This window comes from Ranitomeya imitator, chromosome 2 (genome assembly GCF_032444005.1).
Source record: "Ranitomeya imitator isolate aRanImi1 chromosome 2, aRanImi1.pri, whole genome shotgun sequence".
Classification (NCBI taxonomy): domain Eukaryota; kingdom Metazoa; phylum Chordata; class Amphibia; order Anura; family Dendrobatidae; genus Ranitomeya; species Ranitomeya imitator.
The window spans coordinates 498,588,628-498,660,716 of NC_091283.1; the positions used below are offsets into that span (position 1 = coordinate 498,588,628).

A 72,089-nucleotide genomic window follows, 5' to 3' on the forward strand; every position below is an offset into this window, starting at 1 on the left:
AAATGCTCCATGCCCGTGGCCTGGTCCCACTACGGAAGGCGTTGGAGTTTGTGGGTCCCCAGGGGAGGGGGCGCTGCGACCGGGCCTATCAGCAAGTCTTCCGCTGGCAGGGTAGGGTCGGCGGACTCACCGGTCAGCACGGCTTCCTCCACTGCAGCCGACTCCAAGGGTGGTACAGGATCCGGGATCGGGAGTTCCTCCGCTGGTGCCTCCTGACACGAGGCCTCGGTCTCAAGCTTCCACCGGAGCAGCTGCTCTGCCAGGTCCTCCATCTCACCCTGCAGGAGTCCGGTCCCGGATGTAAGGCTCTGGCTGTTGTACTCGTCCGGGTAGCTGGGGGAGCCCTCTGCTTCAACCCCGCTGTCTGGATCTGAGCGGCCGGCCATGGCGTCCTCCACATGGGTCGCCTCCGGGTCTCTTTCCCGCTCTCTTCTTCGTGGGCGGTTCCGTTTCTTGTTCCTCCGCCCCCATTGAGGATCAGGAGGCGGATCTCAGCTGCTGACGGACACGTCCTCAAGGTACAGAAATATTTAGACTGGGCGGCCATTATCTTTCGCGCTCTCCAGCTTACTCACGCCCACTTCCACGCCCTTCTTCTTCTCTTGCGCTCCTCGTGGCGCAGCAATGGCGGCAGTTTTGGTGGGAATCTTGAGGCAGATAGCAATATACAGTCTTTGCAATAAATCACAGTCCAAACACGTTTCAATCACAGTTCCAAGGCACACATGACCTGTCTCTCAGGCTTAAATACGATCCTGTTCATGACGCCAAGTTGGATCGCCCCCAGACACTGGGCCACACGTTTCAGTACCGGGCCTCTCTGGTTCGGTTCTGAGGCTGTCATGGTGGCTAGACCCGGTCCCGCGACCCTGCTAAGGGGCGTCCAAAAAAGGTGATATAGTCAGTCAGGGGTTCGTGACGCCACCTGTGGTGTTCAGTCAGGGTGACCGACGCTGCTGTGGGGTCCGCTGGGGTGATGGAATCGCAGCTGGATGGTATACCTTCCCACAGGTGAAGTATGTCCCCAGGGCTTTCCAGTAAGGTAGATGGTGATGGTGTGAGGTGCAGGCAATAACGAGGACACAAGGTTGCAGTCTCTTTACCTCTTTACTGAAGACTTCAGGATCCTCAATCCAGAGCACGTTTAACAGGGCTATCAGAGACAGGCTGGCTTGATGGGCACTTCCAGAGTTTCCCTCACAGATGGAAATCGTTGCCCACCACTAGCGCCTGTGTGTTGTAGTCCTACCCTGCTGAGCATTCGGAATAGTCCTCACAACTGCTATTCTCGTTCGTTCGTTCTCTACAGCTCTCTCTCTCTCTTTAGTTCCAGATGTTGCTAGTTTCTCGTCCCCCAGTATGTTTTGGCTAGGACGCACCCGTATGACGGGAAGGCTTGGAGGTCTTCCGGGACCCTAGAGACGCCCCTCTCCCAATGTTGCCCCCTATGTCTTCTTAGGAAATTTAAGGTAGACAGCCAACCTATAATTAACTGTCCTGCGGAGTTTGAAGTAAGGCCTGAAGTCAGTTACTCCCGCGGCGTTCCGGCCACCGGCTACGCGCCTCAGTAGGATGTTGCCTCAGTCTCACGGCACGACTCCTACTGGTACTCCTTTTTGCTAGATCTCGTTTACACTGTTCCACAATATCCTTCCTTTCTTGTCTCTTTCTTAGGATACCGCCGCAAGGAGGTGCAGGCGCGGTTCTGTAACGTTCTGTTCTGTTCGCTAGGTACCTGCCAGGTTCCCACGCCTGACAGGGACCCCCCTGTGTCTTCTCCCTGCAACACAACCTGCCACGGGATGTTGCCTGAATCCAACCCAGTCAGTTTCTGACTAACTTTCTATCCAACCCCTTTTTTTTACCAGTGTGAGGAGGGGCCCAATAAATGAAGCCTTTTGCTCCCCCTAGTGGCTGGAGTGTGAAGTGTAATGTGTGCTGGTGATACCTGGTCAGGAGAATTCCTTCAGTGCCATCAGACGTACCATCACTGCCCTTAGTGGCAGAGTGTCATACTGCAACGACCAGATCTCTGGGGCGCTGCAGACAGTGCTTCACCTTTCTCCAGTATCAGTTCAGAGACTTTTCATGCAATGCACTAAATAAGCTCTATGGTGAGTCCCTGAATAAATAATTGCCTCTCACTGTGCTCCCTGGACAAAAATATTACCCCACACTGTTCTTTTTATGCTACATAGCCTCCACCCTTTTTTTCTCCTATAAAATGTTCCCACAACACTATCCTCCAATATATACTATGATGACCACAGTGTCCAAGTATGTGAACAACAGATGCCACATTCTCCACTCTTATAAGTTATACCCACCCACCACCTACCGCCTTTATGAACTATAACTTCCTCACTGTTCACCTCAAACTCTATATTGAGCCTCCTCTTGACACTGATAGGCTACCGCTCTCCATATTGACCCATCTCTATACACCGACACTCTTATAATGCTTATCCTCCATACAGAGCCCACTGATAATGCCCCCATACCGCTCCATCTCCATACAGAACTACACTAACTCCTCCATCTCTATATAGAGACCCCCCTGTACTGCCCTATAGAAAGCCGCAGTTCATAATCATCCCTATGGAGCCCGACCATACTGCCCCATCTCCTTACGGAGCACCCTCACACTGCCCCATCTTCATACAGAGCCCACCATACTGCCAAATGGCTATACAGAGACCTCTATAATGCATCATTTCCGTAGAGAGCTCTCCATACTGACTCATCTCCATATGGAGCCCAGAGTTCAGCCTCAGCTACTGTATATGTGGAACCCCCCATGCTGTTCCATCTCTATACGGAGCCCCCCATACTGCCCCATCTCCACACAGAGCCCCATCCATACTGCCTCATATCCATATGGAGCCCCCATACTGCCCCATCTCCAAAAAAGAACCCCCACACTGCCCCATCGCCAAACAGAGCCCCTATACTATTCCCTTTCGAAATAGAGCTTTCCCACACTGCCCCATCAGCATACAGAGCCACAATAACGCTCCATCTTCATTCAGAGCCCACAATACTGCCCCTTCTTCATACTTTTTATTTCTATACTGCCCCATCTCAAAACAGAGCACCCCCTATACTGCTTCCCTTTTCTATTCTGAGACCCCCTAAACTGCCTCATTTCCAAACAAAACTCCCAATATGGCCCCATCGCCAAACAAAGCGCCCCCTATACTTCATTCTGAGCCCCTGTGTACTGCCCATCTACAGTATAGAGCCCCTCTATAATACTCCAGAGACCCCCCACCATATGCTGGCCCATCTCTATACTAAAAACCTCCGTCTGTATATATAAGCCCCGCTTTTTCTCTGCGAGTGCTTAACGTCTCCAAGATGCCACTCCCACGTGCTCCCGTCCTCTTTGGCTCTCTGGAGTGACGTCTGCAGGGTAATGAGATTACCTGATTGAGCTGCAAGCATCAGGCCGCTAAGTAAACCCCAGAAGTCCTGGCACTCTCGTCTGCATTTGTATTCACGTGTGAATACAAATACATGCCAAGAGCTTCTGACCTAGCCTCTCTGCCCCCTTGTCTGCAAAGACACCAATCTGGAGGAGAAGAGGGAAGTTTGAAGAATTTTTTAACACTTTTGGCAAGCCAGTGCTGCCCCTCGCAACTTTCTGCCCTAGGCACTAGACCTACATTGCCTAGTGGAAAATACGACCCTGCATAGTCCCACAATTTGGCTTCACTGGTAATCCCATAGTATGACTTTGTGTCCGAACTAGTGATGAGCAAATGTGCACAGATAACATCTTATCAGAGCATGCTTGGGTGTTATCCGTGCATGTGGCAGTGCTCGCATATTATGACAAAACCTGAAAAAATACTAGTGTCCTCGCTGGTATAAATATGCAGGAAAGCAGGAAAAACAGAAAGCTGCAGGTGAACTGAGCTCGGCTCCGTTGCGGTGGAGATCGAGGTGTGCATGTATAGAGCCAGGGGAGCTCCAGCCAGTAGCGTCCCTGTTTACTCGGCATAAAGAAAAATGGCCGCCGATGCTGGGAAAGAGCATGTGACGTCACACAGGTACGGAGTGTCTGAGTGTCCAAAAAGCAAACCGACGCGTTTCGGAAGGAAAGGGAACCGTGTATTTCCTGAAGCGCGTCAGTTTGCTTTTGGGCCACTCAGACACTCCGTACATTCTCAGCTCGTAAATTATGTTCGAGTCCCCACGGCTGCATGATTTATGGCTGTTAGACAGCCTGACCACATGTTGGGATTTCCTAACAGGCAATCTCCTTATGTGTTGTATCTGTCTAACAGCCGCAAATCATGCAGCCACGGGGACTAGAACATAATATACGAGCACTCCCAGATGCACAGATAAAACCCGACCACGGTCGGATAAGACAATATCCGAGCACGTTCGCTCATCATTTGTCAGAATTAAACAGCTACAACACTGATGTCACATGGACAGCACTGCAATCATTCAGTGAGCTCAGCGGCTCTGACTCAGTTTATGGCACAAGCTGCTCAGACCCGCTGAGCTCATTGATTGGCTGCAGTGCTGTCCATGTGACATCAGCCCTGCAGACAATGACAGACCCCAGAAGCAACTGCAAACTGTAGCAGGGGGACAGGTTTCTGAAACTGGAAAACCCTTTTAAAACAGATCAGTTAACAAATTGCACTACAAAAGCTGCATACAGTTGTGCTCAAAAGTTTACATACCCCGGCAGAATTTTTGCTTTCTTGGCCTTTTTTCAGAGAATATGAATGATAACACCAAAACTTTTTCGCCATTCATGGTTAGTGGTTGAGTGAAGCCATTTATTGTCAAACCACTGTGTTTTCTCTTTTTAAATCATAAAAACAACCCAAAACATCCAAATGACCCTGATCAATAGTTTACGTACGCCATTTTTTAATACCGTGTATATCCTCCTCTAACATCAATGACAGCTTGAAGTCTTTTGTGGTAGTTGTGGATGAGGTTCTTTATTTTCTCAGATGGTAAAGCTGCCCACTTTTCTTGGCAAAAAGCCTACAGTTACTGTAAATTCCTGGGCTGTCTAGGATGAACTGCGTGCTTGACATCTCCCAAGAGTGGCTCAATGATATTGTGGTCAGGAGACTGAGATGGCCACTCCAGAACCTTCACTTTGTTCTGCTGTAGCCAATTACAGGTCAACTTGGATCGTTGTCATGTTGCAACATCCAAGTACATCCCATGCGCAGCTTCCGGGCTGATAATTGCAAATTTTCCTCCAGTATTTGCTGATAAAGTGCTGCATTCATCTTTCCTTCAACTTTGACCAAGATTCCTGTGCCTTTGTAGCTCACACATCCCCAAAACATCAGCTATCCACCTCCGTGCTTTACAGTAGGAATGATGTTCCTTTCATCATAGGCTTTGTTGACCTTTCTCCAAATGTAACACTTATGGTTGTGGCGGGCCAAAAAGTTCAATTTTGGTCTCATCACGCCAAATTACCTTGTTCCAGAAGTTTTGAGGCTTGTCTCTTAGCTGTTTTGCGTATTGTAGGTGAGATAATTTGTGACATTTGTGCACTAATGGCTTTCTTCTGGCGACTCGACCATGCAGCCCATTTTTCTTCAAGTGCCTCTTTATTGTGCATCTTGAAACAGCCACACTGCTAGTTTTCAGAGAGTCCAGTATTTCAGCTGATGTTATTTGTGGGTTTTTCTTTGCATCCCGAACAATTTTCCAGGCAGTTGTGAACAAAAGTTTTGCTGGTCTACCTGACCGTGGTTTTGATTTTACAGAGCCCCTGATTTTCCATTTGTTAATTACAGTTTGAACGGTACTGACTGGCCTTATCAATTCCTTGGATATCTTTTTGTATCTCTTTCGTGCTTTAACAGTTCAATTACCTTTTCCCGTAGATCCGTTGACAACTCTTTTGCTTTCCCTATGTCTCACAATCCAGAAGCTATAAAGGCACAGATGATTGGCCTCGGGGAGACCAAAACATCCAACACCGCGGAGACACCATCACGTGTTTCTCAACGCAGTGATTCCAGAACACTGCCCCCATCCCTTATGGGAAATATGCAGATGCAAGTAAAGAAGCTGCGGAGACACCATCACGTGTTTCTCGACGCAAGCAGTGAATAGCCAGGCCTTTCCCCGGGAAGGAACAACCACGGGAAGGGCAGCATCCTATGAAGGAAAGCCACCTATGCCAAGCATGGTATCCATCCACAGACAGCTGTTTCGGGGTTTTTGCCCCTCATCAGTGTGGAGTAGGAATCTGGCTATTAGGAGCAGTGCCTAGTAAAAAGGCTATAAAGGCACAGATGATTGGCCTCGGGGAGACCAAAACATCCAACACCGCGGAGACACCATCACGTGTTTCTCAACGCAGTGATTCCAGAACACTGCCCCCATCCCTTATGGGAAATATGCAGATGCAAGTAAAGAAGCTGCGGAGACACCATCACGTGTTTCTCGACGCAAGCAGTGAATAGCCAGGCCTTTCCCCGAGAAGGAACAACCACGGGAAGGGCAGCATCCTATGAAGGAAAGCCACCTATGCCAAGCATGGTATCCATCCACAGACAGCTGTTTCGGGGTTTTTGCCCCTCATCAGTGTGGAGTAGGAATCTGGCTATTAGGAGCAGTGCCTAGTAAAAAGGCTATAAAGGCACAGATGATTGGCCTCGGGGAGACCAAAACATCCAACACCGCGGAGACACCATCACGTGTTTCTCAACGCAGTGATTCCAGAACACTGCCCCCATCCCTTATGGGAAATATGCAGATGCAAGTAAAGAAGCTGCGGAGACACCATCACGTGTTTCTCGACGCAAGCAGTGAATAGCCAGGCCTTTCCCCGGGAAGGAACAACCACGGGAAGGGCAGCATCCTATGAAGGAAAGCCACCTATGCCAAGCATGGTATCCATCCACAGACAGCTGTTTCGGGGTTTTTGCCCCTCATCAGTGTGGAGTAGGAATCTGGCTATTAGGAGCAGTGCCTAGTAAAAAGGCTATAAAGGCACAGATGATTGGCCTCGGGGAGACCAAAACATCCAACACCGCGGAGACACCATCACGTGTTTCTCAACGCAGTGATTCCAGAACACTGCCCCCATCCCTTATGGGAAATATGCAGATGCAAGTAAAGAAGCTGCGGAGACACCATCACGTGTTTCTCGACGCAAGCAGTGAATAGCCAGGCCTTTCCCCGGGAAGGAACAACCACGGGAAGGGCAGCATCCTATGAAGGAAAGCCACCTATGCCAAGCATGGTATCCATCCACAGACAGCTGTTTCGGGGTTTTTGCCCCTCATCAGTGTGGAGTAGGAATCTGGCTATTAGGAGCAGTGCCTAGATGTTTTGGTCTCCCCGAGGCCAATCATCTGTGCCTTTATAGCCTTTTTACTAGGCACTGCTCCTAATAGCCAGATTCCTACTCCACACTGATGAGGGGCAAAAACCCCGAAACAGCTGTCTGTGGATGGATACCATGCTTGGCATAGGTGGCTTTCCTTCATAGGATGCTGCCCTTCCCATGGTTGTTCCTTCCCGGGGAAAGGCCTGGCTATTCACTGCTTGCGTCGAGAAACATGTGATGGTGTCTCCGCAGCTTCTTTACATGCATCTGCATATTTCCCATAAGGGATGGGGGCAGTGTTCTGGAATCACTGCGTTGAGAAACACATGATGGTGTCTCCACGGTGTTGGATGTTTTGGTCTCCCCGAGGCCAATCATCTGTGCCTTTATAGCCTTTTTACTAGGCACTGCTCCTAATAGCCAGATTCCTACTCCACACTGATGAGGGGCAAAAACCCGGAAACAGCTGTCTGTGGATGGATACCATGCTTGGCATAGGTGGCTTTCCTTCATAGGATGCTGCCCTTCCCGTGGTTGTTCCTTCCCGGGGAAAGGCCTGGCTATTCACTGCTTGCGTCGAGAAACACGTGATGGTGTCTCCGCAGCTTCTTTACTTGCATCTGCATATTTCCCATAAGGGATGGGGGCAGTGTTCTGGAATCACTGCGTTGAGAAACACGTGATGGTGTCTCCGCGGTGTTGGATGTTTTGGTCTCCCCGAGGCCAATCATCTGTGCCTTTATAGCCTTTTTACTAGGCACTGCTCCTAATAGCCAGATTCCTACTCCACACTGATGAGGGGCAAAAACCCCGAAACAGCTGTCTGTGGATGGATACCATGCTTGGCATAGGTGGCTTTCCTTCATAGGATGCTGCCCTTCCCGTGGTTGTTCCTTCCCGGGGAAAGGCCTGGCTATTCACTGCTTGCGTCGAGAAACACGTGATGGTGTCTCCGCAGCTTCTTTACTTGCATCTGCATATTTCCCATAAGGGATGGGGGCAGTGTTCTGGAATCACTGCGTTGAGAAACACGTGATGGTGTCTCCGCGGTGTTGGATGTTTTGGTCTCCCCGAGGCCAATCATCTGTGCCTTTATAGCCTTTTTACTAGGCACTGCTCCTAATAGCCAGATTCCTACTCCACACTGATGAGGGGCAAAAACCCCGAAACAGCTGTCTGTGGATGGATACCATGCTTGGCATAGGTGGCTTTCCTTCATAGGATGCTGCCCTTCCCGTGGTTGTTCCTTCCCGGGGAAAGGCCTGGCTATTCACTGCTTGCGTCGAGAAACACGTGATGGTGTCTCCGCAGCTTCTTTACTTGCATCTGCATATTTCCCATAAGGGATGGGGGCAGTGTTCTGGAATCACTGCGTTGAGAAACACGTGATGGTGTCTCCGCGGTGTTGGATGTTTTGGTCTCCCCGAGGCCAATCATCTGTGCCTTTATAGCCTTTTTACTAGGCACTGCTCCTAATAGCCAGATTCCTACTCCACACTGATGAGGGGCAAAAACCCCGAAACAGCTGTCTGTGGATGGATACTATGCTTGGCATAGGTGGCTTTCCTTCATAGGATGCTGCCCTTCCCGTGGTTGTTCCTTCCCGGGGAAAGGCCTGGCTATTCACTGCTTGCGTCGAGAAACACGTGATGGTGTCTCCGCAGCTTCTTTACTTGCATCACAATCCAGAAGCGTCAGTGGCTGGATGAAAGATACAAGGGTCTGTCTGGATCCCAGAAACTCCAGCTTTTATGCACACACACTGATTACAAGCAAACAGGTCACAGATGAGGATGTTACCTTTAGTAGCCATTCAAACCCATTTGTGTCAACTTCTGTGCATGTTATCAGGACAAAATCACCAGGGTATGTAAACTTTTAATCAGGGTCATTTGGATGTTTTGGGTTGTCATTATGATTTAAAAAGCGAAAACACAGCAGTTTGACAATAAATTGCTTCATTTAACCACTAACCATGAGTGGAGAAAAAGTTTTGGTGTTATCATTCATATTCTCAAAAAAAAAAAGAGCCCAGAAACCAAAAATTCTCCTGGGGTAAGTAAACTTTTGAGCACAACTGTACATTATTGCATACATCTCTTAGGCCTGATGAGGCTGGTCAGAATAACTGTATAATCCTTTTTGAAAGCTTTCCTGCCTGATATAAGTATTTTATTAATCCAGCTCCATCCGAACTCATCCAATGTGTATCCTAATGTCAGGATTATAAAACAAATCTTATATGGATTTTCAAAGTAAGTGCACCATACCCATGAGGACTAAGAATTCTATTTAACAATATATGCAGTTTGTACTCTTTAACAGTTATTGGTAAAGATCTTTTTTGTGCAGAGCATCATACAAAAAACTGTTGTGTCCACACTTTAAATGATGGACATATAGTGGTACCAGATTCATCATGATCTTCTGTAGGCCATGACACCAGTGTGAACAGAGCTGTGGAATTTTCCAGGAATAAGAGAGACTTTCTAGATCATACACACCACCACCCACTGCAGAGTATAAAAGTTTGTGGCATAAGAACGTCTGGTTGAAAAATGGACATAAAGAAGGAATTTATTCCAACCTCTGTTTATTTATTAATTTTTTTTGCCTTTCCCACATTACATACACGTCTCATCAGAAATCATCAGGACAGTATATCAATACTTAAATAATAATATATCTCCTCCTATAGTGGTGTTCACAACACTGTGGGCTTAAGATCCTAGGACCTGATCTTCTGCACTTCTGCGCCCAAAGTCCATCCAGCCAGCGTAGTCCCGGTCATGCATGGAGTGGAGGTGGCCTTCAGCAATAGACATTTCTAGGGAGTAAAGTCAATAGGGTTAGGACCCGAATCAAAGCCGGAGCCATGGATTTTGCAGTGGCTCTTGCAGGTTTTACATGTAAAATTAATGTTTCACCTATATAACAACATTTCCAAAACACGCATCACAACCACACATGTTTTTTTGATGAGTATTAAAATTAGTAAATCCTCCTAATCATACAGTTATAGGCTTCTGGAGCCTAAGTACACTTGCCCACTAACTATGCACCCTCATACTTGTCAACTTGGGAGAGCCTTTTAAAAATCAACTTTGAAAAAAATCTAAAATTTACAGCTGTGTTCCTTATCTGTGTATGCAGTCAAAGACAAAGTGCGACAGTGACTAGCTGAAACTGTTATGCTGCTCCACCTGACACTAGCTTTCCTACTGTCACATGCATGCTACTAGGCCTCCTTGCAGTAATATCAGGTGAGTCCCGGATGTGTAAATCCGGGTCACTTGACACATCTGTTCCCTAGAGATTCTGGTCTTGAGTCATTAAAGGGAATCTGTCACTTGCTTTCTGCCACCCCATCTGTAGTGTGAACATAAAAATTGATAGTTTGAGTCCATATTGAAATATACAAAATGCATTCAAACCATGACAGAGCAGCATTGCTGGTCATACATTTACAGACAGACAATGTTCAAAGTCACATAAACTTGAGAACTGTTTACTCCCATTGTCTAAAGATTTTTACCTCACAAATAGTCCTATGTTTGTTGTTTGTTATTGTAAAACATGGAGGTTTATTTAAAGGGAACCTGTCACCCCCAAAATGGAAGTTGAGCTAAGCCCACCGGCATCAGGGGCTTATCTACAGCATTCTGGAATGCTGTAGATAAGCCCCCGATGTATCCTGAAAGATGAGAAAAAGAGGTTATATTATACTCACCCAGGGGCGGTCCTGTCCGATTGGTGTCGCGGTCCGGCACCTCCCATCTTCATAGGATGACGTCCTCTTCTTGTCTTCATGCTGTGGCTCTGGCGCAGGCATACTTTGTCTGTCCTGGTGAGGGCAGAGCAAAGTACTGCAGTGCGCAGGCGCTGGGCCTCTCTGACCTTTCCGGCACCTGCGCACTGCAGTACTTTGCTCTGCCCTTAACAGGGCAGACAAAGTATGCCTGCGCCAGAGCTGTGGCATAAAGACAAGAAGAGGACGTGATCGTAAGAAGATGGGAGGCCCAGAACCGGACCGCGATGCCCACCGCAGCGGGACCGCCCCTGGGTGAGTATAATCTAATCTCTTTTTCTCATCTTTCAGGTTACATTGGGGGCTTATCTACAGAATTGCAGAATGCTATAGATAAGCACCTGAGGCCGGTGGGCTTAGCTCAACTTCCATTTTGGGGGTGACAGGTTCCCTTTAACCTCTGTCTGCTGTGGACTTATGTTATCCTTGGGAGCTTATGAATAGTATGGGTTTATTGCCCCATTGTCTGATGTTTTGTGTATCTCTGATTCATCTTATCCCAAAAAACTGGCCACTGGAAGGCAAGGCTGAACCAGACTTACTCATAGGGCAAATCACTATATAAGGCCAGAGAAACAGGACTAAGATAAAAGTAGAAAGTTGTGTACCTATACTTATACGTGTACAGAGTTGTGCTACCTGCATAAGTGTTCTCTGTCTTGGTGCTTGCTTCTCTGATATTCCAGACTATTGATGTTTAAAAAGCTCCTTGGTGATGATGTGAGTGTATGTAGCTAATCTTTATATGTACTTAACTTTTGTATGTTAAAATATACAAAAGAATACACAATAACACTATTCTTTTAATTTTGTACTTTCAAATAAAATTATATTATATCGCAAGTAGTAGCCTTCTCTTATGCCGTATCCGAACCTTAGGCTGGAGTCACACTAGCCGTATAAAAAATTGGTCCGATTCTCACTGCCGAGAGTCGGATGAGTGTAATGCCAAGTGTCATGCGAGTATCATGCAAGTACAAACCGATTTTTCACACCTAGTATTCCATTTACATCCAAATGCAGTGCAATTGCTATATATATAATAGATAGCTAGATACATAGAATAAAAGCTGGCAATTCATCTGCCGTGTACAGTAAAATCACGGAGTGACAGGTTAGAATAGATATATAGATGTCAGTGACATATAGCTATATATATAAAACAGTATATATAAAACAGTAAATGTGTATATATATATATATATATATATATATATACAGTATATTACATAGGTAGTACTGTAAAATCACAGCATGAGCCGACAGGATAGAATAGACAGATTACATACAGTATATACACATAGAATAGATAGTTATACAGATGTCAGAGACATATGCAATTAGAACAGTGTGTGCAGCTTCCTGTACATGTATTAAAGTAATAAAATACTATTTCTCAGAAATATTGGTGTGGGCTCCAGCAATAATTTTCTTAACCAGCAGAGGAAAGGCTGACTGCTGGGGGCCGATGTTTATAGCCTAGGAAGGGGGTAATACCCATGGAGCTTCCCAAGCTATTAATATCAGCTCACAGCTGTATACTTAGCCTTTACTGGCTATTAAAATGGGGGACCTCCCAAAAAATGACGTTGGGTCACCCTATAATAACCAGCAAAGGCTATGCAGACAGCTGCAGGCTGATATTAATAGCCTAGGAAGGGGCCATGGATACTGGCCCCCTCCCCATCAGGCTAAAAACATTAGCTCTTTGATGTCTCAGGAAAAGCGCATCTCTAAGATGTGCCAATTCTGGTACTTAACCTCTTACCACTTGCCTGTAGCGGTGGCAAGAGGGGTGATAGTTGAGTGGGGTTGATGTCACCTTTGTATTATCAGGTGACATCAAGCCCCGAGGTTAGTAATGGAGAGGCATCAATAAGACACCCCCATTACTAACCCCATAGTCATATCGTATAAAAAGACACACCAAGAAAAAAGTCCTTTAATTGAAAGAATGACACAGACTCCTTTAATAAATCTTAATTAAACCATATTAACAACCTCACCCATTCCACCAACGACATTGTCTTGTGCAAAAGAGTTGAAAAAAACAAACAACAATATTCCTCACCTTTCCGCAGAGAAGTTGATGAGCGAGTATACTCGTTACTCGGGTTTTCCCAAGCACGCTCAGGTGGTTTGCGAGTATTTATGACTGCTCGGAGATTTAGTTTTCCTTGCCGCAGCTGGATGATTTACGGCTGCTAACCAGCCTGAGTACATGTGGGGGTTGCCTGGTTGCTAGGGAATCCCCACATGTAAGCAAGCTGTCTAGTAGCCGCAAATCATCCAGCTGCGGCAAGGAAAACTAAATCTCTGAGCAGCCATAAATACTCGGAGACCACCTGACCGTGCTCTGGAAAACTCGACCAATGAGTATACTCGCTCATCACTAATGATAATCCAATTGTCCCATGATGGGTCTAGCTCTTCTACATCTAGATGGCAGGGTGTATGGTTCCATGATGCGACCATACAACCCATCATCCAGCAGAGACACTGAGCAGTGTTTGCTCTGTGTCTCCCTGTGAACACCTATTCACTGTCTGACAGCACAGCGAGCGTGAGAAAGTTCTCCTGCTCCAGGTGCCATCAGACATCAGTGTCTCTGCTGGATGACAGGCTGTATGGTCACATCATGTCATTTAGATGTAGCAGAACTAAACCCGTCGTGGGACAAATGGATTATCATCTTCTCTGCGGAAAGGTGAGCATGTTGCAATTTTACATGCACGTTGAATATGCCTGAGAAAAAAACGCTAATGTGAGCTGCACCATAGATTGACACTGGGCCGAGTGCTATGCAATGTTTCTCGCAAAGCACTCGGCTATATTCTAGGGTAGACTCTGATGTCAGTGATGTGGGCTTACTGGGCTCTTTGTTACAGTTTTGATAAACCTCTTTATAACCTCTCCCACAGCACTGATTGGCAGCTTTCTATGTACACTGTGCATAGGCAAAAAGCTGCCGATCAGTGGTGGAGGCGAGGTTATAAAGAGCTCATGAATATGAAAGCAGATATGGCAGCAGGGTTACTGGTCCTCTATTAATAATCTCCTGTTGATGAAACAGTGATTTTACAAAAGGATGGGGGAAATTATATCAGGAAGGGGCTTTGGATAGGGGACATTATACAAGGAAGGGGCTAAGGATGGAGAACATTATACCAGGAAAGGGTCCCTGATGGGGGACATTATCCCAGAACGCTACAAGGAACCATACATCTGATCAACATGCAAGTGGAGGTCCAGATCCAAATTTTGCTAAGTATCTGATATCATCTGCTACCAACCCCCAAATTCATTATAACACCCTGTCACCCCTTAATTCATTATGACACTATCAAGGACTTCTAATGAGTGGGGGGACACAATACAGGGACGAAGGCTATGTGTACACGATGAGAATTTGCAAAGTCTGATGTGTTGGTAGGAAGAACGAGAGTTTTTGCTGTGTTTTTTACATGCATGTAAAGAGACTGATTAGTTTATATTTTTTGGGTGGCGGAAATCATAGTTGATGTGTGGCACAATGCTGGCTTATTAATTTATATTTTGTATGGTGCATGGCTAATAGTATATTAATACTGGGGTATATATTTATATTCGGTGTAGAGTGTGGGAGAGTTTATATTCAAGAGACAAAAGTAGATATACAATTTATTTGCACTTATTGTTCAGGGCTGCGGTGATCAGTATGACGAGACGAGTAAAGACCTGCCTACAAAATGTCAACTTGAAGATCTGACAAGATGAAGAATAAACAACAGAAATGGATCTAATCAGATGAGACATCAGCAGTAAATTACTGGATGTAAGTATTTGTGTACTATCTATGTTCATAATAGAACATATATCTATGTTCTGTGACTTAATACTGCTCTAAAACAACCTCATTTAGGCTGCATTCTCACATTTATTTGATATGTCTGTGTGCTGACAGTTTTTTTTAACGGATGGCATATGGACCTAAAGCAGGGGTGGGGAACCCTAGGCCCCAGGGCCATTTACGGCCCTCAATGACCTTTTATCAGGCCCCCGAGCAGATTCTCAGGGATCACATTCTTGGCCAGGGAGGTGTATTTAGATTACAACCAGCTCATTAATTTCTTCTTGCTCTGTTAGCACACGCATGCAATGTTCACTACTGAACACTGAAGGGCATGCAATGGAAGATTACGTCCTGACACCAGTGCCAGAGTCAGGATGGGCGGAGCTTGTATGGCCCCCGAAGGATGGTATAAATATCCAAATGGCCCTTGGCAGTAAAAGGATTCTGTCACAGAGTTACCGCGACAGAGCAGTGTCAGAAGTCCACGGCGTCTGATGGCTTCTGCTTCATCGCTGAGAAGAAGCACTTCTCCTGTGTATTGAAGGTGCTTTGTTTTCTTTCAGCAGGACAGGGGTTAATAGGCCATGTGCAAATTCCTCCTTTCAGCTGTGCTTGGTTAGCCACTCATCTCCCCTATAAAAGCTAGGCCTTCTGGTCAGATCTTTGTCTGAGATAGCACTTGCTTGAGAGACCTGGTGTAGTGAGGAGCTGGAGTTTGGAGAGCTGGAGGAATTTATTGTGCGACAGTTGTATGGTTTGTTCGCTTGGAAAATTCCTCATCCTTGCCTGCTTTATTTAGGCTGCATTCTCACATTTATTTGATATGTCTGTGTGCTGACAGTTTTTTTTAACGGATGGCATATGGACCTAAAGCAGGGGTGGGGAACCTCAGGCCCCAGGGCCATTTACGGCCCTTGATGACCTTTTATCAGGCCCCCGAGCAGATTCTCAGGGATCACATTCTTGGCCAGGGAGGTGTATTTAGATTACAACCAGCTCATTAATTTCTTCTTGCTCTGTTAGCACACGCATGCAATGTTCACTACTGAACACTGAAGGGCATGCAATGGAAGATTACGTCCTGACACCAGTGCCAGAGTCAGGATGGGCGGAGCTTGTATGGCCCCCGAAGGATGGTATAAATATCCAAATGGCCCTTGGCAGTAAAAGGATTCTGTCACAGAGTTACCGCGACAGAGCAGTGTCAGAAGTCCACGGCGTCTGATGGCTTCTGCTTCATCGCTGAGAAGAAGCACTTCTCCTGTGTATTGAAGGTGCTTTGTTTTCTTTCAGCAGGACAGGGGTTAATAGGCCATGTGCAAATTCCTCCTTTCAGCTGTGCTTGGTTAGCCACTCATCTCCCCTATAAAAGCTAGGCCTTCTGGTCAGATCTTTGTCTGAGATAGCACTTGCTTGAGAGACCTGGAGTAGTGAGGAGCTGGTGTTTGGAGAGCAGGAGGAATTTATTGTGCGACAGTTGTATGGTTTGTTCGCTTGGAAAATTCCTCATCCTTACCTGCTTTATTTACCCTCCCCGTCCTTCACACCCTGGTGGATACCTCTGTTATTTGTGAGAGCATATTTTGTGTGAGTGGAGTTTTCTTTTTACCCCTGTCTTTGTTCCCCTGTTAGTCGGGTTGGTGTACTGTTGTACACAGTAGCGCCTCTCTTCCCCGGGTGGGGGAGGGGGACAGACGCAGGGCGGCAGTCAGGAGACAGGGCGAGGGCGGATGCCCCGGCATCCTCGCCATCTGAGGTATCCCGGGGAACAGGGCGAGTTAGGGCGCCCCCTAGAGCTAGGGCCAGGAAAGGTGCCCCTGGTCCCAGTTTACCCGCCAGTCCAATCGTGACAGATTCCCCAGCCCTGACCTAGAGTTTCATATATCCATTTACATATCTGTGAACATCAAGGATATGACAATGAGATCTGTGAGACTCAGAACATATCCATATCTGATCTGATTTTGAGAATCAGAATAGGACACACTCAGTGGGTCTGTGTGCTGTCCAAGGCAGCACACCGACACTGTACAGTGTGAGGTAGTGAGGGGCTACTATATGAGGGACAGTATGTGTCCACCAGGATGCGCATAGAGGTATACTGGTAATCGACAACTCACCCTGGGTCTGGATGAGAAATGCCAAGGAGAGGAATGTTCGAGTCACAGCATAATTTTAACTTCTCGGTGGAACATCGAGCAGGGAAGGTGCAAGGAAATGCAGATGCCATGTCACGGGCACCCTGTATGGTGACAGGTATTCAACCCCTCAAGTTTGAAAAGAGGTGGGGTGTGTGTGGCAGAGAGGGGAATTATATATGAGGGTCGTTATGTGTCCCCCAGGATGCGCACTGGAGAGGGCTGTAATTCTTTAACTACATAAATAGTAAGAAACTAAAAAATGATAGTGTTAGCCCCCTTAAAAATAGTCTGGGTGAAATGGTGGATGAGGATGAGGAAAAAGCCAATATGCTAAATGACTTTTTTTCATCAGTATTTACACAAGAAAATCCCATGGCAGACAAAATGACTAGTGATAAAAATTCCCAATTAAATGTCACCTGCTTAACCCGGCAGGAAGTGCGGCGGCGTCTAAAAATCACTAAAATTGGCAAATCTCCGGGCCTGGATGGGATACACCCTCGAGTACTGCAGGAATTAAGTACAGTCATCGATAGACCATTATTTTTAATCTTTAAAGACTCCATAATAACAGGGTCTGTGCCGCAGGACTGGCGTATAGCAAATGTGGTGCCAATATTCAAAAAGGGGACAAAAACTGAACTCGGAAATTATAGGCCAGTAAGCTTAACCTCTACTGTGGGTAAAATCCTGGAGGGCATTCTAAGGGATGCTATACTGGAGTATCTGAAGAGGAATAACCTCATTACCCAGTATCAGCACGGGTTTACTAGGGACCGTTCATGTCAGACTAATTTGATCAGTTTCTATGAAGAGGTAAGTTCCGGATTGGACCAAGGGAACCCAGTGGATGTAGTGTATATGGACTTTTCAAAAGCTTTTGATACGGTGCCACACAAAAGGTTGATACATAAAATGAGAATAATGGGGATAGGGGAAAATATGTGTAAGTGGGTTGAGAGCTGGCTCAGGGATAGGAAACAAAGGGTGGTTATTAATGGAGCATACTCGGACTGGGTAGCGGTTAGCAGTGGGGTACCACAGGGGTCAGTATTGGGCCCTCTTCTTTTTAACATATTTATTAATGACCTTGTAGGGGGCATTCAGAGTAGAATTTCAATATTTGCAGATGACACTAAACTCTGCAGGGTAATCAATACAGAGGAGGACAATTTTATATTACAGGATGATTTATGTAAACTAGAAGCTTGGGCTGATAAATGGCAAATGAGCTTTAATGGGGATAAATGTAAGGTCATGCACTTGGGTAGAAGTAATAAGATGTATAATTATGTGCTTAATTCTAAAACTCTGGGCAAAACCGTCAATGAAATAGACCTGGGTGTATGGGTGGATATCAAACTCATATTCAGTGGCCAGTGTCAGGCAGCTGCTACAAAGGCAAATAAAATAATGGGATGCATTAAAAGAGGCATAGATGCTCATGAGGAGAACAATTTTACCTCTATACAAGTCACTAGTTCGACCACACTTAGAATACTGTGCACAGTTCTGGTCTCCAGTGTAGAAGAAAGACATAGCTGAACTAGAGCGGGTGCAGAGAAGAATGACCAAGGTTATTAGAGGACTGGGGGGTCTGCAATACCAAGATAGGTTATTACACTTGGGGCTATTTAGTTTGGAAAAACGAAGACTAAGGGGTGATCTTATTTTAATGTATAAATATATGAGTGGAAAGTACAAGGACCTTTCTGATGATCTTTTTAATCATAGACCTGAAACCGGGACTAGGGGGCATCCTCTGTGTTTGGAGGAAAAAAGGTTTAAGCATAATAACAGATGTGGATTCTTTACTGTAAGAGCAGTGAGACTATGGAACTCTCTGCCGTATGATGTTGTAATGAGTGATTCATTACTTAAATTTAAGAGGGGACTGGATACCTTTCTGGAAAAGTATAATGTTACAGGTTATATACACTAGATTCCTTGATAGGGCGTTGATCCAGGGAACTAGTCTGATTGCCGTATGTGGAGTCGGGAAGGAATTTTTTTCCCCAAGGTGGAGCTCACTCTTTGCCACATGTTTTTTTTTTGCCTTCCTCTGGATCAACATGTTAGGGCATGTTAGGTTAGGCTATGGGTTGAACTAGATGGACTTATAGTCTTCCTTCAACCTTAACAACTATGTAACTATGTATGTAACTATGTAATTGCATGTGTTGCAATGCAAAGTAAGGGTATGTGCACACGTTGCGGATTTTGCTGTGGATCTGCAGCGGATTTGACGCTGCGGATTTGCAGCACTTTTCCATGCATTGTGCAGTAGCATGTTAACATATGGAAAACAAAATCCGCTGTGCACATGCTGCAGAAAATACCGCACGGAAACATTGCGGATTATTTTCTGCAGCATGTCAATTCTTTGTGCGGATTCCGCCGCGTTTTAGACCTAATCAATTATAGGATTCTGCAGGTGTGAAAACGCTGCCAAATCCGCACAAAATCCGCAGTAAAACCACGGCAAATCCGCAGGGAATCCACAGGAAATACGCAGGTCATTTTCCTAAATGGTCGGTGCAAATGACAGCCAGTCTAATAAAAGTCATCACCCGTTAGATTATACATCGAATTTTATTGAAGAAACCTCCCAATGATAACAGTATTATATCCAAAATGAATAAAAACTCAAAATGCACTGTTCCAAATTATTAGGCACAGTAGAATTTCTATACATTTGATATGTTTTAAAGAACTGAAAATGCTCATTTGTGGAATTTGCAGCATTAGAAGATCATTCACTGAACAAAAAAGCTATTTAACTCCAAAACACCCTAATAGGCCAATTTACATGTTAACATAGGACCCCTTCTTTGATATCACCTTCACAATTCTTGCATCCATTGAACTTGTGAGTTTTTTGAGAGTTTCTGCTTGTATTTCTTTGCATGAAGTCAGAATAGCCTCCCAGAGCTGCTGTTTTGATGTGAACTGCCTCCCACCCTCATAGATCTTTTGCTTGATGATACTCCAAAGGTTCTCTATAGGGTTGAGGTCAGGAGAAGATGGTGACCACACCATGAGTTTATCTCCTTTTATGCCCATAGCAGCCAATGACTCAGAGGTATTCTTTGCAGCATGAGATGGTGCATTGTCATGCATGAAGATGATTTTGCTCCTGAAGGCACGTTTCTGCTTTTTCTATCATGGAAGAAAGTTGTCAGTCAGAAACTCTATATACTTTGCAGAGGTCATTTTCACACCTTCAGGAACCTTAAAGGGCCCTACCAGCTGTTTTCCCATGCTTCCGGCCCAAAACATGATTTCTCCACCTCCTTGCTGATGTCGCAGCCTTGTTGCGACATGGTGGCCATCCACCAACCATCCACCACTCCATCCATCTGGACCATCCAGGGTTGTTCAACACTCATCAGTAAACAAGACTGTTTGAAAATTAGTCTTCATGTATGTCTGGGCCCACTGCAACCGTTTCTGCTTGTGAACACTGTTTAGGGGTGGCCGAATAGTAGGTTTATGCACCATAGCAAGCCTTTGTAGGATCCTACACCTTGAGGTTCGAGGGACTCCAGAGGCACCAGCAGCTTCAAATAACTGTTTGCTGCTTTGTAATGGTATTTTGGCAGCTGCTCTCTTAATCCAATGAATTTGTCTGGCCGAATCCGTCCTCATTATGCCTTTATCTGCATCAATTCTGTGCTCTGTTTCAGTCACAAATCTCTTCACAGTATGATGATCACTCTTAAGTTTTCGTGAAATATCTAATGTTTTCATCCCTTGACCAAGGCATTGCACTATTTGATGCTTTTCGGCAGCAGAGAGATCCTTTTTCTTTCCCATGTTACTTAAAAACTGTGGCCTGCTTAATAATGTGGAACATTATTTTTAAGTAGTTTTCCTTTAATTAGAATCACCTGGAAAAGTAATTATCACATGTGTTTAAGATTGATTTCAGTGATCCATTGAGCCCTGAGGCGCAATACCATCCATGAGTTTATTTGAAAAACAAAACAATTAAATCTTTAAGACATTTAAATCCAATTTGCATAATAATTTGGAACACGGTGTATAGGATTGGTAGTGAGATGGATCTCTCCCTCCATTCCAAAGCCCCTGACACACCCATGAGTGATACGGTGGTGCAGTCACCCACGACAACAAATTTGATACAGACTGTTATAGACGACCCGGTTGCGATCTGGAGTATAACACTTGACTTTATTTTGAAAATAAAAAAGTTTAAGTTGAACTTTCTTTGGTCACTGCCTCATTGCCGCACGGACATGAAAGTCATTGCCTTACAACAGTGATACAGGAATGTAACCTTATTATGTATAGCACAGTCCCCCAGTATCAGGGCCAGACTGGCTATCTGGCAAATGCCTGCAGCCGCATTGCCTGCTACTCTTTTAACAATATTGTTACCCTCAAGATGCCAATACCATAACAGTTGTGACGGAGCACCGCGACACAGGCTCCGTCACTTACCCTGACATGCTGTGGGCTTCCCTTCAATGTTCAGGCTGCCGGAAGCCGGCACACACAGGGGACGTCGGTGGAGTGGTGACGTCAATGAATCGTTCCACGAGCATCCACTGAGAGACCAAAATGTAGAGGAGACCGAGGAGGCTGCTAAGGATGAGGTGTTTAAATTAGTTGACTATAAAGTTTTTTTTCGGTTTTTGGTGGGCTGTGGTGGATCATCATACTATACAGGGTGATGTTTGGGGGACCATTATACGGTATAAGATGCTGCTGAGGGGACCATTTTATAATATAAGGGGTTGATGGGGGTACCATCATACTATATGGGGGCTGTTGGGTGGATCATCATACTGTGTAGGGGGCTATTGGGGTGAAGCATCATGCTGTATCTGAGGTTGTTGGGGAGGGCATCAACCCATATAAGGGTCTGTGTGTGGACCATCATACTGTATTGGGAATGTGGGAATCTTCATAGTGTGTGGGAGGCTTTGAGGGGATCATCATACTGTGTAGGGTGGCTGCGGTGTGTATTGTACTATGTGCAGGTCTATGAGGTACATTATACTATGTAGGGGGCTGTGGTGACCTTCATACTGTATGGGGTGGTTATGGGGGACATCATACTGTTTGGGGTTGTTATGGAGGATATCATACTGCATGGGGCTGTGGGGGTCATCATACTGTGCAGGGGACTTTGGTTGACATCATACTTTATACATTATGATAAATACAGTATGATAGTTCACACACAGACCCTTACATGGGTTGATGCCCTCCCCAACAACCTCAGATACAGTATGGTGCTTCACCCCAATAGCCCCCTACACAGTATGATGATTCACCAAACAGCCCCCATATAGTATGATGGTACCCCCATCAACCCCTTATATTATAAAGTGGTCCCCTCAGCAGCATCTTATACCGTATAATGCTGTGGTGCACCTCACACTGTATATTGGGGGCTTTGATGAAAACCATACTGTATGGAAGGCTAAGGAGACCATCTTGCTGTGCATGGTACTGTGGGGCTTAATACTTTGTGTAGAGTTTGTGGATCAATCATACAGTGTGGGGTCATCATACCATGTGGGGACATAATACTCTATGGGGTCATGAAAGGGGAATCATAGTGGGTGAGACAACTTAGAGGCTTTAGTAGGGGCAAAATAACTGTAAGTGTAATACATACTGTTTCTTTTTCCGTTTCATAAAATGTCTGGTTATTTGCCCTTCTGTGACTGTGACTTGATAGGACTTTTAAATTGTTACTGTTATTTCTATGTATGCCCTTACTTAGGAACATTATTACAATAAAGAGTCACTAAGGGTCATTATTATTATTATAAGAAATTACAGGGGGCGTTTGTATTATTATAAGTAGGTACAGGGTCATTATAAGGGGTCAAGGGGGAGTATTATTAAAAGAGGTACAGGAAAATTATTGTAAGTTTGTGTAGAGGTGGTAGAGTGTAAGGAGGGTCCTGGAAAATTAGTAAAGATGTCTGTATATTACATTTTACAGAGATGAAATATAGACAGAAGAAGAAGTCACGGTAGTCTGGACTGAATGCAAAGGAAAGAAGAAAATGAATGACTACAATCAGTGAGAACCTCACCGGTGAGAACCTGCTCAGTACAAACACATAGTCTGCAAAGCACTGGTATAGAGCTGATATCACCATTGTATGGTCACTGTATGGGGTAATATCAGTAATAGCGCAGTGGTTTTGATGAAAGTGGCTTGAAGCTACAGTCTCGGTGTGATTGCAGACTTCTGAATCCGCACATTGCGCGCTGCCGTCAAATGATCATTATAAATACATGAATTTATGCTTAAAGGGAACCTGTCACCCCGTTTTTTGAGATTGAGCTATAAATACTGTTAAATAGGGCCTGCGCTGTGTGTTCCTATAGTGTATGTAGTGTACCCCGATTCCCCATGTATGCTGAGAAATAACTTACCAAAGTCGCCGTTTTCGCCTGTCAATCAGGCTGGTCAGGTCGGGAGGGCGTGGTGACATCGGTGGTTCTTCCTCAGCTTTACGTTGGTGGCGTAGTGGCGTAGTGGTGAAGACACAGCGCGCGATCTGCGCTGTAATCCCTTGCATCGGTGGGGGCGGCCATCTTCCTGGGGCCGCGCGTGCGCAGATCGAGTGCTCTGCTGCACGGGGCTTCAGGAAAATGGCCGCGGGATGCCGCGCGTGCGCATTAGAGATCGCGGCGGCCATTTTCCCAAAGCCGAGTTTGCATCTCGGCTTTGGGAAAATGGCCGCCGCGATCTCTAATGCGCACGCGCGGCATCCCGCGGCCATTTTCCTGAAGCCCCGTGCAGCAGAGCACTCGATCTGCGCACGCGCGGCCCCAGGAAGATGGCCGCCCCAACCGATGCAAGGGATTACAGCGCAGATCGCGCGCTGTGTCTTCACCACTACGCCACTACGCCACCAACGTAAAGCTGAGGAAGAACCACCGATGTCACCACGCCCTCCCGACCTGACCAGCCTGATTGACAGGCGAAAACGGCGACTTTGGTAAGTTATTTCTCAGCATACATGGGGAATCGGGGTACACTACATACACTATAGGAACACACAGCGCAGGCCCTATTTAACAGTATTTATAGCTCAATCTCAAAAAACGGGGTGACAGGTTCCCTTTAAAAACTTTTCACCTAAAGGCAACATGGTTATGGCATCTTAATGTAAGGCTGGGTTCACATTGCGTTATGGCATAAAGCGGTGTAACGCAGTCCGTTAACGCTGCCATTAACCCCTATTATCGGGGGCATCGCCAACGCATGCCATAATGGGTATGCGCTAGCGATGTGCCGTCATTCTGTGACGGACCCTCGGACGCGGGCTGCAGCGTTTCCGGGTCGGTCACCACTAGCACAGACAGAGCATCTGCGCTAGCGCGATCGCATAACGCGATCTTTTTCGACACTTGCGTTAACGCAGTCCGTTTAACGCATGCGTTGAACAGACTGCACTAATACAATGTGAACCGAGCCTTACTCTCATACATCATATTATGCCCCCGAAGTCGCAGGGCGAAACGCGCTTCGGGGCCGGAGGCAGGAACTCCATAACTTTTTTAACACCGCACCTAACATAACAAGTACAGGTCCTTCTCAAAAAATTAGCATATAGTGTTAAATTTCATTATTTACCATAATGTAATGATTACAATTAAACTTTCATATATTATAGATTCATTATCCACCAACTGAAATTTGTCAGGTCTTTTATTGTTTTAATACTGATGATTTTGGCATACAACTCCTGATAACCCAAATAACCTGTCTCAATAAATTAGCATATCAAGAAAAGGTTCTCTAAACGACCTATTACCCTAATCTTCTGAATCAACTAATTAACTCTAAACACATGCAAAAGATACCTGAGGCTTTTATAAACTCCCTGCCTGGTTCATTACTCAAAACCCCCATCATGGGTAAGACTAGCGACCTGACAGATGTCAAGAAGGCCATCATTGACACCCTCAAGCAAGAGGGTAAGACCCAGAAAGAAATTTCTCAACAAATAGGCTGTTCCCAGAGTGCTGTATCAAGGCACCTCAATGGTAAGTCTGTTGGAAGGAAACAATGTGGCAGAAAACGCTGTACAACGAGAAGAGGAGACCGGACCCTGAGGAAGATTGTGGAGAAGGACCGATTCCAGACCTTGGGGAACCTGAGGATGCAGTGGACTGAGTCTGGTGTGGAAACATCCAGAGCCACCGTGCACAGGCGTGTGCAGGAAATGGGCTACAGGTGCCGCATTCCCCAGGTAAAGCCACTTTTGAACCATAAACAGCGGCAGAGGCGCCTGACCTGGGCTACAGAGAAGCAGCACTGGACTGTTGCTAAGTGGTCCCAAGTACTTTTTTCTGATGAAAGCAAATTTTGCATGTCATTCGGAAATCAAGGTGCCAGAGTCTGGAGGAAGACTGGGGAGAAGGAAATGCCAAAATGCCTGAAGTCCAGTGTCAAGTACCCACAGTCAGTGATGGTGTGGGGTGCCATGTCAGCTGCTGGTGTTGGTCCACTGTGTTTCATCAAGGGCAGGGTCAATGCAGCTAGCTATCAGGAGATTTTGGAGCACTTCATGCTTCCATCGGCTGAAATGCTTTATGGAGATGAAGATTTCATTTTTCAGCACGACCTGGCACCTGCTCACAGTGCCAAAACCACTGGTAAATGGTTTACTGACCATGGTATTACTGTGCTCAATTGGCCTGCCAACTCTCCTGACCTGAACCCCATAGAGAATCTGTGGGATATTGTGAAGAGAAAGTTGAGAGACGCAAGACCCAACACTCTGGATGAGCTTAAGGCCGCTATTGAAGCATCCTGGGCCTCCATAACATCTCAGCAGTGTCACAGGCTGATTGCCTCTATGCCACGCCGCATTGAAGCAGTCATTTCTGCCAAAGGATTCCCGACCAAGTATTGAGTGCATAACTGAACATTATTATTTGATGGTTTTTTTGTTTGTTAATAAAAAACACTTTTATTTGATTGGATGGGTGAAATATGCTAATTTATTGAGACAGGTTTTTTGGGTTATCAGGAGTTGTATGCCAAAATCATCAGTATTAAAACAATAAAAGACCTGACAAATTTCAGTTGGTGGATAATGAATCTATAATATATGAAAGTTTAATTGTAATCATTACATTATGGTAAATAATGAAATTTAACACTATATGCTAATTTTTTGAGAAGGACCTGTACATTCATTATTTATCAGCAAATCATTTTTGTATTATGCCAGAGACTTATTTTTACTGCAGATATACATAGGCATAATATGATGTATGAGAGTTACATATGTTAAGATGCCATAACCACGTTGCCTTTAGCAGAAAAGGTTTTAAGCATAAATTCATGTATCTATAATGATCATTTGTATGTATACCCTATGTTTGTTTTATAAAAGCACAAGCACTTTGTTCTTCGGAGATATATCGCCATCTTGTGGCTATTTCCAACAATAACATCTGTGGATATTGAATGATTGTTTTGTGAAGCATACTAAAAATTTGCTAATTGTATTCTCAAAGATACAGTATATTGCCATATTTTCTATCCATTTACTATAACATTTGCCTTATGTGAGCCTTCTTGCCTTTTAATTTTTTCCAGTACCTATTCTGGATTTTTTTTTTAAATAAAAAATGTTTTGTTTAACATTATATGGAAATAAACTATGTGTGTTAATTATTTATTAATTGTCACTTCTATTTTCTTACTCCGGGTGCAAATATCCGACATTCATGGTAAGTATCTGTGATCATGACCGCGTATGGCCAATAAAGGATTCTTTCCGTAAAGCATCCCCCACCCCCAACTACCTTGCCCCTCTTAACCCCTCCATCTATTACCCAGGAAAACACACCACCACGTTAATTTCTTTTTGGATAATTTGGCCACAGCGGCCATTTTATTAACAAACAAATACATAAATAACAACATGTAAACAGTAAATATATAAAACCTCGAGGGGGGGGCTCTTGGAGCTAAAAAATCTGGCTCATAATAGGCAGAGAGCCTACCCAAAATTTTTACAAAAAACACTTATTTACCCTCAGCCGTAACCACCAGCTCGAGGGCACCATGTAACCCATTTCGGGCAAACCAACCACAAAGCTCCCGAGGTAAACACCCCGTCCAGAGCCCGTACCAAAAGCCAGATCAACCCTATCAGCATCATCACCAACTCCAAGAACCCCACCCCCCGCCAACGCCACTGTGACAATAATACAGAATGCTTGCCTTCAATAAATCAACAGAAAAGAAATATAATTCAAAAGACCCCTTTTTTTTTTTTTTTTACCTTAAGAATTGACGAACTCGCCGATCTTGCCTAAAGCTACGTTGCCTCATAGAACCGCTAAAACAGGGAGGGTGGGAGGGACTCACTTCGCCCGTCTAAGGTAACTGATCTCCCCTTTTCCCGCACTTTCCCAAGCCCCCACCTCCCTTTTTGCATAAATCCCCACCCCAAATCCTACTCTTCCAATCCCCGGGCTCCTTTACTCAATAACACCTTTATTTTTTAAAAGAAAACCTACTGCACTGCTCCCATGGCAACGCAGTCATGTGGGGGCCTCCTTTTAGCTGCGCCCCATACAGCCCCCCCTCTTGACCGCGTATGGCCAATAAAGGATCCTTTCCGTAAAGCATCCCCCACCCCCAACTACCTTGCCCCTCTTAACCCCTCCATCTATTACCCAGGAAAACACACCACCACGTTAATTTCTTTTTGGATAATTTGGCCACAGCGGCCATTTTATTAACAAACAAATACATAAATAACAACATGTAAACAGTAAATATATAAAACCTCGAGGGGGGGGGCTCTTGGAGCTAAAAAATCTGGCTCATAATAGGCAGAGAGCCTACCCAAAATTTTTACAAAAAACACTTATTTACCCTCAGCCGTAACCACCAGCTCGAGGGCACCATGTAACCCATTTCGGGCAAACCAACCACAAAGCTCCCGAGGTAAACACCCCGTCCAGAGCCCGTACCAAAAGCCAGATCAACCCTATCAGCATCATCACCAACTCCAAGAACCCCACCCCCCGCCACACACGAACAGCCCTGACCACCTCAGGCTCGTGAGTGCCCCACCACCGCCAAAGCTCTTTCAACTCCTTCCTGTAGACCTAGCGCCCATAAATCCATCCCGATCTCGTTAAGATGCACTCCATCATCCCTCCAAAAATTACCGACCCCAGCCTCCAGCTCGAAATGCCTCACGGCAATACCCCCATTCCGGGACACAAAACTCGCCACCATCCTGTTCAATTTTACCCTGGCTCTGTTAATCCCTTTATGGGAACAGGCCTCCCGCCACGTCTTCCGCGGCACAATGTCTGACCACACAGTCAGCATACCGGGAAAAGATACCCACAGCCTCAACAAGTCATAACGGATATCCCGAATGAGTTCCCTCACGGGTTTTGCCCCCAAATCATTACCCCCCAAGTGAACCACTAAAATATCCGGAGGGCGATCCAGACGGGCGGCGCGGGAGAATTCCGGCAAAAAACTACGCCACGACATACCACGAGTCCCCATCCAACGGATGATCACTGCCTCTCGGCCGAAACCCAGTTGCCTACCATTCGCGCGCGCATCGGCCCGGAGGGCGCCCCAATAAACGAAAGAGTGTCCGACAATCCACGCCAAAAGAGGGGTGCGACCTGAAAAACACAACCATAATTAACAATCCGCAAAGACGTCCCTCTTCACCCCGCATTGTTGATTTAATGCCGCACATAAGACAGGTAACGATTAGAACTCCATCTGCCTATTTTCTTGATCACCTCCGGCCCAAGGCCCAAACCATCGGCCTCAGATGCGGCCCCAATCCTAAAAGAATGCGAGCCGAAATTTTCCGGGTTAACACCCAGCAAACCCAAGCCCTTCTTCAAAATGGCTACAAACTGGAAACGTGACAAGAAATCCCCCTCTTGGTGTTGCAACAGAGGGCCTGACCTGACTGATGACAAATTCCAATATGCCTCTAAGCAGCGTTGCGGACACATCCCGCTACCCGCCACCCTTCCTAGCACTACTTTCTTTCCCCTACCTAGCTGATCCGTCTTTGAACGCCTTATCCAAAAGGCAACTCCCCCTTCCCAAAAAACCACATCTTCCGCCAAAAGACCACCTGACCTGTCCTTGCTCGGGGAAACCAATTCACCCAGACGCAAAGCACCAAAAAACACTAGAGAAAAGGCCAATTGAAACAGTACCACCTCAAACTGAGATGAACAAATTACGCCCAAGGCCTCCCCTAACCGCTGCAACAACCCAAAAGAAATGGGCCTGCGCTTATCAAAAGTCGAATTACCCTTACGAAAACCTTTCAACGCCTGCCGTATAACAAAGTCCTTTGTGACGTCCCTCAATCCTTGCAACTGAAAACCAAAAGCCAAACCTGCTATAAACTTGTTTAACCTAGACACGGACCAACCCCACTCCACGACCTTACCTACCAGTGCCAATAACGCCATTGCCCTGTCGCTATCTGACTCAGCCGAGCCGCATTGAAACAACCAACTTTCCCACATGGCCCATGACGCCGCATAATCTGACCATGTCCTGTTTGACACCGAGGCTTGGATCAATCGGCCTCCCCTTCCGTAACCACCTGCCACAGATGCAAAGGACATGCTGCTCCTGCCGCCTCCGAATCTGGAGCCAAATCCCGGAATCGGTCCCACTGCAAACGAGACAAAGCATCAGCTATATTGTTCTGAACTCCTGGCACGTGCACCGCCGTAATCCATGCATTCAACTCCAAGCATCTCAGTACCAACTCCCTGACCAACCTAATTACTGGAGGGGAAGAAGAAGATAAGCTGTTAATCACGGCCACCACGCTCGAGTTATCGCAATGGAAACGTACTCGCCGATCACGAAAGCTGTCACCCCAAACAAACACTGACACCACAATCGGGAACAACTCCAACAATGCCAAATTCTTGGTGAGCCCCTTCTTTCGCCAATCCTCTGGCCACACCCCGACGCTCCATTTTCCTCCACAGTAGGCCCCATAACCAACTCCACCTGCTGCGTCTGTGTAGATCTCGCAATCAAAAGCATTCAGATCCTCCTGCTGAATAAGCGACCTGCCATTATAGCCTTCCAAAAAACGTTGCCAAACAAGAAGGTCCTCCTTATGCTCTCTACCCAAACGAATAAAATGATGAGCCGACCGAACTCCAGCCGTCGCCCTGGACAATCTGCGGCAAAATATCCTGCCCATTGGCATAATACGACAAGCAAAATTCAGGCGGCCCAGCAGCGACTGCAACTCCTTCAATGAAGTCTTCCGCAATTTTCCAATCCGACTCACCTCTCGCTTAAGCAACTCCAACTTATCATCAGGCAACCTACACTCCATTTTCTCAGAATCAATGAGAATCCCTAAGAAACTCAAGACCGTGCAGGGGCCCTCCGTTTTTCCCTGTGCCAAAGGAACACCAAACTGTCCGGCCACCCATTCCATGGTCCCAAGTAAATGACAGCACACTGCTGAATCCGGTGGACCAACAAACAAAAAATCATCCAAATAGTGAATGACAGAAGGAACGGCCGATACATCTCTCACTACTCACTCTAAAAAGGTACTGAAAGTCTCAAACAATGCACAGGAAATAGAACATCCCATAGGCAAACACCTATCCAAGTAAAAACCACCCTCCCACCAACAACCTAACAAAGGAATGCTCTGCGGGTGCACCGGCAAGAGCCTAAATGCCGACTCGATGTCCGTTTTTGCCAGCAATGCTCCAGGCCCGTACATTCGCACCCACCGAACAGCCGCATCAAACGATGTGTAAACAACGGAGCACAACTCCTCCGCAATCCCGTCATTAACCGAGGATCCTTTGGGATATGAAAGATGCTGAATTAGCCGGAACTTGTTCGGCTCCTTCTTGGGCACCACCCCAAGCGGGGAAACAATTACACCCGCCATGGGCAACGAACTAAAAGGCCCCGCCATTCTTCCCAGCTCAACCTCTTTTGCCAATTTAGCCGAAACCACCTCCGCATGCAAGCCAGCTGATCTCAAATTTTTTGTAGAAAAAGGAACAACATGCATCGGGTGAGGGATCTTAAACCCCTCAAGAAAACCGTCCCTAATAACCTCCGCCTTTTTAACATCCGGGTATCTACTTAGATAGGGGGCCATCTTTTGAACCCTCACCGGAGTCACCCCCTTGACCGCCACCCACTGATGGCTTACCACGTGATTTCTTGAAACACTTAGCGGCTCCGTGAGAGGCCCCGTTGCAATGGGAGCACACGTGTTTAAATTTACAAGTGGTGCCATACTTGCACTGGCCCTCATTAAACTGCCAGCATGTCCCAGATTTTTCGATTGAACCCTGAGACCCGTGTCCTCCACTTTGTCCTGACTGCTGACTGCTACCCCCCCTCCCCCCTGAAAGGACTGCCCATAACGCACCGGAGCCATCACCTTCAGCCACAACCCGATGTCTTTTTGGTCCCACCTTATCTCCGGCCTCACTGCTTTTCGCTGCCTGAACTGTTCATCGTATCTCAGCCAAGCCTGGCCCCCGTAGGTACGATGCGCCTCACCAATAGCATCCAAATAACAAAACAGGCCCGAGCAATTCTCGGGGAATTTCTCCCCTATAACACTCGCTAGAATGGCAAAGGCCTGCTGCCAGTTAACGAACGTCTGAGGAATAAGGCGCCAACGCCTCTTTTCTTCCTCTTCCTTTTTGCTGTCGTCTTTCTTTCCTTTATCCAAGTTAAATTTTTCTAAAGGAAGGAGAGAGAAAATCTCTACGTATTCATCTTTCCAAATCTTTTCCTTGACTTCTTTCTTCAAATGGGCCCCCAGCGGACCCTCAAAACACACATATACCTCGCCTTTTGCCCTGTCGTCTAACTTAACGGTATCACCTTTTCCCGTTTCCGTTTGTACCGACACCGACACCCCCGCCACAGAAACAGGTGTCCCGCTACCCGAGCTCGCAATCTCGTTCGAACCCCCTGCTACGCCCCCGGCAACTGACACCCAGGCACCAGCGGGCGACGATCCCACACTGTTAGCAACTGAGCTACCCCCGCCCCCATCCAATCTACGCAAAATCTGCGACATACCCGCTAGAAGTTCTCTGACCCCCGGGACCTCATTACAGCCCCCACCCCGCTCCACCACACCCGAAACACCCGGCACTGGGGAAAGACTGGACATGTACTCACGTGGCTGCGCAGGTGCTGTGTCCCCACCAGCCGTGCTTCCTGAATCCTGCTGGTCCATTTCGTCGCGATGTTCGTTCCCGGAATCATCGCTGCTGCTCATCTGCCCCAGGCCCGCGCCCCTGGCCTCCACGTCACCAGGGGGGACCGAGACTGGCGAAGGCGACCGGTCCCTCGACCTCCTGCTGGATCTGGATCTGTCCGGCTCCGTGATTCCTCTGCCTCCAGCCGCTGGACTGTCTCCTCTGGACGCCGCTCCTGCGGCCCGACCGCGACCCGCTCCTTGCCGTGATGCCGCCGCTGTCCTGCCCGATAGTCTGCTCTGCCGTCCTGTCGCAGAGCCAGGCGCACTGGGGGGATGGGATCCGGGTGCCCCCGCCGCAATTGCGCCCGCCGCGATACTCCCCGGCTCCTGCCTGGTGGATGCTGCCGCCGCCGCTGGGCTCCTTCCCCGTCCCCCTGCTCGTGTTGCCGCCACCGCGGGAGGTGCTCCCCGGCGGGTAAAAGCTGCTGCTATCGGTGCTGCGGCGCCGCCGCGCCCTCTGCTAGGCCGCACCGGAAGTGCGGCCCTGACATCCTGTGCAGCGCCGGCGTCCTGCCGCGTCTGCACCGCTCGCCCAGCACCGCGCCGCCTCACGCCGGCAGGGCCGCCAGGTGGATTCCTGCCGGGGGAGGGGGCGGGCAAGGTGGATCGGCCGCGTCCCCCAGCCCCCGCAGGGTCCCTGGAGGGGCTCCGCGGCCTGCGCCTGCCGCGCGGTGTAGTGTCGGGGGACAGCCTGTCTGGCGGCCTAGACCGCCTGGTTCTGCTGCCCCGGCTCCCGCTGTCCTGGCTCCCACTGCCTCCGAGCAGCCCTGTGAGCTGCTCCTCCAGCCATCCGGCCCTCCTGGAACTGGCCTCCCGACGAAGCTGAGCTACCAGGCTGTCCACAGAAGACATGGTGAGAGGGATGTGGCAGCAGGTCCACTCACTTCGCCCGTCTAAGGTAACTGATCTCCCCTTTTCCCGCACTTTCCCAAGCCCCCACCTCCCTTTTTGCATAAATCCCCACCCCAAATCCTACTCTTCCAATCCCCGGGCTCCTTTACTCAATAACACCTTTATTTTTTAAAAGAAAACCTACTGCACTGCTCCCATGGCAACGCAGTCATGTGGGGGCCTCCTTTTAGCTGCGCCCCATACAGCCCCCCCTCTATATATTCTACAAAGAGAAGTGCAGCTCAGTAATATTGGGCAAAACTTAACCTGTGAATTACTAATTACCTAAATGTGCCCATCACCCCCTTACTCCCCCATATACCACCAAACATACCTTGTTATTTTGTCCTACGCTCTATGTAAATGCCTTTATTCTGGTCCGATGGGCGTCATTTCTTGGCCTCTGGCTTAGATTGATTTGGATGACGCGTCCAGCCTCATCCACATAGCCGAAGGAGATCTCGCTCCTGCACATTAGCATCACCGGCTAGTGGAGGTGCACTGTTCTCTGCCCTACTGCGGGCAGAGCATCAAATATAACTGCACATGCGCCTGGGAAACTTGGCCAATTGGCGCATGCACAATCATGCAGTCGGGCAGAGCTATGTGTACCTGCACTAGCCGGTGATGCTAATGCGCAGGCACGAGATCTCTTTTGGCTATGTGGTTGACGCTGGGCACGTCATCCACATCATTCTAAGCCAGAGGACGGCTTTTGGGGGCAAAGAGGCGGCACAGACGAGAAATGATGCCCATCAAAGGCATTTACATAGAGCGCTAGAGACAATAAAAAGGTAGTGTTGGCAGCACAAATGCTCAGAAAGGTCCACATGTTAAAAAAAACTTGTGACAGGTTCCCTTTAACCCCAAGCCTGGATAACCCCTTTAACAATCAGTATGGTGGTATTATCATTACGGTATGTGCTGGTAATATTTGGTTATGATCTGGTGGTATGTATCTGTCACATAGCAATATTATTATTGCGGTATTATTATTAATCAATCTTACACAGCAGTATAATTGGTATTATTAGAAATATCGGTCTTGTAGTAAATCTTGGTTTCCTCCAGGCAGGGTAATGTTAGTAACGGGTAGCCCCATCTGAGACTCGGGGGCAGGGACAGCATGGGTCTGTGTGTCCACAAATGCCTCAGCTGAATATCAGTCCCAGTCCCAGTCCCAGTCCCTCCCTGCCCAGTATACAGTGTATGTTCTTGTTATATATAGCGCTGTCCTTTAACTACAGCTTCCTATTATATATAACATCATCTCTTATTACGTAGCATTCTCTCTAGTTATGTATGGGGCGGCCACTTTATGTATAGTGCCTTTTGCTATGTACAGCGCTGTCCAACTTAAATGGTATCATCTCTTGTTATGTACAGCACCATCCCTTACATAGTGTATTCTTGTTATTTTTGTTATTCACAGCGCCCTGCCTATTACATAGTCCTCTCTTAATAGGTATAAAAAGACTGCTGATGGGGCAGTTGGTGACCAGAAAACCAGTCCATCAGCTCCTCCATGACAGCACCCTGCCTATTACATAGTCCTCTCTTATTAGATATAAAATGTGGGGCAGCCAGTGACCAGAAGACCAGTCCATCAGCTCCTCCATCACAGCACCCTGCCTATTACATAGTCCTCTCTTATTAGGTATAAAAAGACTGCTGATGGGGCAGTTGGTGACCAGAAGACCAGTCCATCAGCTCCTCCATCACAGCACCCTGCCTATTACATAGTCCTCTCTTATTAGATATAAAATGTGGGGCAGCCAGTGACCAGAAGACCAGTCCATCAGCTCCTCCATCACAGCACCCTGCCTATTACATAGTCCTCTCTTATTAGATATAAAATGTGGGGCAGCCAGTGACCAGAAGACCAGTCCATCAGCTTCTCCATCACAGCACCCTGCCTATTACATAGTCCTCTCTTATTAGATATAAAATGTGGGGCAGCCAGTGACCAGAAGACCAGTCCATCAGCTCCTCCATCACAGCACCCTGCCTATTACATAGTCCTCTCTTGTTAGATATAAAATGACTGCTGATGGGGCAGCCAGTGACCAGAAGACCAGTCCATCAGCTCCTCCATCACAGCACCCTGGCTATTACATAGTCCTCTCTTCTTAGATATAAAATGACTGCTGATGGGGCAGCCAGTGACCAGAAGACCAGTCCATCAGCTCCTCCATCACAGCACCCTGCCTATTACATAGTCCTCTCTTGTTAGATATAAAATGACTACTAATGGGGCAGCCAGTGACCAGAAGACCAGTCCATCAGCTCCTCCATCACAGCACCCTGCCTATTACATAGTCCTCTCTTATTAGATATAAAATGTGGGGCAGCCAGTGACCAGGAGACCAGTCCATCAGCTCCTCCATCACAGCACCCTGCCTATTACATAGTCCTCTCTTATTAGGTATAAAATGACTGCTGATGGGGCAGCCAGTGACCAGAAGACCAGTCCATCAGCTCCTCCATCACAGCGCCCTGCCTATTACATAGTCCTATCTTGTTAGATATAAAATGACTACTGATGGGGCAGCCAGTGACCAGACAACCTGTTGATCAGCCGCCTCCATCACAGCGCCCTGCCTATTACATAGTCCTTTCTTATTAGATATAAAATGACTGCTGATGGGGCAGCCAGTGACCAGACAACCTGTTGAACAGCCTCCTCCATCACAGCGCCCTGCCTATTACATAGTCCTCTCTTATTAGGTATAAAATGACTGCTGATGGGGCAGCCAGTGACCAGAAGACCAGTCCATCAGCTCCTCCATCACAGCACCCTGCCTATTACATAGTCCTCTCTTATTAGGTATAAAATGACTGCTGATGGGGCAGCCAGTGACCAGAAGACCAGTCCATCAGCTCCTCCATCACAGCGCCCTGCCTATTACATAGTCCTCTCTTGTTAGATATAAAATTACTGCTGATGGGGCAGCCAGTGACCAGACAACCAGTTGAACAGCCTCCTCCATCACAGCGTCCTGCCTATTACATAGTCCTCTCTTAGGCTACGTTCACATTTGCATTGTTGGGCGCAGCGTCGTCGATGCAACCAACAACGCATATACACAACGCTGCATTTTTTGACGCATGCGTGGACATAAACTAGTAATGTTCATGAATTTTGGCGCAGGGAAAACACTAACAAGTAGCGTCGTCCGTGCCCTGTCTGGTGCGTTAAATTGACGCATGCGTCGTAAAACGCAATTCAACGCAACCGGCGCATGTCCATGCGCCCCCCCATGTTAAAGATAGGGGCGCATGACGCATTCGTCGGTATGCGTCGACGACGCTGCGTCCAACAACGCAAATGTGAACGTAGCCTTATTAGATATAAAATGACTGCTGATGGGGCAGCCAGTCACAAGAAGACCAGTCCATCAGCTCCTCCATCACAGCGCCCTGCCTATTACATAGTCCTCTCTTATTAGATATAAAATGACTGCTGATGGGGCAGCCAGTGACAAGAAGACCAGTCCATCGGCTCCTCCATCAGAAATTAAGCTTTCCCATGCGCCATCATTAGAAAGGAAGGTTTCCCATGTTTCATCAGCAGTCATTGCATTTTATGTCTAGGGAGCATTACAGTACAGTGCGTTTTCGCCAGCACAGACATCTTTTTGAAAATTGGGCAGAGCCTAGCCAGTAGGGGGCATGGTCAATGTACTGCGGCCCCTGACTAGAGCAGATTTCATGCGGTGCCGCACAGCAGCTGAAAGATGAGTCAAATTCATTAAAAGGAGCACCGCGAATATTGGGTATGGAAATGGTATTTTGTTTTTTTGTCCCGTCTGTCAATCATTTACCTGCTAAGAGCTGCGGGAGAAGTTGTGACATCATCAGCTGCTTCTGCTCATGGGACAGGGATGCAAGGAGGTCCCGTCTGCTGACGTCAGAAGGAAAGGGGATCTTCTTCTGTGAGCCATACCTTGCTGATTGCTGTTCTGCCATTGGCCTACAGAGGGCAGCCGTTGCCAGTAGGGCTAACAAGATAGTGACACAAACTCTTCTGTCCATTTCTGCAATACAAGAACATCAGATCATTATGTGGTTTCTGCTGACACCTAGTGTACATAGAAGTGTATGGATCAAGCTGAATAAATACAGTTAAAAATTAATACCTCGTTGTAAAAAAGTGTGACTCTATTTAAGTATCAGGTTTACCTGCATAACCGATTTATTCCTACTTATTCCATAGAGCTAGTGCAATTATTAGTTGAGTGGTTCTAGAATTGTTAAAGGGATTCCCAGTTTTCGATTATGCAATAAAAAGGTGGGTTGTAGATAATTTAGTGAAAAAATGTACAATTGGTGGAGAAAGGTTGAACTTCATGGACCTAGGTCTTTTTTCTAGCTATGTAATTATTGACTTTTAATGGATATAAAAGGAAGCAGACCTATAAGATACCTTCTTCTAAATACTTGGTAAGTAAGGATCCCCTCTGTTCAGAGACCCCAATAGTTAATGGACTGAGTTTTATTACCTGTTTAGAGACCCCATTCAGGTGGCTTTGACTGATGTGGAACTTGTGCTCAGGACTAACCATTAAAAGAAAATATTGCTCCAAACTGGGAAAATTCACCAGTAGGGATAAAACATTAGAAAAAGACTGCATGGCTGAAATGAAAAAATGTAGAGAAGGGTTCTTTTGTTTCACCCCTAGTGATGAGCGAATATACTCGTTACTCGAGATTTCTCGAGCACGCTCGGGGGTCCTCCGAGTATTTTTAGTGCTCGGAGATTTAGTTTTTCTTGCCGCAGCTGAATGATTTACATCTGTTAGCCAGCATAAGTACATGTGGGGGTTCCCTAGCAACCAGGCAACCCCCACATGTACTTATGCTGGCTAACAGATGTAAATCATTCAGCTGCGGCAAGAAAAACTAAATCTCCGAGCACTAAAAAAATACTCAAGAAGACCCCCCGAGCGTGATCAGGAAATCTCGAGTAATGAGTATATTCGCTCATCACTATTCAACACGCATTTCGACGCCATTCTGGCATCTTTGTCAAGTAAAAAAAAAAGCAATGGATAAAATATACTGACACATAGAGCCAACACCAAGATGGGGCTGTCTGAAGAAACATGGTGATGTTGGAAAGAACATAGAGATGGAGATATGGATGAATAAAAGTGTGTACTCGAATGAGGAAAGAAGAAATATAAAAAATGGTGTGGATGATAACAGAAATTCATCTGGGACAGAGGAAGCAAAGTGAAGGGAGAAAGCTAGCGGCGCTGACAGGAGAAGCCTCAGAATGTTCTGTAAAATCAGGGTCTATAACTAGGAAAGTATCAGACTAGGTGAATAAGGCTAGGGAGAGAAAGAAGGGGGAAGTATGTAGTAGAGGAGTAGATAAAGAGACAGGAAGGGTGAAAGTTCTAGCTGGAAAACCAAGATCTCAGCATATTGGGCATACGTGAGGGTTTTTTGACCCAATAAGCAAATTTTTGGAGAAATCATGGATAGGAGGTTCAGGGAGAAGAAACCCTGCAGCTATTTGCGATTCCTAATTGTTGGTCACTCCAGAGAACTGTCTGTATGTTCTTTATATTTTTGTATTAATAGAACCATGAACTACATCAAGGACTCATAGTAGTCATCACCGCTGTTTACCATCCTAACAACTGGTTGACTAGAAACCTTCAGGATTTATAACATTTCCTATACCTTGATCGTCTACCCTTGTCCCTTGCTGATATACTTTCTTAAAATTCTTTTGTGAAGTTTGTCTATTATAAACATTTTATGAGAATCCTCTATTATGTATTCATTATGATGTTTAATTATCAACACCTTATATTGTTTTTAGAATATTCATTTGTCATGTATTTATTTTTACTGTATTTATGCTGTCGTTTTTATGAAACTTTTTATTTCAAGTCAAATTTTGTACATTTTGTCCTCTTCATCCTCTCACTGACTCATATCCCCTTTTTATTCTACATTCCCACATTTGCAGGTTTACTGAGATCTCCTGTAAATCCACAGTTTTAATTTTGCTTTATATTGGTTTTCAAACAAATTTTTTGGAGTTCTCTCCAATTACTAACTCACACTTCAAATGTTCATGCACCTCCTATCTTACGAATTCTAAATCTGATTTTTGGTCTCTTTCGTTACGTTTCATCCCACACTCTTTCTAACTTCCCCCTAGCTCTTTCGAACGTTGTTGTTTATCCTTTCTGGTTCACCGCACTTCTTACAAACCCCATATCTTATAACCAAAAGGAAAAAATAGAACCTACAAAAATTAGCTTTTGTTACTTGTCTTTAAAAAAAGCTCAAATCCCATATCTTACCCTGTTTACATTCCCTCCTGGGAAATTTTTTTTTTATTCATAACATTCTTTCCTCCTATACCCAATCACATAATTCCCAACTTATTCTTCACCACATTTTAAAGATCTAGACTGCTCACAAAACTATGTCTTGGGACTTCTTCCTTTCATGTTTGCTCCAACCTTCCAATTCTCGTTCTTATATTTCCCTCATATCACATTTGTAATTAGAAGAAAAACTTGTTTATTCATTAGATCTTTTCCTATTTTTCATTTCCAGGCATTGTTATATAATTCTTCACCGCTTTTTAAAAAACTAAAACGCTCAGAACACCCTTATCTCAGTTCAATAGTTCCTATTTCTTCTCAATCTCTCTATCTCTCAATTTCTGTAAGACATTTTAGGAAAAAAAATTTATTAGTTACTTTTCTCTCTAATTTATTGAAATTTTATATTGGTTACTTATTCTGCATGGCATTTTATAAAACTACCGACCTCACAAAATTCCACTTTAGTCAATTTTTTCACATTTTCATTTGCTTCTATTTTTTTCGACTTCCTGATGGTCCGTTCACTTGTTTCTCTTCTAACACCCTTTCCGTCACTTTGGACAGTATCTCTTCCATTTCCACATTCGTGCGCATCTGTAGGGTCTATTCTAAGGACCCTTCCAGCCATGAGTTCCACTGAAATTTGTTTGTTCTCACAAAAACACTCTTGAACTTTTACGCATACACACAATATATCCCAAACCATGGTTTTCCATCTATTTCTTTCTTTTTTCCTCCCCCACTTCCTCTCTTCGAATACATACTCTTTTTCATACATATCTCCATCTCTATGCTTTTTTTCCAACATCGCTATCATGTTTCTTCACACAGCACCATCCCAATCTCCTCCCTCTCTTTTTAATTTGTGTTTCAACCCCTTACTGGATGTTCCATGTGGTACTTGGCACCCATTTCAGGCTTTAAATACCTCTGTGTCTGAATGTTTTAACTGTCAGGGTTTTTTTTCACTTGAAATAGATGCCCAAACAGTGTCGAAACGCGTAGTGTAATAAAAGAACCCTTCTCCCCAATGACAAAGTGGAATTTAGATGACCCAAATTTAACAAGGTCAATGATCTAGTTCAGACACTGAAAAATATCTCCCATCATCCAGGTATCTAGAAATGAGGCTCAAAGTACATCACGGATCGTATTTATCTCCCTAATAGGGATATAAAATGGGACTATACACAACAATTAATTGTTTCAAAAGCCAAACTGCAATGCAAATTTTTATCATTGCCTACGGGAATACCCAAGTATTCAAACTTTTTGATACGAAGCAACACATTTAACAAATTTTGAACCACAAGAACCACTATTTGCTATCTTTGGTTATCTGCACCCAGAAACATACCATTACGTGAAAGGGGCGAGCAAATTGTTACAATTTGTACTGGCCGCAGGAGAAAAAAAATCAATTTTACACACTTGACTACAGGTACAACCATCACTTTTAAAATTATTTCTCGGAAAATCTCCTATCTATTATAAATGGATTAGAATTTTTCTTCTAAAAGAAATCAGGAGTCAGACATTTTTTTTGAAACCTGGAAATCCTTTATCACCATTTTACGAAACAATGCGCAAGTTGATATTAAAAATGTTTTCAGCTCAACAGTGTGGTATCAGGATAGAATAGTAGCAAGAGGTGCCCCCCGTTATATAATGAACATGTAAAAGTCAAATGGTGGTGGCGGGGTCCGCACGGTCTGCATAAGCATACGTCTTGCCGTATGGTAGGAGATGGAGGTCCTACATCCAATATGATCCTCATTTATAAGACGCAATATGAAAAGACGACAACTTTTTGTACCATTATATTCGATTGGATGGAAGGATCATCTAATTTTATGAATAATTATTCAATTAATATACAAACCAGACAAAAATAAAGATGTGGGATAGTTTGTGTGACTGAAGAGAAACATTGTTCTTTTAAAAATATTATATGTCTGTTTTATTGTTTCAGATGTTTGATAAGTTTCAAAATTGTTTCAATAAAAGCAAATTAAAATAAGAACCCTTCTCTACATTTTTTGCAGCGAGAGACTTCATTTCAGTTGTGCAACCTATTTTAGAAGTGTTTTTATGCCCAATGGTGAATTTTGTTTCCAAGATCCCCCCCCCCAAACCGGACAACAGCAACTGGTATCTTATTAATAGTGGTTACCGCACAACCCGATAAGTGAGCAGTACCAATTTTTTATCTTATCCTTCTCTAATAAGGTCATCCTATTTGTACTCTCTTTTCTCTCCACTACATTTTTCCTGCAAACTGAGAAAATTGACCCTTCTTGAAATTATGAAAGTAGAGTAACATAGCCTGTCCCTTCCTCCATCGCCCCCTGCTGTCATGTGTAACTCACCTGATCTTATATCGGAGCTTGGACGGTAGTGCAGGAGATGTCTCTGGCTTTCTGCAGGTTGTGAGCACCTTTTTATTGAGGACAATATGGGATGTCACCTCCCATCTGTATCCATCACTCACTTTCCAACCCTCCTTATTTTCTGCCACTTCTGCTCATGATGTCAATGTACACACTGCCCTAGGATAGATGAAGATTAACTATTTGTCAAGAGGATCACTCAACGTAATGAAAGATGGGCAAATATAGCCAAGGAAACGATCGTAATGATGTTCCCTGATACACACCAGAGCGGTTCACATTCGTGGAAAATGTTCATCTATCTGGAAATGGACCTGCTATAAATATAAAATTCTCTAATGTCACGGAAGATTTTTAGAAAAAAAATAATACCTTCCAAGGTTTTCTGGTGCTTAATGTTGTATGTAATCGTACATTGTTGGTCTATAGCCCAGGTCTGACTTGAAATATATTTACAAGGACTTGGGCCACCAGGCAGTGGGATTCATCAAGATATTTCTATACTTAGAGGTTCATAAAGACATGGCTGGACTGTCTCACCAGAATACTAGAGGATAGTTGAATGGACCCGAAAGGTCCAGCGGAGCGCACTAGTCACCCAGAATAGTTTCTTCTGGTGGGTCAAAGTATTCGCTGTCTGATTCTGTGTGCACTGTGTGCAGAATTTTTTTAGCAATTTGTATGTTTGATGATTAATTTAATTGATCAAATACAGTGCTGTTGGTCAGTCAAAAGTTTAATAATCCTGAAACCTCTCGTAAGAAAGTAAAAGTGAGGTTTTGTCTTTCTTAGAAGAATATCCACATGCATAATTATTGGGCAACTGTTAGTGTGCAGAATTATTATATAGTCATGGCCAAAAATGTTGGCACCCTTGAGATTGTTCCAAAAAGGAACTATTTCTCCCAGAAAATTATTGCAATTACACGTTTATTATACAAATGTGTCACGATTCATTATGAGATTCATGGCAGATCTGGTTCTGCTGTAATTTAAATGTTTTTTCCCTTTGGTCCAGCAAGAATTAATGTCAGTATCTTGTTGTAGCTTCTGTTATGATGGTCAACTGATGTTGGTGGGTAAACACTCCAACCTTCCTTTAAATATTCACATGACCCATCAGCTAATGTCGATAATGGAGTTATTCTATGCAGACCAGACTGGAGTGAGGAGATCTCTTGTGTCAGTGGTGTTACTGCTGCTGTGGGTGTTCAGATTCCTGGTGTTGCTTCTATGCTGTTGTGGAGCTTGGCAGCAGAGCCTGAAGCTGAGTATTTTGTCCCTTTTATTTGTCTGTCTTGTGTTTGTCTCTTCCCCTGTGTTTTACCATGTGCAGTGGTGAGGCTAGTGTCTTTGCTGGCTAGTGCACTAGCCAGGGTACATTGAGGACACAATCAGGGACAAGGCACATGACGGCCATGTGTGGGAAGGACCCGCAAAGGGCGTTTGGGGAGTTTAGGGACAGGCACAGGTTGGTGACAGGAGGTGTCCAATACCTTGCTCCCTACATTTAGGGCCTTTCTCTCCCCATTTCCATCTAGTCGTAGTTGTATGCTGTGTCATCCACAGGATTTACTCGTGTCCCAATGTGACATGTTTATTTCCTTTGTGTGTATTGGAAAAACAACAAAAATCTGAGAAAACGGCAAATTGGACATAATTTCACACAAGACCCAAAATGGGCAGGGCAAAATAGTTGGCACCCTCAACTTAATATTTGGTTGCATGCTCTTTGGAATAAATAACTGCAATCAATCGCTTCCTATAATTATCAAAAAGTTTCTTACACCTCTCTACTGGAATTTTGAACTACTCTTCTTTTGCAAAATGCTCCAGGATTCTCATATTTGATGGGTGCCTTCTCATAACAGCAATTTTAAGATCTTTCCATAGATGTTCAATGGGATTTAGATCTGGTCTCACTGATGGCCAGTTCAGAACTCTCCAGCGTTTTGTTTTCATCCAATTCTGGGTGTTTATTGAATCATGTTTGGGATCATTGTCCTGCTGGAAGACCCATGACCTAGGATCCAAACCCAGCTTTCTGACACTGATCACTATATTGCGACCAAAAATCCTTTCGTAATATTCAGATTTCATGATGCATTGCACACGTTCAAGGCACTGAGTGGCAGAGGTAGCAAAACAACCTCAAAACATGTTTGAACATCCACCATATTTGACTATAGGATAGGAAAAGTAGAATGATGTGCTTTACCAAAAAGCTCTATATCTGTCCCATCTGTCCAAAAGACGCTTTCTCATGAGGCTTTTGTACTCGCATACATTTTTGGCAAATTGCAGTCTAGATTTTTTATGTCTCTGTGTCAGCATTGGGGTCCTCCTGGGTCTCCTGCCATAGTGTTTCATTTCATTCAAATGTCGACAGATAGTTCACAAGACACTGATGCACCCTGAGCCTGCAGGATGGCTTGAATTTCTTTGGAACTTGTTTGAGGCTGTTTATCCACCATACGGACTATCCTGCGTTGCAACCTTTCATTAATTTTTGCCGTCCATGTTCAGGGAGATTAGTTACAGTGCCATGGGTTGTAAACATCTTCATTATGTTGCACATTGGGGGCAAAGGAACAACAAGATCTCTTGAGATGGACTTTTAGCATTGAGATTGTTGATATTGTTCAACAATTTTGGTTTTCAAGTCTTCAGATTGTTCTCCTCTCGTTTCTGTTCTCTATGCTTAGTGTGACACATAGACACCTCTTTATGTGGTTTCTGGTGTGATTTTCATATTGCCCACACCTGTTACTTGTCACAAGTGAGTTTTCATGAGCATCACATGCTTAAAATAAAGTTGTTTACCCACATTTTAAGATATATGACAATTTTGTTCAGCCTATTTTGGAGGTTTTGTGTGAAATGATGTCCAATTTACCTCTGTTTTTTGTGCTGTTCCTATACAAGCAAAGGAAATAAACGTGTATAACAAAATATGTGCAATTGCAAACTTTTCTGGGCGAAATTCTTATTTTTCTAGAACAATTTCAAGGGTGCCAACACTTTCAGCCATGATTGTACATCTAAATGAAATGGGTTTTTTTATGTTAAAGTGAGAATAATATGCTAAGCTTCATCCATGGATGCTGTCAGTTGATTAATTGATTAACTGATTAACAGGTGTCAAACTACTTTTTGGGTAGCAAAACCACAGCCCCCAAGACATTGTTCAGTGAGGTGTACTGTTTTCCTTCACCGTAAACCTCTTGTTTAAGAAGGGTCCACAAGTTCTCTATAGGGTTTTTGTCAAGTGATGAAGGGGCCATGTATCTTTCATCTTCAAGACCTGTACTGTCAGCCAAGCAGTGGAGCTTTTGATGCTGCGATGGAGCTTTGTCCTGCATAATATTCATGGTTTTCTTGAAAGATGCAGACTTATTCCTGTACCACGACTTGAAGAATGTGTCAACTAAAAACTGGTCTTAGGGTATGTTCACACGTTCCTGATTTCCATCCTTTTTTTTTCAGGACTGAAACCGCAGCTCTTGGCAGAAAACGCAGGTCCTTTTTTTGGTCCTTTTTTTGTGCTTTTTTGGTGCGTTTTTTGATGCGTTTTTTGATCCTTTTTTTTATGCAGTTTTCTATGCAGAGTCTGTGTGTTTTCTAGGAAGTTTTTTAGGGTTAAAATGGCTGAAAATACCCTAACCCTACCCCTACCCCTACCCCTAACCCTACCCCTAACCCTACCCCTACCCCTAACCCTACCCCTAACCCTACCCCTAACCCTACCCCTACCCCTAACCCTACCCCTAACCCTACCCCTACCCCTACCCCTAACCCTACCCCTAACCCTACCCCTACCCCTAACCCTACCCCTAACCCTAACCCTATTCTAACCTTAGTGGAAAAAAAATTCTTAATTTTTTTATTGTCCCTACCTATGGGGGTGACAAAGGGGGGGGCTGTCATTTACTATTTTTTTATTTTGATCACTGAGATAGGTTATATCTCAGTGATCAAAATGCAGTTTGGAACGAATCTGCCGGCCGGCAGATTCGGCAGGCGCACTGCGCATGCGCCCGCCATTTTGCAAGATGGCGGCGCCCAGGGAGAAGACGGCCGGACGGACATCGGGAGGCCGGGTAAGTATAAGGGGGGGAGATTAGGGCACGGGGGGGCATCGGAGCACGGGGGGGGGGCATCGGAGCACGGGGGAGGGGCATCGGAGCACGGGGGGGCATCGGAGCATGGGGGGGTGGGATCGGGGCAGCCACACTCCGCCCACGCACTTCCGCCCGCTTCCCCGCACTTCCTGCTGCAGCGGTTCGTCACCACAAACCGCAATAAAATCCGCAGATATATTTTTGATCTGCGGGTTTTACTGCGGGTTTGACCTCACAATGGAGGTCTATGGGTGCAGAACCGCTGCGGCTCCGAAAAAAGAAGTGACATGGTACTTCTTTTTTCCTATTCAGCGCGGCTTTTTTTTTTTAATTCAGGAACATGTGCACAGCGGTTCCTGTTTTCCATAGGGTACATTGTACTGTACCCTGCATGGAAAACAGCTGCGGAACCGCAGCGGCAAAAACGCTGCGGTTCCGCAGTAAAAAACGCACTGTGTGAACATGGCCTTAGGTTTGGGAGTTTATTTTGAGACCATCTTCAACCTGAAAAAGGTCCAACAAATTCATCTTTAATACTAGCCTGTAGCAGTACCCCACCTCCACCTTACTGGTGTCTGAGTCAAAGTGGAAGTCAATGCCTAACACTAATCCAGCCATGGGTCATGCACCTGGTCCATCAAGAGTCACTCTCATCTCATCTTTCATTAAAACCTTTGAAAAATCTGTCTTCAGATATTTATTGGTCCAGTCTTGACATTTGTGTTTTGTTCAGTGGTGGTTTGGTTTGTCTGCCGTACCTTGGCCAAGTTGCAGTTCTGGAATATGACAGCACTGGAGGATAACGATTGATTATTCTCAAATCTTTGGCAGATAATACGTGTCTTTTTTCGTCAATACGTTTATTGTGACACTGTTGACTATTTGCAAAAAACTTTGGATGGATCCATAATCAAGTCCCAATATCTTGGTGATTTCAAGAGTGCTGCATCCCTCTATAAAACTGGCAACAAATTTCAGTCAGTTAAATCCCTTTTTATGCCATTTTGACAGAGGAAAACAAGCTGTCTAATAATTCTACACACCTTGATAAAGGGTGTTGTATCCTTAGACCACCCCTTTCCCATTACACAAATACATATCACCTGATTTGCTTCATCCAATAAGCATTCAAGTGTATACAGCTTGGAGTTGGTAAATATGCTAAAAAATTATACTTCCTACCTGCTAATTAGACTTTTATAGAACTCAATAGTTTTACACATACAGTATAGCAGGGGTCCCCAACCTGTAGCTCGGGAGCCACATGTGGCTCGCGGTCCCATGAATTGTGGCTCGCGGCTGTCTGCCAGCTTGGTGCATTAGCTCCAGATTTAGTAAACCGGTATGAAGAGCACATCTGAAAATGGTGAACTTTGTGAGTAGCCCTGCACAGAAGAGCAGATGTGGGTACACATCTACAGGTCTTGGGGGTTTAGAGATAATTCTGGTATGGAACACTGGAGACAGTATGATGCTACTGGTCAGAGGAGGCGGTAGAAGCTGGATGTGAATTTGGTGGGGTGTGGTGGAAACCCCTGGATCTTGGTATACTGCTTCGGGGTGATTGTGTGGAAAAGCTTTGGTTATCATTATACTCATAATGGGGGCTTTTTTTGCCACTACTGTGAGGGGGACAGGAGCTGGATGTGGCTCTCGACCCTCTTGCAGAGCTGAATGTGGCTCTCAAGGTCGGAAAGGTTGGGGACCACTGCAGTATAGGATACATGAAAGATTTGAGATGGTGCTTACTGTCCATCAGCAATCTTCAGCTCCTCGGTATTACGTGACAGCTAAATGTTCTGCACATAAAATTTCTGCACTGTCTTCTACTCATAAACTTTCCATTTTTATACCATATGTATTGCTACTTTTTAATATCGTTCATCATTTCCAGAACATTTTGGCATTTCCTCTTTTTGACTCAATTGTATCCGGGAACTGATCTTTCTGATATACCTTTCTAGGTTGTGACCTATTGAGAGAAATGCTCTTTATTGGACGTCTAGCCAATGTTGTGGTGTTCATATCTTCTTAGGGTATGTTTCCACGTTCAGGAAGCGCTACGTTTTTGATGCTGCGTTGAGCCACAGCGTCAAAAACGCAGCGTCCAGATGTTACAGTATAGTGGAGGGGATTTAATGAAATCCCGTCTCCACTATGCATTAAAAGACGCATGCGGCAGACCCGCGAAAACGCACATGCGGTGCGACTTTTAAGAACGCAGCATGTCCTTACATTGCAGAAACAACGCAAGGACAGCGCAGGTGACCTGCCAGTGACCTCAGGTGCAGATTTGGTCAGGATTTTACCTGCATAAAATCCTGACCAAATCCTGATGCAATCCTGAACGTGGACACATACCCTAAATATACAATGCGCATTGTGTAGTAAAGAATGATGGTGCTAGAGACCAGACTACTTCTACCATGCATGATCATCAGAGTCTAGATAATGTAGTCCAATGTTGGTTTACTACAATAAATAGTAGGATGGGGATGTCCACCTTTAGTAGGATGGGGATGTCCACTTAGTCCTAAAATATGCTCAGAAAAATAATTAATCAATATCGTAGTACAATGAAGGAAGAGAGGTTGAGAAGATGCGATGCTGAGCTCAGTGACTGGCTGGCTAGAATGGTAACGTCACAAATGGTACGGCAATTTCTCCAATGTGTCTTAGGAGACGTTTTAGGACATACCAGGCAAAATGTCGCTTGTACTAATACAAACAGCCTGCGTGGTCTAAATGTACTACTGTGACTACTGCAGTGTCTCCAGACTTGTGTATCATCGACCACAAGTGGGACGTTATTGGCCGGCAAATTATAAAAGGAGCTGCCAGCAGAGTATTCCTTAGACAACCATTAATTACCTCACTGCTAACATGCCAAGTACTGAATACATCGAGATGTTTTAAAATTATTGTTTCTATTTTTTCAGAATGTACATGTTTAGTTCTATATATCCTGCGCTTTTAATAATTCCGTGACTGCCTTCTTTGTGTTGCAATTTCAATGTTTAGGAGTGTATACTATTCACATTTAATTTGCATGGTGGATATTAGAACTTACTGAACACTGGGGGTCTGATAGCTGAGAATGGGACTATAAAATTCTCCACTACAATGCGGCGGTAGGCGTGCTTACATGCACACTACTCCATCACCATCTAATGACAAGCTCTGTACAGAGCCCAATTATTGGGATCAGTTGGGGTCCCAGTGGTTAGATCTCCAGTAATCAATTTATTACCTATCATGTGCATTGGTGATAACTTGCCCAGTTTGACCCTTTTATGTCCGTTTTCAAGATTTCCTGTTTTCCCAGGTCTGCACTCTTGTCTATTATCCTAAATGATTACGTTCTGTGTCAAGTTGTCTCTGCATAGCGACCATCAATGAGAACAGTAAGCCCAGACCGAGATTGCTCAGTCACTCAATATACACGAGATCTAATTTTACAAAATTGCTCTGCCACCTGCAGCAAACATATCCTTCATGTCTATTATCTTTCTCACAAGCGTTTGTTCTGGCTGCACATGAGGCTTATAGTAAAAACACATTGTTTGTGGTAAGATTAAAGCCTTGCTGTTTTTGGAAATACAACACATACCCTTTGATTGAGAGCTTTCATCTCCTTGTGAAAGGAGCTATATCAGCAGGTACTTCTATAAAGATAATTAACAAGTAGACGAAGATGTATGCTTCTCATCTGAATCCTACCAGGGTCTCCATTTAGGTCACTACAACAAAAGCATACATATCTTACATGCCTCATTCTACAGCTCGGCACTGAGGGGTCACAAAGGGAGTTGGTATTTATCTAAGATGAAGACAATTTGCCTATATTATTGGAATGCTTTTGTATAAAGCAGGAAGATGAAAACTCATGGTTTCTATCAAGGGTTGTATGTCACACTTCCGACATTTACAGTTTGAGTACAAACCACAATCTACAGACTTGCCTCAGGCCCTCTGAGCCGAACTCATCAGCCTTGAAAGCAAATAGGAAGATGTGGAGTTTGGATTAGAAGACCCATTGCTGACCTGAACATCGCAGGCTGTACATGGACTGTGAATGTTGTAAGTGTGAAACCAGCCTAACTATGGTGCCATATTTCATTTTTGTTTTTCTGTTATTCTTTTTATTATAAAATATAATGAAATGCAAGCAAAAAAACATTAGAAGGATAGAAGTAATATGCCCTCGTCCCAGGGCCGGCGTCAGCACCCGGCACAGCGGGCAAATGCCGGGGCCCTGGGGAGAGGGGGGGGGCCCACTCATGCTGTCATAGATACAGCTGGGAGAGCAGAGCAGGAGATAACATGCTCTCCGCCCACAAAGTCATGCTGGCTGCGTTCTCTTAACCCCTATGTGCCAGCTCTGACACAAGGATCTTCTCACTCAGTCAGTGCAGCCAGGCAGGCACACATAGGGGTTAAGAGAAGGCAGCCAGTGTGACATTGTGGGCGGAGAGAGCACGTTCTCTGCTCTCCCCCCTGGCTCGCTGCAGACAGTGCTGAAGTTTATCAGATTCCGGAGCTCCGTCCTACTAGTGCCTGAGTGAGTGTTATGGTATCCAGCAGTGGTTGCAGTTGTGGCTCAGTCTGCTGCTGTCTGTCTCCGCTGCCTAAAGATGTGGGTGATGTCTGGAGGAGCTGCTGGTGGGGTGCAGCCTGTAGCCGCCCAGCTCACCCAGAATACATGCATGCTGAACCAAACCTGTACCAGTGGGGTAGGAAGAAGCTTAACCCCTTCCCATCTGTATGAAGGTTATTGCTGAACCTTAAAGATAACAATCCGACCCGCATAAATGGGGTTAACCAGATGCCAGGAGGAAGGGGAGCTGCTGCCATGGATAAAACTGAGCTGTGGGCTGTACGTTGGGGCCCCGTGGCCCCAGGCTGGAGACTGGAGGGACTCTGCCCAGTGCTGGCATGTGGGTGATTTCTGCTCCGGAGTCTCAGCTTCTCTCCTCCAGGTCACACTGTGCAGTCACAGCAACATTGGTTGTCTCTGTCCAGGTCCCAGCAGCTGACACTGCTCCCACCAAGGACATGGCATCACTTAACCCTTCCCCTGCAGCCACCAGCAACAAATCCACATTATTCCTTGATTAAATCAGGTTCCAACCCAATAGAGGAGCAGACATTTCCTGCTGCCATTAGGGTCCGGGAGGGGGTGACATTGGCTGCCCTGCTACTCTGTAGTGGGGGGTGACAAGTGTAACATGGGGTAACGATGAAGGAGAAATGCACAGGATAATAGTGAGCACGACAGAGGGCAGTGTATGGTATGGAGCAGTCAGGGGGTGGGCTGCAGGATCCCCCCATACTGTACATGACTGCTCGGGACAGGGAGGCGTTTAATGAGCTTCTAATGACGGGGCACTAATTGGGTCATTAGGGTTTGTGGAAAGGATTCAGCATCAGGTCCCTCATTAATGCCCGAGCCGCCTGTTACTTTGTAGCACAGATCTGTTAGGGCCGCAAAACCAAACAACGTTGTTTATGTAGAAAAGTCTTTGTTTCATAGAAAAACTCAAAACAGAAAAGCACCTCTCCTGTATATATACACTGCACAGCACCTTTCCTCCTGTGTATATACACTGCAGAATCTACAATAGCTGTCACTCATGTAAGAAGTGAAATCTGGCATTGTACTATACATTTCTCTGCCGTATCTGTGCATCATAAATCGGGGTATGTGTTAAAGGGGGGGGCCCACTGAGACTCTTTCGCCCGGGGCCCTCGAAAACCTGGAGCCGGCCCTGCCTCGTCCTAACCACCGAGAAACATCTAATCAGGAGGGAAAATAAAAATGAATACAACTGGGCTTGGATATCTCCTCATACTCATAGATTTTCTTAGTCAAACACTTACCGGTTCAAAATGTCCCCTTTTTTGGAGATTTCTAGTGTTCAACTATCATCCTAGCTAAAAGCAGATGTAATAGAACATCCTTCAAAGTAGATTTGATGAATAAAGCAGACATTTTAATGATTAATTAAAAACAATTGAATCAACATACAATAGCACCATACAACATGTCTCTGCAAAAAAACAAACATTTTCGGAGAAGACCAGTGCATGTGTAAAAGTTCAGCATTCTTTCATCTTGTTAACCTCAGAGTTGAGTTGGGCCTTCTCTTGATGATACCAACTTTACCAACCAACTCCAAACAGTTTTGAGACTGGAGTCTCAGATAATCCTGAATAAATATATGCTTTCTTAATTCACTGTTTTCCATGAACACTAGAAAACCGAAAGAGGTTCCTTAAAGGGGTTGTTCAGTTAACACTATTTGGGAATATTAAGTTAATACAGGAGGAGGTGGTGGTGGAGGTCTTGTGTTCAGGATCCTTATCTCTTAGGCTACGTTCACATTAGCGTTTTGCGTGTTTGCGTCGGGCGACGCAGCGGCGACGCATGCGTCATGCGCCCCTATATTTAACATGGGGGACGCATGGACATGCGTTGTGCTGCGTTGTGCGATGCATGCGTTTTTCTTGCCGCAAGCGTCGGGCGCAGAAAACGCAACAAGTTGCATTTTTCTTGCGTCCAAATTTCGGCAAAAAACGACGCATGCGTAGCAAAACGCAGCATTTTTGCATGCGTTTTGGTGCGTTTTTATTTGCGTTGTGCGTTGCGTCGCCGACGCAGCGGTGCACAACGCAAATGTGAACGTAGCCTTAGCTAAAATGGAAAGACATTCCAAAGGCATTATGTGGTTCTGCTGAGCCTGTCCTGACCTGCATTACATAGAGAATCTAATATATAAAGCTGAATGTGTGTGTGTGTGTGTGTGTGTGTATGTCCGGGATTGGCATCTGCACCGTCGCAGCTACAGCCACAAAATTTTGCACAGTCACATGTCTGGACCCCAAGAGCGTCATAGGCTATGTTGTGAGGTGAAATTTAACCCCGCGCGTTCCAATTCACCAAAAAAGTGAAAGGAAAAGTGTTGGAGGCGTCTCAGCTACAGCCACAAAATTTTGCACAGTCACACGTCTGGACCCTGAGAGCGTCATAGGCTATGTTGTAGGTGAGATTTTAACCCCGCGCTTTCCAATTCACCAAACAATTTTGCCCCTATCTACATAATGGGGAAAAAGTGAAAGGAAAAGTGTTGGAGGCGTCGCAGCTACAGCCACAAAATTTTGCACAGTCACACGTCTGGACCCCGAGAGCGTCATAGGCTATGTTGTGAGGTGAAATTTTAACCCCGCGCTTTCCAATTCACCAAACAATTTTACCCCTATCTACATAATGGGGAAAAAGTGAAAGGAAAAGTGTAGGAGGCAAATTGACAGCTGCCAGATGTGAACAAGGGGGACTTAAAGAATGAGAGTGATGGCGCCAAAGAGTATATACCGTACAGTTGCTAAGGTGGGGCCCCGACATGGGATACTCACCACACACGGGGATATGAACACACACAAAATGCGCCACACACTACCACGTGCTTGAACACATATTACCCTCAGCACACATTTCACCACAAATACACCAACCTCGCCACATAAAAGTCGAAACACAAAAGTCGCCACTCAAAACTCGCCACGCGCAGAACTCGCCACATGCAAAAACTAGACTCTTGCAAAACTCGCCACAAGTGCAAAACTCACCTCATCGAAAACTCGCCACACGCAAAACTTGCACACGCGGAAAAATTGCCACATGCACAAAAGTTGCAACACATGCAAAAGTTGCCTCACACAAAACTTGCACATGCTCAAAAAGCACCACACATAAAACTCGCCATGCGCAAAACTTGCTGCACACAACTTGCTACACTAACCTGTCACATGCAACTCGACACACAAAAAGTTGCTACACGCATGTTGCCACACAAAACTCATCTCACAAAAGTCGCTACATGCATGTCACCACACGCAACTCAACACACACAACTTGACAAACGAAACTCGCCCTAAAACACACACAAGTCTGGTATTATCCTTCAAAAATAAAAATCTGATTAATAAGCAGACAAACTACAACAAATGTACCATATAGGAAATACGGCAGCTGTCAGTCACATGACCTGTCTATTATGTGTATGTGTGAGCTAATATATACAGCCAGGGGGAGGGCTTCCTGTTGGCTGGGGATTTATCAGGCTGCCAATTTAGCTTACAAATACTGAGGTAAAAATACTGAGCAAATAACGTGTGAACGAGGTCTAATACAGGAGGAGATGACACACAGGTATATAGTATATACAGGGGAGATGACACACAGATATATACTATATACAGGAGAGATGACACACAGGTATATACTATATAGAGGAGGAGATGACATACAGGTACATATATATACAGGAGGAGATGACATACAGGTATATACTATATACAGGAGGAGTAAGCACAAAGCACAAGCCCATTTCCTCTGTACCAGGGAAGGGCAACACTCCAAAACTACTTAGAACATACTGACCATGGAGTTATTAAACTCCATCAAATCATGAAGCGTTAAATCATAAACCAAATAACTTTATTAATACATAAAACCACAAACAGTTAAAAAATGCCTCACAATCACAAATAGTGAACAAAACAGAGATCAGCTAGATAAACAGGTGTAGACACATCCAGATAACATTCATGTTTGTATTATAGAGTTCGTAACATATGCTTTCTCCTCGAATTGGGGAGGCCCTGAGATTCTATTATATACAGGTGACAATGCAGGCTGGGTGTAGGGGAACCATCTAACGGCGCCACAGCATGCTATAACTACCTATCCCCTTCTAATAAAGTCAGAGTAAGTCATAGAAAAAAATCTAATAATTCCATGCAAACAGGGAGAATTGCCGAGCAAAAAGACGTAATACGCCTGTCATATATGGATAAGCCTATAAATCTATGAACTGTATAACAACCTGGCCAGGTAACAAAGAGATAACCCACAGCTGGCGCCTACAATGAAGAGGATAAAGCCCTCACCCAAAATATAAACAAATCTCTGTTTTGTTCACTATTTGTGATTGTGAGGCATTTTTTAACTGTTTGTGGTTTTATGTATTAATAAAGTTATTTGGTTTATGATTTAACGCTTCATGATTTGATGGAGTTTAATAACTCCATGGTCAGTATGTTCTATATACAGGAGGAGATGACATACAGGTATATGCTATATATAGAAGATGACATGCAGGTATATACTATATACAGGAGGAGATGACACACAGATATATACTATATACAGGGGAGATGACACACAGATATATACTATATACAGGAGGAGATGACATACAGGTATATACTATATATAGAAGGAGATGACATTCAGGTATATACTATATATAGGGGAGATGACACACAGCAGGTATATACTATATACAGGGGAGATGACATACAGGTATATACTATATACAGGAGATGACAAACAGATGTATACTATATATAAGGGAGATGACAAACATGTATATACTGAGGTGATGAGGTGAAAATGAGAGGTGTGAGGTGAAAATGAAAAGGTGTGAGTGCAAAATGAGAGGAGTGAGGAAAAATAGTGGAGTGATCAGAAAATGACAGATGTGAGGTTGAAATGACAAGTGTTAGGGGGGAATGAGAGGAGTGAGGGAGAAAATGAGAGGTGTGAGGGAGAAAATTAGAGATGTGAGGGGGGAAATGAAAGATGTGATTGGGAAAATGAGAGGCTTGATGGGAAAATAAGAGAAGTGAGGTGCTATAACTAACCACAGATATTTACTATGCCCAGGCAACGCCGGGCTCTTCAGCTAGTCAATAATTAAAGATGTTGAATGCTTCTTTTCCCCTTTGGGGACCTAGCAGGAAAATTTAATTCTTTTTGCCAGATTTCCCCACAGATTACAGCAGATCACGGGGCATCCTAGAAGGAGGGATGCTTGTGTGTATTTGTGGTGGGGGTGGTTAGAATCTCATTTTTCAAGTATTCAGATGGAAACTCCGATGCAATGCTCAGCGGTGGCCAATGTGTGTAGGTACCGTTAGATTTTGTGAGACCATAAACCTTGTTAGAGAAATTGACGTTTTCTGCACACTATCTCATAGCACCTATATCTTCTTTCATGTCAACTTGACTAAATATTGGATACCTTTCATGACATTGCAGATGATGAAGGGTTAAATGTCAGTTATATGTAGAGACTGGATGTTTATTTGTAAGGAGCAATGAGACGTAGCTGGAGCTCAGAAGCAAGGCCACAGGTGATTTAACAGATTGGTGGATGGGACATAATAAGATTTTGCAAGCATTATGAAGTACATTCCAAAGATAATGGGATCCGCTTTTGCTCTGGAGAGGAGATCATTGTCCTGTTTACCGCTAATCTAGACTAACGTCATCCATTCCTCCGCTCCTCATTCATAGAGTGGAGTTTTGCTGCTATCTAGCAGACCATAATAAGAGACAAGAATGACTTACTAATTACTGAACCGGAATACCCTCACCTTAAGTGTTTGTATGATATCTTGAATTTCAGGTAGAAGATGAGGAAAACGAAAAACTTAGTGATATCTAACATATTGAGATCAAGTGTTTGTGTCAAAAAAATCTGAAAATATGTAGCATAGAAGAACTGACCATGCGCTTATATATGACTCCACCTAATTTACAAGAGCCACTAGAACTTGATACACTTCTCCATATTGTGCATTGAAACACTCGTGACTTCAGGGAAAGATGCATTTTTTAAGTAGAGGGGAATGCAGATTGTTGTGTCTCTTCGAATGTCCCAGCTTCTCTTCGAATGTCCCAGCTCTGGATGGTGCATAAATAAAAAAAAAAAAAAAAAAATATATATATATATATATATATATATATATATATATATATATATACTAGCTGAAGAGCCCGGCGTTGCCTGGGCATAGTAAATATCTGTGGTTAGTTATAGCACGTCACTTCTCTTATTTTCCCATCACGCCTCTCATTTTCCCAATCACATCTTTAATTTTCCCCCTCACATCTCTCATTTTCTCCCTCACACCTCTCATTTTCTCCCTCACTCCTCTCATTCCCGCCTAACACTTGTCAGTTCGACCTCACATCTGTCATTTTCCGATCACTACACTATTTTCCCTCACTCCTCTCATTTTGCACTCACACCTTTTCATTTTCACCTCACACCTCTCATTTTCACCTCAGTATATACATGTTTGTCATCTCCCTTATATATAGTATACACCTGTATGTCATCTCCTGTATATAGTATATACCTGTATGTCATCTCCCCTGTATATAGTATATACCTGCTGTTTGTCATCTCCCCTGTATATAGTATATACCTGTATGTCATCTCCTCCTATATATAGTATATACCTGTATGTCATCTCCTCCTATATATAGTATATACCTGTATGTCATCCCCTCCTGTATATAGTATATACCTGTGTGTCATCCCCCCTGTATATAGTATATATCTGTGTGTCATCTCCTCCTGAATATAGTATATACCTGTATGTCATCTTCTATATATAGCATATACCTGTATGTCATCTCCTCCTGTATATAGTATATACCTGTAGGTAATCTGCTCCTGTATATAGTATATACCTGTGTGTCATCTCCTCCTGTATATAGTATATACCTGTATGTCATCTCCTCCTGTATATAGTATGTACCTGTATGTCATCTCCTCCTCTATATAGTATATACCTGTGTGTCATCTCTCCTGTATATAGTATATATCTGTGTGTCATCTCCCCTGTATATAGTATATACCTGTGTGATCTCCTGTATTAGACCTCGTTAACACGTTATTTGCTCAGTATTTTTACCTCAGAATTTGTGAGATAAATTGGCAGCCTGATAACTCCCCAGCCAACAGGAAGCCCTCCCCTGGCAGTATATATTAGCTCACACATACACATAATAGACAGGTCATGTGACTGACAGCTGCTGTATTTCCTATATGGTACATTTGTTGCTCTTGTAGTGTGTCTGCTTATTAATCAGATTTTTATTTTTGAAGGCTAATACCAGACTTGTGTGTGTTTTAGGGCGAGTTTCGTCTGTCAAGTTGTGTGTGTTGAGTTGTGTGTGGCGACATGCATTTAGCGACTTTTGTGAGATGAGTTTTGTGTGGCAACATGCGTGTAGCAACTTTTTGTGTGCAAGTTTTGCGTATGGCGAGTTTTCCATGAGGTGAGTTTTGCACTTGTGGCGAGTTTTGCGTGAGCCTAGTTTTTGCATGTGGCGAGTTTTGCGCGTGGGGAGTTTTGAGCGGCGACTTTTGTGTTTCGACTTTTATGTGGCGAGGTTGGTGTATGTGTGGTGAAATGTATGCTGAGGGTGGTATGTGTGTTCAAGCATGTGGTAGTGTGTGGCGCATTTTGTGTGTGTGTTCATATCCCCATGTGTGGTGAGTATCTCATGTCGGGGCCCCACCTTAGCAACTGATCGGTATATACTCTTTGGCGCCATCGCTCTCATTCTTTAAGTCCCCCTTGTTCACATCTGGCAGCTGTCAATTTGCCTCCAACACTTTTCCTTTCACTTTTCCCCATTATGTAGATAGGGGAAAAATAGTTTGGTGAATTGGAAAGCGCGGGGTTAAAATTTCACCTCACAACGTAGCCTATGACGCTCTCAGGGTCCAGACGTGTGACTGTGCAAAATTTTGTGGCTGTAGCTTCGACGCCTCCAACACTTTTCCCCATTATGTAGATAGGGGCAAAATTGTGAAAGGAAAAGTGTTGGAGGCAAATTGACAGCTGCCAGATGTGAACAAGGGGGACTTAAAGAATGAGAGCGATGGCGCCAAAGAGTATATACTGATCAGTTGCTAAGGTGGGGCCCCGACATGAGATACTCACCACACATGGGGATATGAACACACACACAAAGTGCTTGAACACATATACCACCCTCAGCACACATTTCACCACACATACACCAACCTCGCCACATAAAAGTCGAAACACAAAAGTCGCCGCTCAAAACTCACCACACGCAAAACTCGCCACATGCAAAAACTAGGCTCATGAAAAACTCGCCACACGCAAAACTTGCACACGCGGAAAAATTGCCACATGCACAAAATTTGCAACACATGCAAAAGTTGCCTCACACAAAACTTGCACATAATCAAAAGGCACCAGACATAAAACTCACCACGTGCAAAACTCGCCATGCGCAAAACTTGCTGCACACAACTTGCTACACTAACCTGTCACATGCAACTCGACACACAAAAAGTTGCTACACGCATGTTGCCACACAAAACTCATCTCACAAAAGTTGCTACATGCATGTCGCCACACACAACTCAACACACACAACTTGACAGACGAAACTCGCCCTAAAACACACACAAGTCTGGTATTAGCCTTCAAAAATAAAAATCTGATTAATAAGCAGACAAACTACAAGAGCAACAAATGTACCATATAAAAAATACAGCAGCTGTCAGTCACATGACCTGTCTATTATGTGTATGTATGAGCTAATATATACTGCCAGGGGGAGGGCTTCCTGTTGGCTGGGGATTTATCAGGCTGCCAATTTATCTTACAAATACTGAGGTAAAAATACATGAGCAAATAACGTGTTAACGAGGTCTAATACAGGTGATCACACAGGTATATACTATATACAGGGGAGATGACACACAGATATATACTATATACAGGAGAGATGACACACAGGTATATACTATATAGAGGAGGAGATGACATACAGGTACATACTATATACAGGAGGAGATGACATACAGGTATATATTATATACAGGAGGAGATGACACACAGGTATATACTATATACAGGAGCAGATTACCTACAGGTATATACTATATACAGGAGGAGATGACATACAGGTATATGCTATATATAGAAGATGACACACAGGAATATATTATATACAGGAGGAGATGACATACAGGTATATACTATATATAGAAGGATACATCCGAAAAGAGAGCAAAGAGAAAGCTATAGCCTTAAAAATGTAAACATCCTTTATTACAATCAATAATTACATAAGAAAAGAACAATATGGCAAAATTAGAGTTTAAAAAGATATATATGTGGATCCAAAGTGCAACAGATATAATCGATCCAGACTCAAAAATCAGGCAATATCAGGGGTCATAGCATATATGATGTGCAAAATGCAGCCTAAGGTATAGAAATATTTCTAATGATGCAGGATAAAGTGCTAGTGTGCCTTGTGCAATGAAATCTAGGCAGCAAATGCAAGCTAGGAAAATAGGAACTGAAAAAATACACCTATACGAAAGTGCTGTTAGTATACTATGCGGCCTAAGGCTCTTAGAAAGGTGCACAGGTCCTATTTAAGCAACCATCAAGAGTGACCCTGGAAAATGAATAAGGCACAGTGGCAGAAATGAATTACCTGTGAGCCGTGGAGCGATTCCCCGACGCGCGTTTCGCGTGTAGCTTTTACGAGGGGTAAGGGACAAATGCAGCGTGTATGTGGCTTTTATCATGTGCGGACAAGGGGCAGCGGCTGGGGCGGCGCTCACGCCGGGTGGAATCCGCCGACGTCATCGGGCCTCGGCGTCACGTGGCAGCGGCACTCCTCCCCACTCGACGCGTCAGAGCTGGGAGGCTGTACCGCCCCACTGCAGACGCGTTGCCCCGGCAACGCCAGAACCGGAAGCCAGGCGCGAGCGCACACCGCTGCAGGAGCGGCTTCTAAGTAGAAGATGTGCGCAGCGATGTATTAAAGTGGGAGAACTGTCTAACAATGATGAAGGATGCTGCAAGTGATTCATCTGGCCATTCTAATAGAGGGGTGTACACAGTAATGTAACAAAGTAAGAAGGCAAGGGGTTCTATGGGTAAGAAATTAGACAGCATGAAAAACGTTATCTAAGAGGAACAACCTCATCATGGAATTCCACATAGTGTAAATCCAAAAAGTGGCCTACATTTAAGACTACAGAGCTATGATAAGAATTATATATAATAATTGTAGATATGTAGTGAAGAAGGTAAGGCTGTAAGGAGAAAGTCCCTGCCAGCATGAAAATGGGAAGTGACAAAATATAAGAGAAGTGAGAGGGGAATGGTGGCAGATATGCCCTATGTATATCCCATATATATGAAAAGCACATTGTATATAAAACAAGGGGCCGTAAATATAAGTGAGTGAGGTCCAGTATAAACAGATAAAGTGTTAAGTGGAGGACTACATGAAAAACATAAAAAGCATAAAAAAGCATAAAAGGAAAAGAAAAAACAATCACTAAATGGCATAGAGATTACAAAATTCCATGATGGCGATACGTCGTCTCCAATAAGAGTAAGTTATTCCATATAGACTCCATATGATCCTTGATGCTCATACGATATGGTCCTTAGGTGCCGACAGCAGCTGCCCAGTATGTCCGCTTTAATCAGCAATATCAGAGATAGCATAATTAAAGTTTAAGTATCGAAATGTGAATCTGTTCGAGAGAGAATGCAAATATTAAAATCATGATAAAACAGCTAAAAACATAAAAGTAAAAAGTTTAGAGAAATGGGGCGAAGCTGAGAATTTCGTTTAACCCGGAGGGTTGGACCGAACCTATCCTGTGGATCCAACGAGCTTCTAGTTGGGCAAGGGATTTCCTCCAGTTACCTCCTCTAGCATCTATATGAATCTTGTCTATGCCCATTGCCTTCAATAGGGAAGCGTCACAGCCGTGCGCCACTTTAAAGTGTTTAGGTACTGGTTTGAGGAGAGTAAGGTCCTCAACGCCACGGGCATTTACAATATCCCGATAGTGCTCCCTAATTCTTGTTTTCAGGGGTCTAGATGTAAGGCCGACGTATATTTTTTGGCAGGGACAGAATAGGTAGTAAACCACCCCAAAGGTATCACAAGTGATGTGCTGCGTGATAGAGAACATCGTTTTACCGTCTGCAGATTTAAAGGCAGTAGAGCGTAACATATTAGGGCAGGCTATGCAATTGCCGCAGGGGTAGAAACCCCATTATATATAGAAGGAGATGACATACAGGTATATACTATATATAGGAGGAGAGGACATACAGGTATATACTATATATAGGAGGAGATGACATACAGGTATTTACTATATATAGGAGGAGATGACACACAGGTATATACTATATACAGGGGAGATGACACACAGCAGGTATATACTATATACAGGGGAGATGACATACAGGTATATACTATATACAGGAGATGACATACAGGTGTATACTATATATAAGGGAGATGACAAACATGTATATACTGAGGTGAAAATGAGAGGTGTGAGGTGAAAATGAAAAGGTGTGAGTGCAAAATGAGAGGAGTGAGGGAAAATAGTGTAGTGATCGGAAAATGACAGATGTGAGGTCGAAATGACAAGTGTTAGGCGGGAATGAGGAGTGAGGGAGAAAATGAGAGGTGTAAGGGAGAAAATGAGAGATGTGAGGGGGAAAATTAAAGATGTGATTGGGAAAATGAGAGGAGTGATGGGAAAATAAGAGAAGTGACGTGCTATAACTAACCACAGATATTTACTATGCCCAGGCAACGCCGGGCTCTTCAGCTAGTCTACTATATAAAGCTGAATGTGTGTGTGTGTGTATGTGTGTGTGTATGTCCGGGATTGGCATCTGCACCGTCGCAGCTACAGCCACAAAATTTTGCACAGTCACACGTCTGGACCCCGAGAGCGTCATAGGCTATATTGTGAGGCGAAATTTTAACCCCGCGCGTTCCAATTCACCAAACAATTTTGCCCCTATCTATATAATGGGGAAAAAAGTGAAAGGAAAAGTGTTGGAAGCGTCGCAGCTACAGCAACAAAATTTTGCACAGTCACACGTCTGGACCCTGAGAGCGTCATAGGCTACGTTGTTGTTAGGAGTCGAGTTTCCTCTGCTGCACAGGGGGAATCTCGATCCGTCTCCGCTGCGGTCTCCCGTTCTCCTCCAGCCGCAGTGGAGTCTGCTCAGCAGGGACGTCGCTCCCAGTGTCTTGCTCGCTCTCACTCTGTACAGTGAGTTACTGCTGCTTCTTCAGCTCCTGCCATTAAAGTCAGTGCTGGTCAGCGGCGAGCGGACTTCCATGGGACTAAGTCCTTGTTTGCGCACACTGAGCATGCCCAGAGCAAGATCTCCCGTTGGAGATCGAGGGTCATGTGCTCTGGCTCTGCAGCGCATTCCATTGGTCCTCTTGGCAGGCCCTGGAAGGGCAAAGTTTCTGTGGCCACTTCCTGTCCTGCAATTATATGAACTGCGCATGACCGCACGGCCATGCGCTAGTGTACAATTGAATACGTGTGTTTGTTGTGAGTGCAAGTCGTTCATTAAATACCCCTACCCTATTGTATGACTGTTCGCGTATGGAGTATGGCTGCTATCTAGCGCCTGACAAATCACTCAACGTGTCACACACGTATCAGCGTCTATTGCTGTGACCGCCAGTGCGGCGCCACGCGCCAGTAGTGCGCTTCCTGACCCACGTCTGGGTGCTTAGTGGTGCCTGCCAGCACGGCACAGTTCGCACTTCGGTGCTCTAATTATAAGAGTTGCCTAACACACCCTGTTGCGGTGTTGTGCCAGCAAGTGGTCTAATCGGACTTCAATCCTAGTTGGGGTTAAGTTCGCTGACTGCTTGCTCGCCTTCTATGTGCGGTACCGCGATCCTGTGATGCAACAGGATCGCTTCCTTCACGTTGGGTGAAGTTTAACCCACGCGAGTATACTTATGAGTACCGCCATATAGTCCGTCATTACTCAGCAGCAGGTTCCATCTCTGCACGGTGGACCCCGGGCTACGAACGCACCGTACACTATCAGTCTTATTATTTGGTGCGTTCCGCTAGCCCTAACAGTTGTGAGGTGAAATATTAACCCCGCGCTTTCCAATTCACCAAACAATTTTGCCCCTATCTACATAATGGGGAAAAAAGTGAAAGGAAAAGTGTTGGAGGCGTCGCAGCTATAGAAACAAAATTTTGCACAGTCACACGTCTCAACCCTGAGAGCGTCATAGGCTATGTTGTGAGGTGAAATATTAACCCCGCGCTATCCAATTCACCAAACAATTTTGCCCCTATCTACATAATGGGGAAAAAAGTGAAAGGAAAAGTGTTGGAGGCGTCGCAGCTACAGAAACAAAATTTTGCACAGTCACACGTCTGGACCCTGAGAGCGTCATAGGCTACGTTGTGAGGTGAAATTTTAACCCCGCGCGTTCCAATTCACCAAACAATTTTGCCCCTATCTACAGTTAGGGCCAGAAATATTCGGACAGTGACACAAGTTTTGTTATTTTAGCTGTTTACAAAAACATGTTCAGAAATACAATTATATATATAATATGGGCTGAAAGTGCACACTGCCAGCTGCAATATGATAGTTTCCACATCCAAATCGGAGAAAGGGTTTAGGAATCATAGCTCTGTAATGCATAGCGTCCTCTTTTTCAAGGGACCAAAAGTAATTGGACAATGGACTCTAAGGGCTGCAATTAACTCTGAAGGCGTCTCCCTCGTTAACCTGTAATCAATGAAGTAGTTAAAAGGTCAGGGGTGGATTCCAGGTGTTTGGTTTTGCATTTGGAAGCTGTTGCTGTGAGCAGACAACATGCGGTCAAAGGAACTCTCAATTGAGGTGAAGCAGAACATCCTGAGGCTGAAAAAAAAGAAAAAATCCATCAGAGAGATAGCAGACATGCTTGGAGTAGCAAAATCAACAGTTGCGTACATTCTGAGAAAAAAGGAATTGACTGGTGAGCTTGGGAACTCAAAAAGGCCTGGGCGTCCACGGATGACAACAGTGGTGGATGATCGCCGCATACTTAATTTGGTGAAGAAGAACCCGTTCACAACATCAACTGAAGTCCAGAACACTCTCAGTGAAGTAGGTGTATCTGTCTCTAAGTCAACAGTAAAGAGAAGACTCCATGACAGTAAATACAAAGGGTTCACATCTAGATGCAAACCATTCATCAATACCAAAAATAGACAGGCCAGAGTTAAATTTGCAGAAAAACACCTCAAGAAGCCAGCTCAGTTCTGGAAAAGTATTCTATGGACAGATGAGACAAAGATCAACCTGTACCAGAATGATGGGAAGAAAAAAGTTTGGAGAAGAAAGGGAACGGCACATGATCCAAGGCACACCACATCCTCTGTAAAACATGGTGGAGGCAACGTGATGGCATGGGCATGCATGGCTTTCAATGGCACTGGGTCACTTGTGTTTATTGATGACGTAAGAGCAGACAAGAGTAGCCGGATGAATTCTGAAGTGTACCGGGATATACTTTCAGCCCAGATTCAGCCAAATGCTGCAAAGTTGATTGGACGGCGCTTCATAGTACAGATGGACAATGACCCCAAGCATACATCCAAAGCTACCCAGGAGTTCATGAGTGCCAAAAAGTGGAACATTCTGCAATGGCCAAGTCAATCTCCAGATCTAATCCCAATTGAGCATGCATTTCACTTGCTCAAATCCAGACTTAAGACGGAAAGACCCACAAACAAGCAAGACCTGAAGGCTGCGGCTGTAAAGGCCTGGCAAAGCATTAAGAAGGAGGAAACCCAGCGTTTGGTGATGTCCATGGGTTCCAGACTTAAGGCAGTGATTGCCTCCAAAGGATTTGCAACAAAATATTGAAAATAAAAATATTTTGTTTGGGTTATGTTTATTTGTCCAATTACTTTTGACCTCCTAAAATGTGGAGTGTTTGTAAAGAAATGTGTACAATTCCTACATTTTCTATCAGATATTTTTGTTCAACCCTTCAAATTAAACGTTACAATCTGCACTTGAATTCTGTTGTAGAGGTTTCATTTCAAATCCAATGTGGTGGCATGCAGAGCCCAACTCGCGAAAATTGTGTCACTGTCCAAATATTTCTGGCCCTAACTGTACATAATGGGGAAAAAGTGAAAGGAAAAGTGTTGGAGGCGTCGCAGCTACAGCCACAAAATTTTGCACAGTCACACGTCTGGACCCCGAGAGCGTCATAGGCTATATTGTGAGGCGAAATTTTAACCCCGCGCGTTCCAATTCACCAAACAATTTTGCCCCTATCTACATAATGGGGAAAAAAGTGAAAGGAAAAGTGTTGGAAGCGTCGTAGCTACAGCAACAAAATTTTGCACAGTCACACGTCTGGACCCTGAGAGCATCATAGGCTACGTTGTGAGGTGAAATATTAACCCCGCGCTTTCCAATTCACCAAACAATTTTGCCCCTATCTACATAATGGGGAAAAAAGTGAAAGGAAAAGTGTTGGCGGCGTCGCAGCTACAGAAACAAAATTTTGCACAGTCACACGTCTGGACCCCGAGAGCGTCATAGGCTACGTTGTGAGGTGAAATTTTAACCCCGCGCGTTCCAATTCACCAAACAATTTTGCCCCTATCTACATAATGGGGAAAAAAGTGAAAGGAAAAGTGTTGGAGGCGTCGCAGCTACAGAAACAAAATTTTGCACAGTCACACGTCTGGACCCCGAGAGCGTCATAGGCTTCGTTGTGAGGTGAAATTTTAACCCCGCGCTTTCCAATTCACCAAACAATTTTGCCCCTATCTACATAATGGGGAAAAAAGTGAAAGGAAAAGTGTTGGCGGCGTCGCAGCTACAGAAACAAAATTTTGCACAGTCACACGTCTGGACCCCGAGAGCGTCATAGGCTACGTTGTGAGGTGAAATTTTAACCCCGCGCGTTCCAATTCACCAAACAATTTTGCCCCTATCTACATAATGGGGAAAAAAGTGAAAGGAAAAGTGTTGGAGGCGTCGCAGCTACAGAAACAAAATTTTGCACAGTCACACGTCTGGACCCCGAGAGCGTCATAGGCTTCGTTGTGAGGTGAAATTTTAACCCCGCGCGTTCCAATTCACCAAACAATTTTGCCCCTATCTACATAATGGGGAAAAAAGTGAAAGGAAAAGTGTTGGAGGCGTCGCAGCTACAGAAACAAAATTTTGCACAGTCACACGTCTGGACCCCGAGAGCGTCATAGGCTACGTTGTGAGGTGAAATTTTAACCCCGCGCGTTCCAATTCACCAAACAATTTTGCCCCTATCTACATAATGGGGAAAAAGTGAAAGGAAAAGTGTTGGAGGCGTCGCAGCTACAGCCACAAAATTTTGCACAGTCACACGTCTGGACCCTGAGAGCGTCATAGGCTATGTTGTGAGGTGAAATTTTAACCCCGCGCGTTCCAATTCACCAAACAATTTTGCCCCTATCTACATAATGGGGAAAAAAGTGAAAGGAATAGTGTTGGAAGCGTCGCAGCTACAGCAACAAAATTTTGCACAGTCACACGTCTGGACCCCGAGAGCGTCATAGGCTATATTGTGAGGCGAAATTTTAACCCCGCGCGTTCCAATTCACCAAACAATTTTGCCCCTATCTACATAATGGGGAAAAAAGTGAAAGGAATAGTGTTGGAAGCGTCGCAGCTACAGCAACAAAATTTTGCACAGTCACACGTCTGGACCCCGAGAGCGTCATAGGCTATGTTGTGAGGTGAAATATTAACCCCGCGCTTTCCAATTCACCAAACAATTTTGCCCCTATCTACATAATGGGGAAAAAGTGAAAGGAAAAGTGTTGGAGGCGTCACAGCTACAGCCACAAAATTTTGCACAGTCACATGTCTGGACCCCGAGAGCGTCATAGGCTATATTGTGAGGCGAAATTTTAACCCCGTGCGTTCCAATTCACCAAACAATTTTGCCCCTATCTACATAATGGGGAAAAAAGTGAAAGGAAAAGTGTTGGAAGCGTCGCAGCTACAGCAACAAAATTTTGCACAGTCACACGTCTGGACCCCGAGAGCGTCATAGGCTATGTTGTGAGGTGAAATATTAACCCCGCGCTTTCCAATTCACCAAACAATTTTGCCCCTATCTACATAATGGGGAAAAAAGTGAAAGGAAAAGTGTTGGAGGCGTCGCAGCTACAGAAAAAAAATTTTGCACAGTCACACGTCTGGACCCTGAGAGCGTCATAGGCTTCGTTGTGAGGTGAAATTTTAACCCCGCGCGTTCCAATTCACCAAACAATTTTGCCCCTATCTACATAATGGGGAAAAAGTGAAAGGAAAAGTGTTGGAGGCGTCGCAGCTACAGAAACAAAATTTTGCACAGTCACACGTCGGGACCCTGAGAGCGTCATAGGCTATGTTGTGAGGTGAAATTTTAACCCCGCGCTTTCCAATTCACCAAACAATTTTGCCCCTATCTACATAATGGGAAAAAATGAAAGGAAAAGTGTTCGGAGGCAAATTGACAGCTGCCAGATGTGAACAAGGGGGACTTAAAGAATGAGAGCGATGGCGCCAAAGAGTATATACCGTACAGTTGCTAAGGTGGGGCCTCGACATGGGATACTCACCACACACTGGGATATGAACACACACAAAATGCGCCACACACTACCACGTGCTTGAACACATATTACCCTCAGCACACATTTCACCACAAATACACCAACCTCGCCACATAAAAGTCAAAACACAAAAGTCGCCACTCAAAACTCGCCACGCGCAGAACTCGCCACATGCAAAAACTAGGCTCTTGCAAAACTCGCCACAAGTGCAAAATTCTCCTCATGAAAAACTCGCCACACGCAAAACTTGCACACGCGGAAAAATTGCCACATGCACAAAAGTTGCAACACATGCAAAAGTTGCCTCACACAAAACTTGCACATACTCAAAAGGCACCACACATAATACTCGCAACGCGCAAAACTTGCCATGCGCAAAACTTGCTGCACACAACTTGCTACACTAACCTGTCACATGCAACTCGACACACAAAAAGTTGCTACATGCATGTTGCTACACAAAACTCATCTCACAAAAGTCGCTACATGCATGTCGCCACACGCAACTCAACATACACAACTTGACAAACGAAACTCGCCCTAAAACACACACAAGTCTGGTATTATCCTTCAAAAATAAAAATCTGATTAATAAGCAGACAAACTACAACAATTGCACCATATAGGAAATACGGCAGCTGTCAGTCACATGACCTGTCTATTATGTGTATGTGTGAGCTAATATATACTGCCAGGGGGAGGGCTTCCTGTTGGCTGGGGATTTATCAGGCTGCCAATTTAGCTTACAAATACTGAGGTAAAAATACTGAGCAAATAATGTGTGAACGAGGTCTAATACAGGAGGAGATGACACACAGGTATATACTATATACAGGGGAGATGACACACAGATATATACTATATACAGGAGAGATGACACACAGGTATATACTATATAGAGGAGGAGATGACATATAGGTACATATATATACAGGAGGAGATGACATACAGGTATATACTATATACAGGAGGAGATGACATACAGGCATATGCTATATATAGAAGATGACATGCAGGTATATACTATATGCAGGAGGAGATGACACTCAGATATATACTATATACAGGGGAGATGACACACAGGTATATACTATATACAGGAGGAGATGACATACAGGTATATGCTATATATAGAAGATGACATGCAGGTATATACTATATGCAGGAGGAGATGACACTCAGATATATACTATATACAGGGGAGATGACACACAGGTATATACTATATACAGGAGGAGATGACATACAGGTATATACTATATATAGAAGGAGATGACATTCAGGTATATACTATATATAGGGGAGATGACACACAGCAGGTATATACTATATACAGGGGAGATGACATACAGGTATATACTATATACAGGAGATGACATACAGATGCATACTATATATAAGGGAGATGACAAACATGTATATACTGAGGTGATGAGGTGAAAATGAGAGGTGTGAGGTGAAAATGAAAAGGTGTGAGTGCAAAATGAGAGGAGTGAGGAAAAATAGTGGAGTGATCAGAAAATGACAGATGTGAGGTTGAAATGACAAGTGTTAGGGGGGAATGAGAGGAGTGAGGGAGAAAATGAGAGGTGTGAGGGAGAAAATGAGAGATGTGAGGGGGAAAATGAAAGATGTGATTGGGAAAATGAGAGGCGTGATGGGAAAATAAGAGAAGTGAGGTGCTATAACTAACCACTAGTGTTGAGCGATACCTTCCGATATCGGAAAGTATCGGTATCGGATAGGATCGGCCGATATTCAAAAAATATCGGATATCGCCGATACCGATACCCGATCCCAATGCAAGTCAATGGGACCAAAATATCGGAATTAAAATAAACCCTTTCTTTCCTTGTAGGTTCATTCTACATGAAGGAAAACAAGTAAGAATAATGCAGCATGTATTTGGGGAGGTGGCGGAGACATTAAAGTCATAGAGGTTTAGCCCAATCAAATAGAATAGCATGTTTTTTTGTTTTTTTTAAAGACGTTCGGAGTGACAAAGATATTGACTATGTAAATATTTTTTTTATTTTGTCAGATATTGATGTTTCACTATTCCACGCCCTTCCCCTTCTTTTTTTTTTAACTTTTCCCACACTTTCATCTTCATCATCATCAGCATCTTTGACATCAACTTCTCCTTCACCTTATTCATCTTCTTCTTCATCCTTTACCTTTTTTTTTTTTTTTTTATTACATTCTTCATATTCATTTTATTCAACTATTATTATTCTTCCTAATCTACATATTCATTTTATTCAACTGTATTATTCTTCCTATTCTACTTCTTCATCATATTCTCATTTGTGACAGGCATTCCCGTAGTTGTTATCTATAAAAGTTGGAAGATTACACCTTCCGTTCTGCCAGTCACAAAAGTTACATTTGTCCGCGTTCAGTTTGGCCTGCAGCATCAGGCTTTATCCAGGGGCACCACGAGGAGGAACGGACTCACCCCCATACACTGCTTAGTCTTCTTCTGCATATAATTTAGATAATATCTTTTGCTCTGATATTAAGTGTTATGCTTAATGTTCTTCTGCTCTTTGTTCTGCAGCCTCTTGTTCTTCTGCTTCTCGGTCTTCCATGTCGTCGTCTCCAGTGTCGTCATCTCCGCCGTCGTCGTCTCCGCCGTCGTCGTCTCCGCCGTCATCGTCTCCGCCGTCGTCGTCGTCGTCATCGGGGTGGTCTTCCGTGTTGTCGTCGTCGTCATCGGGGTGGTCTTCCGGGTCGTCGACTTTAGGGTCTTCAACTTGGAAATGTAGCAGAAGGTACAAGAAGGCTGAGAAAATGCCAAGAACCTGATGATGGAACTGGAACTCGGATGGCTACCCGAAGGTTCAAGAGCCTATGGAACTACCGAGGACCAGCTGACGTTACTGGAACCCGGTTACTAAGCAGTAGGTACCCGTGCTAAAAAGCACTACCAAGGACCGCCTGACGTTGGCGGAACTCGGATACCCAGAAGGAGGCAGCTAAGCCAAAGGCTCTGCCCGGAACCAGCTGACGGTACTGGAACCAGGATGGGGAGCAGAAGGTACAAGAGCAAAAGACACTGCCGAGAACCAGCTGACGGTACTGGAACCCGGATGGGTAGCCGAAGGTCCAAGAGCCAATGGAACTACCGAGGACCAGCTGACGTTACTGGAACCCGGTTACTAAGCAGGAGGTACCCGTGCTTGAAAGCACTACCAAGGACCACCTGACGTTGGTGGAACTTGGATACCCAGAAGGAGGCACCTAAGCCAAAGGCTCTGCCCGGAACCAGCTGACGGTACTGGAACCAGGATGGGGAGCAGAAGGTACAAGAGCAAAAGACACTGCCGAGAACCAGCTGACGGTGCTGGAACCAGGTGGTGGACCCGAAGGCCCACAGGAGAGGAGAGAACAGCTAGGCCGCGAGGCAGCCGCAGTTACCGAACCCCAACAGTCCTACAGGGGGAGCTGGGCCTACTGGCACTACAGAACCAGCCTTGACTACCAGTTCACGCAGCCCACATAGGAAGCTCCTAAACTGGAGGCACCCTGGAGTTGGCTAACCCGACCGCACCACGACGGGGCAAGCATAGGCGTCTCAGTGAGCTTGACACAACCCGGAA

The 72,089-nt window shown here is 44.8% G+C and overlaps 1 protein-coding gene across 1 annotated transcript; it reads right to left on the bottom strand.

Moving 5' to 3' along the window:
- Nucleotides 1–9,915: 9,915 nt before the first annotated feature.
- GAST (gastrin) lies at nt 9,916–42,088 on the bottom strand. The gene is made up of 3 exons (XM_069755687.1): nt 42,024–42,088; nt 37,126–37,338; nt 9,916–10,157 (listed from the first exon to the last, which is right to left on the bottom strand). Exons 2-3 carry the CDS (start codon nt 37,334–37,336, stop codon nt 10,051–10,053), a joined length of 318 nt encoding a protein of 105 aa, XP_069611788.1. The 5' UTR covers nt 37,337–37,338; nt 42,024–42,088; the 3' UTR covers nt 9,916–10,050.
- Nucleotides 42,089–72,089: the final 30,001 nt, after the last annotated feature.

Bases quoted from the DNA above. Each gene is read 5' to 3' on its own strand.
- GAST (XM_069755687.1), bottom strand. From the start codon at position 37,336: ATGGACAGAAGAGTTTGTGTCACTATCTTGTTAGCCCTACTGGCAACG. The intron at 10,158-37,125 runs GTAAATGATTGA...TTTACTCCCTAG, and splicing joins TCTCCCGCAGCTCTTAGCAG to AAATGTCTATTGCTGAAGGC.